This window comes from Gossypium arboreum, chromosome 3 (genome assembly GCF_025698485.1).
Source record: "Gossypium arboreum isolate Shixiya-1 chromosome 3, ASM2569848v2, whole genome shotgun sequence".
NCBI lineage: Eukaryota > Viridiplantae > Streptophyta > Magnoliopsida > Malvales > Malvaceae > Gossypium > Gossypium arboreum.
Window position 1 is genome coordinate 131,377,632 of NC_069072.1, and position 72,089 is coordinate 131,449,720.

At 32.0% G+C, this 72,089-nt stretch overlaps 3 protein-coding genes and 1 long non-coding RNA gene across 5 annotated transcripts; 2 read left to right on the forward strand and 2 right to left on the reverse strand.

Moving 5' to 3' along the window:
* Positions 1 to 9,464: 9,464 nt before the first annotated feature.
* Positions 9,465 to 11,797, reverse strand: LOC128290414 (uncharacterized). The gene is made up of 2 exons (XR_008280251.1): positions 11,675 to 11,797; positions 9,465 to 9,708 (listed from the first exon to the last, which is right to left on the reverse strand). It is a non-coding gene; the product is annotated as an uncharacterized LOC128290414 (long non-coding RNA).
* Positions 11,798 to 34,740: 22,943 nt separating this feature from the next.
* Positions 34,741 to 36,505, forward strand: LOC108483338 (cullin-1-like). Its single transcript, XM_017786679.2, has 7 exons — positions 34,741 to 34,978; positions 35,069 to 35,168; positions 35,258 to 35,443; positions 35,529 to 35,576; positions 35,687 to 35,890; positions 35,974 to 36,051; positions 36,157 to 36,505. Exons 1-7 carry the CDS (start codon positions 34,815 to 34,817, stop codon positions 36,241 to 36,243), a joined length of 867 nt encoding a protein of 288 aa, XP_017642168.1. The 5' UTR covers positions 34,741 to 34,814; the 3' UTR covers positions 36,244 to 36,505.
* On the reverse strand, positions 36,319 to 45,479 carry LOC108483337 (cysteine-tryptophan domain-containing zinc finger protein 7-like). Its single transcript, XM_053025931.1, has 13 exons — positions 45,190 to 45,479; positions 44,803 to 45,069; positions 43,651 to 43,723; positions 43,424 to 43,551; positions 42,933 to 43,301; positions 41,565 to 42,853; positions 40,942 to 41,339; positions 38,957 to 40,848; positions 38,690 to 38,847; positions 38,382 to 38,542; positions 37,744 to 37,904; positions 36,924 to 37,040; positions 36,319 to 36,789 (listed from the first exon to the last, which is right to left on the reverse strand). The coding sequence occupies exons 2-13, from the start codon at positions 44,893 to 44,895 to the stop codon at positions 36,673 to 36,675; spliced, it is 4,956 nt and encodes a 1,651-aa protein (XP_052881891.1). The 5' UTR covers positions 44,896 to 45,069; positions 45,190 to 45,479; the 3' UTR covers positions 36,319 to 36,672.
* Positions 45,480 to 57,880: 12,401 nt separating this feature from the next.
* On the forward strand, positions 57,881 to 63,659 carry LOC108481366 (sucrose nonfermenting 4-like protein). Of its 2 annotated transcripts, none has more exons than XM_053025933.1 (14): positions 57,881 to 58,329; positions 58,402 to 58,614; positions 58,731 to 58,818; positions 59,091 to 59,207; positions 59,699 to 59,833; positions 59,948 to 60,007; positions 60,283 to 60,372; positions 60,563 to 60,697; positions 61,408 to 61,552; positions 61,657 to 61,830; positions 62,013 to 62,076; positions 62,182 to 62,248; positions 62,742 to 62,856; positions 63,042 to 63,659. In XM_053025933.1, exons 2-14 carry the CDS (start codon positions 58,484 to 58,486, stop codon positions 63,131 to 63,133), a joined length of 1,413 nt encoding a protein of 470 aa, XP_052881893.1. In that variant the 5' UTR covers positions 57,881 to 58,329; positions 58,402 to 58,483; the 3' UTR covers positions 63,134 to 63,659. The 2 variants fall into 2 exon arrangements, with proteins under 2 accessions (XP_052881893.1, XP_052881892.1); XM_053025932.1 differs by having other exon boundaries at positions 57,882 to 58,252.
* Positions 63,660 to 72,089: the final 8,430 nt, after the last annotated feature.

Consider the following 72,089-nt stretch of genomic DNA (forward strand, 5'->3'; position numbering starts at 1 on the left):
TTAAATTTCAACACTGCCTTCCATCCACAGACTGATGGACAATCAGAGAGAGTAATTCAGATTCTTGAAGACATGCTCAGATGTTGCGTGTTGGAGTTCCAAGGAAGTTGGGAAAGGTATTTACCGTTGGTGGAATTTGCCTACAATAACAGTTATCAGACGAGTTTGAAAATGGCACCTATGAAGCGTTGTATGGTCGCAAGTGCTGGACACCGCTGAACTCAAAGAAAACCAGATTTACGGAGTTGATTTAATCAAGAAAACTGAAGAAAAATTGAAGTGATTCGAGACTGTTTGAAAGCTGCTTCGGATAGGCAAAAACCTTACACAGATTTGAAGCGAAAAGAGATCGAGTTTCAAGTTGGTGATAAAGTGTTTTTAAAAGTGTCTCCGCGGAAGAAAGTTCTTAGATTCGGTCAGAAAGGCAAGTTGAGTCCACGTTTTATCGGACCGTATGAGGTAATTGAAAGAATTGGCCCGGTAGCGTATCGGTTAGCATTACCGCCAGAATTAGAGAAGATTCATGATGTATTCCATGTATTTATGTTACGTCGGTATCGTTCGGATCCTTCACATGTGATTTCACCGACAGAAATCGAGTTACTACCAGATATGACTTACAATGAAGAACCGATTAAAATTTTAGCTCGGGAGGTCAAGCAACTGAGAAATAAAAGTATCGCTCTCGTGAAGATATTGTGGCAAAACATGGGGTAGAAGAGGCTACATGGGAGCCCGAGGAAACTATGAGGAATCAGTACCCACACTTGTTTATCGATAAGATTTTCGGGGACGAAAATCCTTAAAGGGGGGAGAGTTGTAATAACCCAAATTAGGGCCTAATCAGAATAGTGGTTTCAGGACCACAAAATCTGAGATAGAAATAATTATTTTATGATTATTTTGAGGTCTATGATATGATTTCATGATTGTGTGAAAATTTCGTGAAGAAATTCTATGCATAAAGTGCTTAATTTGAAGTTAATGACTAAATTGAATAAGTTGCAAAACTTGCATTCTAGAAGTTTCTAGTATGAAATTGCTTTGAAATATTAATTGGTAGGTCTTAAATAGCAATTTGACCAATTTCTAAGTTTATGGACAAAAACTGGACATGGATGGAATTTTTGAAAGTTTAGTAAGGAAGGGCATTTTGGTCATTTGGATATTAAATGAAATAAAATGGGAAAAATAACACAAAAATGATCATCTTCTCCATAAGTTGCTGCCAAATTTTGCTCTCCACCATAGCTAGGTTTCAACACTTTTAAGCCTTGATTGTAAGTGATTTCTATGCCTGTTTTTAATGTTCTTTACAATTTTAAATTCCTCGTAGCTCGGTTTACCTATTTCTACCAATATTTTGAGCTAGGGTTTATATTTAAAATTTTAGCCATGGATGATATGTATGAATTTTGATGTTTTATGGTAGAAGATGAAGTTTGAGATTGTGTTAAACAACTTTTGTTAAGTGATTTTTCGTAAAAACGAGTAAAATTACATAATCGGTAAAAATTCGTAATATTCATAAGTACATGTTAGAGTGTGAATTTGATGTTGCTATAGAAGGAAAAAATGATCAGCATGTCATAAAACATAAGAAAATAGGATGAGGTTTAATTTACGAGCCTTGGGGAAAAAGTGTAAATATGTGAAAGTTTAGGGGCAAAATAGTAATTTTGCCAAAGTTCGTACTAGGGGATGTTTTGATGAATATGTGTATTAAATAAATTAATTTGGTATTATAGATCAAGAGAAAAGAGATTCGAGTCGAGATCGGGGAAAAATAAAGTTTACGAGGAATAGGCTTGATTATTCTCATTTTGTATCGAGGTAAGTTCATATGTAAATATTATAATATAACCATTATTTTAAATCATTTAATGCTATTTATACGATATTATGATTGTTATCATGCAATTCTATGCTTTGTGGTCATTGTTGGACAACATGCAAAAATTTTATGAATTATGTGAAAAATGTGAAAGGCTACCGAATTATCGTCATTGGTATTCCAAGGAGAATGGTAAAGGAGTACGAACGAGGAAAGTCCCGTTGAACCTTAGGAATAGACTAGGATATTTGGGCATCCAAGCTCGTTGAGTTGAGTCCGAGTTCACTTATGATGCGAATGTCCGAGCTCGTTGAGTTGAGTCCGAGTTCGTGAGATGTAACTAGGCATCCGAGCTCGTTGAGTTGAGTCCAAGTTCACTTATGGATGCGAACACCCGTGCTCATTGAGTTGAGACCGAGTTCGCTTATGGGCGGGTTACATGGTAGCTTGGCTACATATGTGGCACTTATGTGCAAACTTTCCATGTATCCGAGTTATATTCCGATGTGTTCAACGGGTAAAATTCTAGTGAAATGGAAGATTAATCAAGATGCAAGTGACGTATTGGTAAGTGTTATGGAATGGGCACTTTGGACAGGTATGTACTTAACCCTCGGGTTGATACTTGATACGACAACAATAATATGATAAGACGATGAATGATGTATAGAAATGTGATATATGTTTTGGTGATATTATGCTAATGTTGGTTGGTATAATTGCTTTGTTAAGTTATTTGTTATTTGCATGTGGACTTACTAAGCATCTATGCCTACTCCCTCCTTTTCATTCTTTTTAGTTTTGACAAGTCAATTTGGAGATAGGGACGGTCGGAGGCACGCTCACACTATCACTGGACAATCACGGTATAATGACTTGTAATTTTTGGAAATATGGCATGTATAGCATTCCAATCATTTTGTGTGTATAATCTTACGATATGTCCCATAGATGGAATAGAAATGTTTGAGAATGATTAGCTATTGGAATGGCTAATCAAGTTTATATATGATAACATGTATGATGTATGTCTTAACTAAACCATGAAAATCCTTGGAAAGGTAAAATTGGCCACAAAACAAAATCAGACAACAGTAGTGACGTGAATTTGAAAAATCACTAAAACTAGTATAAATGGAATTAAATGATGACTAATTATGGGATCGAAGCTTGATGAGTCTATTTTCATATGGAAGAAACAAAATAGGGAAATGAGTTATATTTTATGAGATATTTAAAGTTTTGGTGGAACAGGGTTAGAGCAATCTCTGAATCCCCTATTCTAACTTTAAAAATTTACCATAAATTGTAAAAAAACAATTATGAGTTTTACCTTACATTTATGAAATCCTTATTGAGTCTAGTTTTATGAGAAATAAACAGCATAGTCATTGAAACTTTGTACAGGGAGATATCTGATTTGTAATACACAAGGGTCAGAGTAGCCGAACCCTGAAACAGGGGAGAATTTAACTAATAAGCTGTACTAATTGGTCAGACCAAAAATTCTAGAAAAGATTTAGTAAGTATATATATGAGTATAGTTTCAGGGAAAATTTACGGAATTGGATTTCCAGTTTTGTAACTCGAGGTATGGATATTTTAGCGACTATGATGCAGTTAGCCAGCTTGTCTGGAAATTCTAAAATAAATTGTTTGAGCTGTTTAATTAATGAATTAAGTCCGTTAACACCTCGTGCTTGACTCCGGTGACGGTATTGGGTACGGGGGTGGTACACCCCGAACCATGGATTAAAGAAATAAAGTTTTTCTTTCTTTTCAATTTGGTCCTTTTCCATCAAAATTCATCATTTTCGCCTAGAAATCAAAATAATTTTCATAGCCATCAAGAGGGAAAATCGATAAGAAGACTATGGTGAACATGAATATCAAATTGGATTCTAGAAGGTAAGAATTGGAAGAGAGAGAAGATCAAGCTAAGGCCTGAAATAAAGAGAAGAAAGCATGAATTTCAAGGTTTCATCATGTTTTTAAATTTAAAGTAGAGAATTTTCATGAAAATTTTTATATTCTTTACATGATAATGAAGAGAGAGATAGAGGAAGTGATTCAAGTGGAAAAGAAAGGAGAAAAACAAGTGATTAAAGGTTGAAGAGAGGTAAGTACCCTTGAATTTCTTGTTACCTAATGACTAAAATGTAAACTTTATGAAATATGTGGTAAATTAGTAAAATAAAGTGTAAAATAATTTTAATATGTGAAATAAAATATTATGATAGAAAACCTATTTGAAGTGTGAAATAATAGTGAATTAAACATAAAGTGATGTTAAAGTGAAATTATAGTAAATAATGAATTTTTATGATGCTAAGGACTAAATTATAAATTTTATAAAATTTATAATCGAAACAAGAGAAGCGAAGTTGTGAAACCTTATACCTGACCTAGTTGGTGGATCCTAATATAAAATGTCACATTCCGTTGTCGAAACAACCTACTTTTCTATCTAACTTTATCAAAATGGAAGCGTAGTGGTAAAATTATTTTATTAAAAATTTCAGTAATATTTCTGCTTATTTTACGTACAAAAAAAAATATCAAATTTCACACTATATGCATATTATAACCATATCCCAATTCAATTTTCAGCACTTTGATATTCCGAAGCATACCACAAACTGAGTATATCACACTAAAACCATTTAATTGACTAATAACATTATAATTATTGCAACCAAAAGTTAAATCTTTCATGCCACATATACATAACTCTAGCCAAATGTCTCTATAAAAAAAAACTAATTACATGCCAACTTGAAACAGAACAAAATATATGAACTTTGTTGAGTCCAGGATTCACTACAGGAAAATAGGGTTTTAGCGGCGTTTTTAGCGGCGTTTTATCAAAAAACGTCACAAAAGTTGAAAAACACAGAGCAATAGCGGCATTTTTGGTAAAACGCCGCTAAAAACAGAGCAATAGCGGTGCTTTTGGAAAAACGCCGCTAAAAACCAGAGCATCAGCGGCGCTTTTAGCAAAACACCGCTAAAAACCAGAGCATTAGCGGCTCTTTTGGCAAAACGCCGCTAAAAACCAGAGCATTAGCGGCGCTTTTGGCAAAACGCCGCTAAAAACTAGAGCATTAGTGGCGCTTTTGGAAAAACGCCGCTAAAAACCAGAGCACTAGCGGCGCTTTCGACAAAACGCCACTAAAAGTCATATAACTCCTAAACCCTAAAAAAATCATAAACACTAATCTATAACCCTAAAACAATAATTATTAAAATTTATGGTTATACAATATATTAAATATTTTCTTATATAATCATAAAAGAGATAGTATTGAATTTAAAATATCGAATTAATTTTGAATTTAAAATATCGAATTAATTATCATTATAGTTTAAGGTTTAGGGTTTAAGATATATGATTTAGGGTTTAAGGTTTATGAGTTAACTATGGTTTAAGATATATAGTTTAGGGTTTAAGGTTTAGGAGTTAACTAGTATTTGAAGGTTTATGATGAATTATGGGTTTAGGGGTTAGGGTTGGAGTTTAAGGTGTAAGGGTTTAGGGTTAAGGGTTCAGGGGTTAGTGTTTATGTTTATGGGATAGGGGTTAAGAGGTTTACGGTTTAGATTTATTAGTATTTTTTATTTATATATTAAACAATTTCTTATATAATTGTAAAAGAGATAATATTAATTTGAATATATTAAACTTATGATTATAGTTTAAATTATTTAAGAGATAATACTACAATTTCAAAATTTCAAAATTACAATGACTAAAACAACAAAATTAAAGTAAAATGACTAAATCCACAACTTACATATAATTCAATGACTAATAGAAAATAATAATAATTAAAAATATTTAACTTGTTTATATTTAAAAATTAATAAATATCAAATGAAAATAAAATGTATATATTTATAAAAAATTAAAAATTTTAATTTACGTTAAGTATTTGTAAATATGATGTGTTAAGTAAAATTTAATTAGAGATTTAAGGGGTTAGTGGCGTTTTTTAAAAAAATGCCACAAAAAAGTAAAATAATTTAACGTCATTTTAATTGAAGATTTAGAGGATTAGTGGCGTTTAAAAAAAACGCCGCAAAAAAAACATAATTGTTTACTTAGCCATTCACCCCCAACGCAAAACAATTTTCCAATTCTCTAATTTCTCCTAATCCCTAAATTTCCCCCAAAAGAATCAGCAGACACGGTGAAGACTCATTGTTTTCCTGTCATTCTTTTGTAGCTTTGGTTATCCACCGGCCAAAAAAACACACGCTATAGAAGGAAGAGAGTTTTCGTGAGAGAGAAACCTTAAGTTTTCTCTGGTGTTTCTGGTTTTTGTGATTTTTGAAATTCGCTGCTTCAACGGAGACTCATTTTAGGTATCAATCTCTTTTTTAGTTTCAGATCCATGCTTTTTTACTTGTATATCAGTGGGTTTTTCTTAGGGTTTTTGGTTTACAGCTTTAGAAATCACTGTTTCATTCCGTCTTTCAAATCTACAGATGTCGGGCTTGCTCTTCATTTTTGTTTGTTTATCGTCTAGTATTAGTTGTTCTTTATTTTTGGATTGTTTGTTTCCCTCTGTTAAATATTATAGCTTTTGCATTAGTTTCTATTTCTTTAAGTCTTTGCTTAGCAGAATACTAATTGCCTAAACAAAAAGCATCCATATGTAAATTGTTTATTGCATCTGTGTTGGCCTGATTTTAGTTCTAGGAAGCCGGTGGGAGTTGTGACGCATGTAGAGTTTATTTGGTTTGTACTAATTTGGCCAACAATTGATATGCCTAAATTGTTTGTAGTTAACAGGTGATATACATGATGAAGTGGAGAGTCATAATCGTATGCTTGACCGGATGGTGTGTAATTGCAAATTATTAAACCCAAAACTTCCAACTTTCATGAAAAATTCGGATTTCTTGTTATTTAACCGATTTTGTTGTAAATCGGGGCAATGGCATGGATGCTACAAGGGCATAATGTCCGCACCATGGATCGGTTCAAGAAGGTATCTAAACAAGTTTTGCGCTACTATTTTAAATTCATGTTTATTTAATTCAGTTTCTGATAAAAATTGGCTGAATATTATGAGGCTGCTGCTTTATAAGTGTTCGAGAAGAAGTCCAACAAGAAAATAATGGGGGTATGTATATCTGATTCTAACATTAATTTTATTTGAATGAGGGGATACTATTACGTAGATATAACTGTTTGGAGACACGATATGTTTGCAAGTGGAGACACAATATAACTGCATAATTTGGCTTTTCTGACAAAACTTTAACTGAATAACCTTAGCTTTAAGGTTCCATTTCCAGACATTCATGGCGGTGCAATCTTTTTTATTTAATAAAACTATTTTTTTGGTAAAATATTAAGAACAATATAATACTAGTAGTCTGTATAACATAGCATTAGTTAAAAGAGAAAGGTTGATTGCAACCTTTAACCGTTGCTTTTTGTGTGCACTTCATAACTGTTGCTTTGTCTTTCGAGTTTTAGAGGGAAGTTATGTATTTATGTAATTTACATAAGTGGAAACAAATTGCCTAATAATAAAATCACTAAAACTGATTGGACACATCTCTCCATTCTCTAACTTAATCATTCACTTCATTTTCTGATTTAACTTACATGTAGCTTTGGATTATGTCTTCATTGTTCTACCCACACTCTTTGCCTTACATGTAGTGGGAATTTATTGATATACTTTGTCACTTACTTGTGTATCTTGGCTGTTGGGAATTTAACATTTCTAGCTTCAGCACTTAGCAAAACCTGTCACATTTTAATTACAAAATTCTTTGTATGCAGTAGACATTATGAAGTGGAACCAAACATGATTAGAAAAGTACAGATTTGTGAGTTATCTAGACTATCAGGTAGAATATATTTCTTTGCGCTGGACTTTTTGTAATAATAGTTGTTTGCAATGGAATAGGATAAGTTGTGTACTATATCTACTTGCTAATATAAAACAAATAGAACTCTGGGAGATGTCTAAAATAATGCTCCAAACCAGTTTGTACTCAAAAGCATTTTGCATAATAAGCATAGAATTTATACAAACTGGTTTTAGTTAAATGACGCCTTTCTTAATGTTGGTAGTTCAACATTTTAGCTGTTGATGATTGATGATCAATACTTTTTTTCGTTTAATGGAATTTCTCCCTTGTAGGTACATGTGGGGGAATATGGAGTCAACTGGAATATAGAGTTCAACATTTTGGCATTATTTTCTCACCAGGATGAATTATGTTTTAGAAATTCTAATACTTTGTGTGTTTGTATGTGTGTATGTTTTTTTTATGTATTAAATTACATATTGAATCAATGTTTATGTATTAAATTTAAATTCATTAATTTTTATATTTAGTTTTGAAGTTTAAATTTTAATGGAAAATTTAATTTAATTAATATTTTTATTTATCCTTAAAAGTATATAGTTTAAAGTTCAAATTTCAAAAATTAAACATAATATAATATTTAACATAGAAATAAATATTATTTAATTAAAATAAAATAATTTTTTTTAAGATCATTATTTTTAGCGGCATTTGTGAAAAAAGTGCCGCTAAAGGTCATGGTCTTTAGCGGCGTTTGCGAAAAAAGCGCCGCTAAAGGTCATGGTCTTTAGAGGCGTTTTTTCGAAAAAATGCCACTAATTTTTGCGGCGTTGCATATAGCGACGTTTTTTGCGGCGCTTAAAAACGCCGCTAAAGGCAAAAAAAACATCGCTAAAAGTCTATTTTCCTGTAGTGATTTTTCGGTTGGATGTTGACGACTCTGAGTACAAGATTTTAAAATACACCTAACTTGCATATGAAAACAAGACCATTCAATGAGTAATAATTCCAATAGTATTACTATAACTCAGTCAATATAGCATGAAATTTAGATGACTGGGCTCTGTTTATTTGTTTCCTCCTTAGACCAACTCAAGTATATTCATATCAAAGTTTGTCTAACACATTAATATACACATGTATCCTAAATAAACCAAATGTGATATTTGAACTAACCAACTCTATTTAAACGAACTTATTAACACTTTATGCTAACGATGCATGCAACCTTATTCGTTTTGTCACATTTCGTCATATCACATTATATTACCAATTTGAATTAAACCATTCTTCCTATTCAACATTTATATCTGTTAATATATAACTCAAACCCGAACTAATTCAAGAATCTTAGTAATACCATAATTCGACACCCAGTTCCTCATCGGTACGTCTCGAACCAAACAAATTGCACCCAACGTATAGCACCCCAAACCCGGCCCAGAAGTTATGGTCGGATCCGGCATGCCACTTCAAAAACGTAAAAAAAAAAAATTCCATTCTAAGTCCAGAAAATCGTACTTGATGTTCAAAAGATTAATTCATTAAAGGTTAAAGTGAATGGAAGTCATGCACCGGTAGGAAACCGGAAAGAGGTGGTGAGTCCATCGGACTGCTTAAGTACCAAGCTCCCTTCGGATCCAATCCTAGACATGCATACCGCCATTGCCACACCTTAACGTTATGGATATTTCTAGGAAACCGATTTTGATTAAGTCATTTTTAGGAAAAGTGATTAATTTTGGAAAATACTTTCATTGCAGAAGCTTTGCTTGTTGTCGTATTATTTTGAAATCAATTGTTGTTTTTGAAAACGCGCCTTAAAGCTTTCCAACTTCAACAGTTAAAATAAGTAATACTTATCTTAGTAACACATATTAACACCATCAAAAATAATTAAGCGGCCTTATTACATTTAAAAACCTAAAACTTCAAACGTAAAAAAAAGGATGTCCAGTTCACCAGAAGAAAATCAAACTTTCAGAACGGGTGGCCACTCCGAATTCCCTCACAGCTCCAAGCCCACTATGGTTGGGGATTTCCTGCGTGGATGAAAATAAAAGGAGTGAGTTTGGGAAACTCGGTGTGTAAGGAAAACCCATTCAAAGCCCAAGTCGACTTAAGCCTATTGGGCCTAAGCCCATTCAGTAATGATGGTAATTGGGCGAGCCCTTTTAGATTACAATAAACCGGGCCTTAGCCCTTATTCAGATAATGATATGGCCCATAGGCCCATTTCAAAATACATGCAGCATCGAGAAACATATGCAAGCCCATTTAGGTAATAATGGTACTGGGCTAGAGCCCTTTTCAGATTACAATAAACCGGGCCTTAGCCCTTATTCAGATAACAAGATGGCCCATAGGCCCATTTCAAAATACATGCAACATCAATAACATATGCAAGCCCATTTGGGAGACTACTCAACCCACCAACCACTACACTCCACCATTACCAGCCATACACTCCATGTGGGAATAGCTCAACCCACCCAAATTTAACACTCCACATTCTTGACCTTGCTTTGCTCGATTATCAATAAATTGAGGCAAAGCCTCCAAGACGTGGACAAGCCACTTTCAGTACTTCCTCATCAATATCCCAGTCCATGCATCGATAATAACAACATGGCATGCAGTAAATAACAACGATCAAACATGCATTTAGGTCAATTTAACCTAGGGGTATTTCGGTAATTTATCTCCTAGGGTAAAATTGTAAATTTTCCACTTTTAAAGGTATTTCAGTAATTTATCTATTTTAGGATTTTTCATGATATTCTTACCTTTCACGTACTAACAGAATCACTACCGAGGGTTCTTACGAATTGGGCCCGTTGGCCCATTATTCCAATTTTGGCCCATTAAGCCCAAAAATATCGAGGCACGAAATCATGCACTTTCGGTCAAACATTGCAGCTTACCAAAAACATTAATCGATTTACCTCACGAGCATTCGACACTCATAAATCTACAAAATACCGGTTTTCGGCATTTCGCTTTTCGACTTTTGCCGATCTAGACTAAGAAAGAGGGTGTTAGTTACACACTGCTTGCGACGATATCTTGACGAGATCCACACGAACCGCCTACAATTGGGTTACTAACACGTTAATCTAACTATTCAAATACAAACTACGTATTAACCCCTTACAATATTCGGCCAACCACACTTACAGATCATAGTAAGCTCATAAGAAATCAATAAGCAACTCATTAACAAATTTTTGTCAATGTTTACCACATAATCATAATTTCACTGCAAGCTATCTTCCTGAGCAACAGTCACTAAATCATTTATAACTAGAGCTACGAAACTCCAAATCAAGTGCCGTTAATTTTCCCTGAAAATAGACTCATATATCTTCTATCCATAAAATTTTCAAAATTTTTGGTTTAGCCAATCAATACCAGATTTTTCTCAAAGTTTCCCATGTTTCACTGTTTAACTAATCTAACTACTCTTCATTACGAATCAAATTTCTCATTATACAGAATTCAAAATATGTTCTCGTTTATTCCATTTGAAACTAGACTCATTAAGATTTAATTACATAATTTATTCAGCTTCTAATTCATCTCCCACAATTTATGGTGATTTTCCAAAGTCACATTACTGCTGCTGTCCCAAGCAGATTTATTACCAAATCACTCTTTCACACATAACTTGCATGCATGTTGTTTTTTTAAACATGTATATCACCAATCAATCATCACATATCTATGATTTTACTTAAGTATAATCTCCATTTCATCATTTTAAAGCACAACATATTAGCCGAATTTTCCCCTTAGCATCTAAGCACATGCATGCTCATTTGTTTGGCTCAACTTCACATATCTTCTATTTTTCATCAAAAGAACATGAAACAACAACCATTTCCTTCATTTTAATTCATGACCAAATGCTCACAACACAACCAAAAACCAAAATATGCTTCAAGAGTTAAGGTAGAATCAAGAAGAACTCATGAACATCAAGATAGAAGCAAACTACCATGAACTTACCTTCAATTTTCTTCCCCAAGTGACCAAAATTTAAGAGCTTTCTCATCTCCTTTCTCTTCTCTAACTTTAGGCTATGATGAACAAAGATAGACAAAACTTTGTTCTTTTCACCCCTTTTTCTTTTAATAAAATTTCATATTTCATCTATTTAATTCTTTAATACAAAAGACATGAAATTCCCATCATGGAACATTTACCTAAACCATTATCATGGAACATTTACCTAACCCATTATCATGGAATATTTACCTAATCCATTGTCATGGACCATTTACCTAACCCATTATCAATTTGTATCAATTTGTACCATAAATTATGGATATCAAGTGCTCATATTGTCTACAACAACATGATGGCTAGCCACTTCATGTAAAATGGGAGGTTTGTCATGCAAATCCTCCTATTTTGCACTCCTATTTATTTGGCCACTTCAATTTAGCCTATAGCATTTTCAAACATTTTCACATAGGTTTTATTTCATAATTTCACCCCCTTTTTCTTATGGAACAAAAATTAACTAAAATTGCCGGGTTCTATCTTAAGCTAGGGCCTTCTAGAGGCCCACTGACATAATTAAACCTATGCCAACATTCACAGAATTCCCAAAAATTGGGGCGTTATGCCAACATTCACAGAATTCCCGAAAATTGGGGCGTTACACAACGTTCATCAGTTCATCCAAAGCAATAATTGTGCCAGGCACTCCCTGAAACGTCCAATGGTTAATGCGCCCAATGCTCATCAACCTATAGTCGAAGTAATTTCATATCGAAACGATCGATATAAGAAATTCGCGCCTAGCACTCATCGGTTCAGCTGAAGTAATACTTATAAAAAGCCACCATTGGGCACGTCCGAAGAAAAATGCCTCTAGCACTCATCGACTTATAATCAAAGTGATTTGTTTTCACTCTATTGTGTAACATACTATTTATTCACAACTTTACCCAATAACCATTACAATAATCTATACTTTGATTTCATTATAAATTCAATTCCCCATCTATTGATCTCGACAACATCAGTCCTTCAATCAACTATCTTTTCATACCAAACATAGCATGATTCTTCTTAGTTTCAAGCCAATTTTTTTAGTTTCACCAATTCATACTATTTCTAATTTTTATTCAATTTAATCCTTTTCACTATAATCAATCACAATATAGTATTTTGAGTCAATTAATCTTATGTATCTTTTTTGATATTTTAATATGTCAAAAAATGAAAATATGTAAAAATATTTAATGAGTTGAGTTATAGAAATACAAACTGAAAATTTCAAGCTATTCGTCGGTGGCTTTAGCTTTTCCCTCCGCTCTTGAGGACTTCTGGTCGAATAGCTATGGATTAACATAAAAATAGAACACCATCAGTATTCAACCCAATTCACAATTAATTGTCATTTCATATAATTTTTTTATTTTATTCAATTTAGTCCTTAAAATCAAAACAAGCATAACTTTCAATTCTAAGCTTCGATTTACAATCCGACTTCACTTTCATCTATTAGAAACCCTCTATCATCTAATTCTATCAAAATCTCATAATAGCTCTACCTGCTATTTACTTTAATTTCTCAAGTGTAAAATATAACTTCACAATCTAGTCCTCTTTCATGTCTACACTCAAAATCTATCAATCTAACATAAAAACAACTTAAAGAAATCATTAGTGATAACTTTCTAAAATCGTAACAGTTTTACAAATTATTACACGGATCAGCTAGATTAAGTTTCCCCGATCTCAAAAATATAAAATTTACAATGAAAAGACAAAATTGCACTAACCAATTTTGTTTCCAAAGCTTCAAATCCCTAAAGCAAATTTTTCCATGTCTCTTTTCTTTCTTTGAGCATAGAAGGTTGGAGAAAACCATCTTCTCTCTCCTTCCACTAAACCTATTTATTACTTTTTTTTCTTTTCTTTTTTTCTTAAAATAATAATCATTCACAACCCCCTTACCATCCACTAATCTTTATTTCAACATAATCTAATTGATATTTTAAGCATTTGGATTAATTACAACTTAAGTCCCTTTAGTTATTATCTAATTAAAATCTAAAGCAATAGGACTTCACAATTTAGTCCTTGGACTAGATTAAATATTCCAATTAACTAAATTACTTATCCTTAATTCTATTCATTTATAACATGAGTCCATAAATAATCCATTCACTAAAATGAGGCCCCAAAACCATAATTTTTTACACCGCTGTACCGGGTTGCTACAGAAATGCATAAAAATTTCATATGTGAAATATGATATTATAATGAATTATTTGATTAAATTGTTATGTGATAGTGAATGTGAGTGAAAGGTAAAGTTAGAAGGATATTATAATCATTATTAAATTTCATAATGTTAAGAACTAGATTACAAGTACTAAAAATGTTAGAAAGAATTATTCAATTGAAGTGTTACATGGAAGAGAATTGATTTAAAGTGATTATGTAGTGAAAAATAACTTTCATGGAAATAGGGACTAAATTGAAAAGTGCATAAAAGTTTAAGTGTAAAATAAAACATTATGATAAAGAGCTTAAATGAAGAGTTAAGTGTTAGTGAATTAATTACGAAGTGATATTTAAGTGAATTTCTAGTGATACTTGAATTTCATATTGAAAATGACCAAATTGTAAATTATACAAAAATGACTATGTGTATTAAGGTTTGTAAACAACATATTCAAGTGTTATAAAATATAGAAGTAAAGGGCATACTAAGTGAGAAGATAGTAATTAATGAAAATATATGCTAGTAGGGACTAAATTGAGAAGATTGTAAAGTAAGTAAGTGAAGTTCTTACAAAGAAAACTAGATATGAAAGTGAACAAAATTTGATATGTGTAATAAAATATTTACGAGGAATTTTAGTGAAGTATTTATGATAGTGAATTTAATTTTACGTAATATTAAAATGTTAATTTAATGAATATTAATTTTATGAAAATAAGGACTAAATTGTAAAATATGTAAAGTTTTATGTTACTAATTACTAAGTGACAGCAATGAGAATGCTAATATAAATGCCTAAGTAGACAATATATGAACTTACTTGATATAGATGACATGCCATTAAGAAATTAATGGAATAAGTGATTAAAGAATCTTGAGAAAGATAGAAAATTAATGGAATAAGTGTTAAAGAAAGATATGTTGATAGTCACAAAACTAACTAAAAATACGACAAAGGTAAGTGCACCTATTGATAAATGGTATAGCTACAGTGAGTAAAGATACCGTATCTACGAGGACTAAAAGTACTAGTAATTACCATTTTCCTATTATTTAACCAAAAAATTGGAACGATTGGTTTAAACTAAAATCTACTAAATTAATTAACTAAAGAACTCAACAAAGAATAAATCAGGAATTTAATTGAATAATAACCTAGAAGCTAAACAATACCTAAGAAAGAATCCTTCTAGACTTCATCTATCATTATGAATCTGAATTGAACGATTTGTCCAATTGGTATCTTGATCCGTAGAAATCCCTAAATTATACTAATATCCCTTTCAAGACTAAGAGCAACTGACTCTAGGTTGATTAATTGAAATTTCTTTCTAATTAAAACCCCTATTGTCGCATTAACTCGATCTATGTATTCCGCTATTAGATTTGACTCTAATCCGGTAGATTTATGTCATCCTATTTCTAGGATTGCATGCAACTTCACTCAATTATGCTAGATCTACTCTTAAACAGGAACTTTTCCACCTCTGATTTAAACACATTAAACATGAATTAATATTCAGTAAATATTAAAACAGAAGATAAGCACACATAATTGAGAACAAGATTCAAGTACTTATCGCGTAAAATAGAAATCAAATAATAGAATTCATCATAGGGTTCATCTCCCCTATGTATATAAAGAATTAGTTCATAGTTGTAAATAAAAACATCTCAAAGTCAGTATAACCCCAAGAGATAAAGAAACTCATAAAAAAACATCAAAGAAATTAAAAAGAGGCCTTCAATCTTTATGGAAATCTATTTTAGAGTTGGCTTTAATGGTATTCTTCGAGTTGTTTTCTTTAATACTCTCTGATGGCTCTCTTTTCTCTTCTTCTATTTGGTATTTATAGGTCTTAGAATGCCCAAAAAGCCTAAATATTACGTTTTTCTGTGTGTTTGGAATGTGACTTGTGAAATCGACACGGTATAGCACATGGTCATGTGTCCAGCCCGTGTGGCTCCTGAAATCTACTCCAATTGTCTGACTTTCGTTTGTTTTTCTCTCCTTTTGCTCCCAAATGCTCTCCTAAGTATAGAAACATGAATTTAAAGGATTAGGAGCATAAAATTCACCAATTTGCATAAATAATCATCCAAAAATGCATTAATAATAGGATTAAAACATGTTACTTTTATCACTTATCATATGTGGTAAGAGAATTTCGATAACAATCTATGTTAAAGGGTGAAGTGATAATATATAGTAAACTAAAGAATTAATAAATTTGGTAAATATATTGAATAATATCTTAATATAATTGCTATGTCCATGAAATTATATTAGTAATATTGTTAATAATATTTAATAAAGAAATGGTAAGATTTAAATTCATGGGTACTTACTAAGCTTTTATAAGCTTAACGCACTATTTTTTCACTGCGTAGGTGCTAGAGGCTTGAATTGAAGCATTAGAATGAAGGTATAATCTCATCTCATCACATCACATCTCAAATCATGGAAGAGGGTATGATTTTGAATCTTTGGCATTAGTTCATGGCGTGTACGAAAAAGGATTGTATGAATCTGTGATTTCACGTCATCTATATCCCTTTCCAATAGGAGAATGACAAATCAGATTTTTCCTCTTGATTTTTTGCTTTTTGCTCTTGAAAAAAATTCAAATCCAATTGAAAATGCTAAAAAACAGAAGGAAAAATACTGATTTGACATTCTCCTATTGGAAAGGGATATGGATGACATGGAATCACAGTTTCATACAATCCCTTTCCTGGCATGTACATAGGCTTATATTGAGATTGTTGTAGATGAATCCAAATGGTGAAAATGTTAGATAATGATCTTGATTGTAAACTTGGCATTTATGAATATGTTTGAAGTTATTTTATGTTGAACCAAGTAGTGATTAAAGTTGATAAATGGTATATTTGAAATGTGTTATTGGTTGGTTGAAAGATGTATTGCATATGGAAGTGATTTTAGGTGTTACGGAGCAAAATGTACAAGTTTTAAGGTTGCAGGATTGATGTCACGATGTTAGGTTGTTGAAGTCACGACAAGCCAAGTCAGAGAGTCATGTTGCGACTAGAAGGCTCTCAGGTCGCGATGAACTATGTTACATCACGATGTGGGAGATCATAAAGTTGCGACGAGCTCCCGATAGTTTGAACATTCACCCTTTGGTCCTAAATCGACCCTTGTCCACTTAGAAAACTTTTATAAGTTTTTGTTAAGCTCGGACTTGTAACAGCCCATTTTCAGTGAAATCAGAACAGTGGTTTTGGGACCACAAATCCGAAGTTGAAAATTTTAGTTTAATATTATTTTATGGTTTATAGTATGATAGAAATATCGTATAAAAACTTCTTTTACTGTTTACACGCCTAATTTGATAAAAAGGACTAAACTGCATAAAGTGCAAAGGTTGTGTTCTAATATCTAAAGGTATCAAAAAGCTATAGAATTTTAAACTGGAGGTCCTTATATAGTAATTAGCCATTAAGGTTGATTAGTGGTTAAGCATGAGTAGTCATCATTGGAAATTGAATAAATTATTAAGGTTAATTTTGGAAATTAGTGATTAAAGTTATAATAAATAAAATAAAATAAACTATTATCATCATTTTCCACCAAAAAAAAAAAAAAACCTAGCCATGGAAGTTTGAATTTGGGCAAGCTTATTTTTCTCAATTAGGTATGTATTTTTGCCCCTTTTTTTATGATTTCTATGTTTCCGGAATTGTGGTATCTTAATCTAGCTAACTCGGGGATTAATTTGCAAAACTATTAAAGTATTAGAGTTTTTCTATTGTTCAACATGTTTGAGTTTTGAAGCTTGATGATAGAAAATGAATGGTTGTTGTTAGATAAACAACTTTTATAAAGAGATTTTTAGTGAAATTATCATTTAGTGGCTAAATTGAAAAAGGTGATAAATTTATGGTAAAATTTGTAAATTTGTGAAATATATAGGCTGCTATTAATATGTATAAAAATTGGCTAGGCTTGGGTAAGGATTAAATTGCATGAAATTCATTTTTCGAGCCTAGGGACTAAATTACAAAGAAATTAAAAGTATAAGGAAAAATGGTAAATTTTTCCAAAATTTCCATGTTGGATTAAATTGAATGAGAATTATATTGAATGAGATTCATATAGATCCTATCAAATCTAGTACAGAGTTAGATCGAGGTAAAGAGAAAATATCAGATTAGTCATCTCCGTATCTACGTACACTCGTCAAGGTAAGTTCGTGTAATTAAATTGTAAATTTATATGTTTTAAATTGAATTATATGTGTGTGATTTGTATAATTGCCATGTATAAATACCGATCCCTATATCCGATAATTACCGAGTCTCGTTTAAACTTTAAGAAATCGTAGGATACAAATGACATGTCATTAGGGTTACCGATTTGGCTAAGGTCCTGCATATGTTGCAAACACACTACAGCTCGTATGAGCTTACCGATTTGCAGCTCGTGAGAGCTTACCGATTCTCAGCTTGTATGAGCTTACCGATTCACAGCTCGTGAGAGCATACCGATTCATAGCTCGAATGAGCATACATGTATATGAATTGATGGATTACAGTTCAGTACACCTAGTGTGTACTACCCTCGTATCCAATGATATTTTAAATGGTTCAATGGGCATAGTTCTGTTATAAGTTTATAAGAGTTCCAGAGAACTAGTACAAGTATTTACATGAAATACATGGAAATGATTTATATATGATATATGGATACATGGTATAGATGTTACATGTATGTGGAATTTGAATAGTGGTTGAATTACATGACTAACATGGTTGCTGCGGATATGTGTTTAGGCTTTTCGCCAAATTGGTTTGGATATGTTTTGTATGCTTACCTTAAATGTGATTAAATGGTAAGTTAACTTCTTTGTTATACAAACCAACTAAGCTTAAATGCTTACTCCGTGTTATTTTTCCTATTTTATAATAACTCGGAAGCTTGTTCGAGTTGGAAGCTTGTCAGAGTTATTTCACACTATCCATCGGCTATTTTGGTACTTTCGGTAAATTAATATCAGTTATAATGGCATGTATAGGTTAATTTGGTCAATGTTGGCATATAATTGTTTTGTTGAGATTAGCCACTTATATGGCTTGTGTTTGGTATATTTTGATGTATATATATATATATATATGTAAGGGTGAGCGTTCGATCGAATCGAATGAAAAAATTTCGAGTTAATCGAGTTGACGAATCATACTTTATCATCCTAATTTGATTTGAAATTTTATCGAATTGAGTCGAGTGAGATGGAATTCGAATTGAATCGAATTGAATATATTTGTTCAAGCTAAATTTTAAAAAATAATTTTGAGTCCTTATAACCACTGTCACCCATCGTAATAAAATTTGTCCACTGTAATCAAATTTTTTATTACCTTTATCACCTCATAATTTATTTATTAATCTTTTATATACGGGTTAGCTTCTTTGCTTGCTTAGTTGTTTTAATTATATTCATATTCTTGTCACTATGTATTTTGGAATTAAAAATATATTAAATGAAAAATGTGATTTTTAATAAAAGTTATTTTAAAGATAAAATATGAAATTGATACCAATATAAAATTTTAACATGAATATTTTATGGCATCATTAATAATTCAATTTTAATATAAATATTCAATATGACTAAACAATTCAATAATATAAATAATATAAAATGTGAAATTTAATTTAATAATATAAATAGTAGATATAAATAAAATTATTACTATTTATGTTTAGGGATTTTTTGGATAATTTTGATTTTTTATTTGGGAGTAAAGAGTGAGAAGTAAAAGTTTAGGGGAAATAAAAAGTTTTGGAGGGTAAAAGTTTAAGGGAAAGTAAATAGGGGGAGTAAAATTTTGGAGGGAAATATTAAAAAAATAGGGGGGATGGATTTTGGATAGATGGGGGGTTGAATAGGAGGGGAGTAAAAGTTTTGGGGGAAAAGTGAGAAGGAGTAAAAATTTTAAGGGAAAAATAAAAAGGTTTAGGAGTTTGGGGTAAAAATGTAAAATATTATAGTTTGATATTCGAATTATTTGAATTATTCGAGTTACTTGAATTTGAAAACTCAACTCGATTCGAACTCGAAATTCAAAAAAAATTGAGTTGACTCGAATAACTCGATTCATCTAACTCAAAATTTGACTTTTTTTATTTTTTCGAGTCGAATTGAATTTTGCTCACCCCTATATATATGTGTAGTCTTACCATATTTGATGTGTGTTTAATATGGTAGAATGATGAAAAGTAAAATGTGGCTTGGAAAATGACCTATTTTCATCCACACGAGCAGAGACACGGGCGTGTGTCTCAGCCGTGTGTGAACATGGCCAGGTGACACAACCGTGTGTCCCCTATATCTTTTAAATTGAGCAAGTCAGTATGCTCACACGGGCGTGTGGCTTGGCCATGTGGCCTAAGTTAGAGAGTTACATAGGCACAGACATGGGCTGGGACACGGTCGTGTGTCCCTATTTCGAATGCCCACACGGCAGTGTGACCCCTGCAGCTTTGAAATATTTTAATGTTTTCTGAAAAATTCTTTAAGTACCCGATTTAGTCCCGACTTGTTTTTAATGGGTATTTTGGGCCTCGAGGGCTCACATAATGGACAATATGTTTGATTTCAATTGGTTTTAGACATGAATGTTATATGATATGAAATGTCTGTTTATTTGATCTGTAAACTCTGGTAATGCTCTGTAACCTTGTTTCTGTGATGGATACAGGATAAGGGTGTTACAAGAATAGTGAATAAATCTTATTTTAAATGTGATATGAGTTTGATAACTTGAATAAAATGTTTAATTGATTTTTGTGTGATCATAGTTTCCTTGACAACAAATGTGACATCCGGGTATCTTAATCCAACGATCGGGTTGGGTAAGGGGTGTGTGTGAAATTAGCTCAAATGAAAGATTAGATTATGGACTTTTAAGGTTTGCTAAGAATGTGATAAGGATGTGAGAATCAAGTACCATTATCAGTGTAATCTAAAACCTTATATGATTTCAGATATGTTAAGATGGAACCTAGATAAGAATTTGAGCAACCTTTAAATGATATTTGATCAATTGTGAAAGTGAAAAGTGTAAGAACAAGGTGCTATTATTATGAGAAAAAAATGATATATAGAGGATTGAAGTTTCGTGAGTAAAGTGAGAAATAAAGATGATGATGTGACAGTGATAAATGGGAATCATGATCAATGAGAAATTTTCTTGATTGCATAAATACAATACGAACAAGTCAGAAATTAGGTCTCAAAATTAATTTAAATGAATTGATCAGTGACACTAGAATGAAGCTTAAGTGAATTTATATGACATGCTTAAGGGTTTCAACATTAACAAGGAATAGGATAAGTAGGTTTATCCTTTGCTACTTACTAAGCTTTTAAAGCTCACACATTAGTTGTTTAAAACGTGTAGGTAAAAGACATTTTTCGAGAAGCCTGGAGTCTTGTTCGAGAGCATCACATCAGCCATCAAGTTTTTAAGGTTGTTCTTTAATTTTTAAATGTTATTTGTGCAGGTTATTTATAACAGCCCGTTTTCAGTGAAATCGAAATAGTGGTTTCGGGACCACAAATTCGAATCAGAAAGAAAATTTATTTTAATAATATTGCATAATCTGCATTATGATAAGAAAGACGTATGAAAATTTCGATAAGAAAATTTTACCGGTTAAATGTTTAATTATAGAAATGACCAAATTGCATAAAATGCAAAAGTTGAGTTCTAGTAGGTATAGGTATTAAATAACTATGGAATTCAAAACTTGAGGTCTTTATATGGAAATTAGACCATTAAGAGAAGTTAGTAGATATTTTTGATGATTCATCTATGGAAAATTAGAAAAAAATGACTAAATTGGAAATTGAAATAAATAAAAGATGATAAATAAAATAAATATCTAATATCATCATTTTATATCATCTTTCCCAATTAGAAAGCCATGGAAACCCTAGTTTGAGAGCTTGAAGAAAGAGAAAACTTGTTTGGCCAAATTAGGTGAGTATTCAAGTCCCGTTTTTAGAATTTTTTATATTTTCGAGATTATAATAGCTTAATTTAGCTATCTAGGGGATTAATTTGCAAATTTATTAAAGTACTAGGGTTTTTCCATGGATGAATATGCATGAATTATGAAATTTATGGCAGAAAATGAAAGGTTATTAATAGATAAACAACTTTTGTAAAGTGAATTTTGATAAAATTATGATTTAGGAACTAAATTGTAAAGATGCAAAATTTATGGAAAATTTCTGAATTTTATAAATTTCATGGGTTGTAAATGTTATATGGAAAATTTGGTTAGGCTTGGAATAAGGATTAAATTGCATAAATTTCATTTTTCGAGCCTAGAGACAAAATCATCATTTATTAAAAGTATAGGGCCAAAATGGTAATTTTGCCTAGGATGTGAATTGGATGGAATTGAATGTGAATTGTATTAAATGGAGTTAAATTTACTCGTATAGATCTGGATAGACCTAGTTCGGAATTGGATAGAGGAAAACAAAAAGTATCGGATTAGTAAAAAAAGCATATACAAGCAAGTGACGAGCTAAGTTCGTGTAACTAAATTGTGTATATTTATATGTTTAAATTGAATTTTATGTATGTGTATTGTATAATTTACATGTATGAAAATCAGCCACATATTCGATAATGATCGATAAAGTATTAAGTCCCGTTATTAGCCCTCTAGAGCTTCTTGTTATATGGTTCTTACGAGCTTCCTGTTAATAGCTCTTCGGAGCATCCCGACCGGTTGTGATCTTGCATGTGTTGTGGGCACACAGCAGCTCTTATGAGCATCCCGTTATATGGCTATTCGTGAGTTTCCCGATTAAAAGCACTTTGTGAACTTTCTGATTAATGGCTCTCCAGAGCTTACCGTTAATGGCACTTCGGAGCTACCCATTATTGGCTAGCATGAGCTTTCCGATTATGGCTCTTATGAGCTTCCCGTTATACAGCTCATATGAGCTTCCTATTATATGGCTCGAGAGAGGGCTTCCCTATTATGTGCTCTAATGAGCATCCCCGTATATGAATTGACGGATCATTGATAAGTACACCTTGTGTGTATAACCCAAGTATCCATCGATATTTCAATGATTCAATGGACAAAACTCCTGATGTGAGAAAATATGATAATTTAAATAAATTATATCTTGAATATCCCTGAAATACCTGGAAATGGTTGCATGATGAGCTCATCTCTGTTTTCTTGATATTCATGTAAATTTCATGACAACTTGTTTGATGAGCGCGTGTGTCTAGGCAATTGGCAACAATTTTTTGGATGCATTTTGTATGCTTAATTTAAATGAATATGATTGGTAAGTTAAATTCTTGTTATACGAACTTACTGAGCATTAAATGCTTACTCTATTCATTTTCTCTATTTTATAGTACTCAGAAGCTCGTGAAGGTTGGAGTGGGTCAGAGCAAAATCACACTATCCTTCAGCTCACTTTGGTATAATTAGCAAAACTACTTTTGGTATAATGGCATGTATAGGCTAAAATAAACCAAATGATGAAATATTTTGGTTGTAACTAGCTATTGGAATAGCTAGTGTTATACATATTTTAATGTAATTGTATAAGGCCTTATCATGTTTAGTATATGTGTGCTTGGTGTGGTTGAATTTTAATTTTGGTAAACTTGATTGATTACACAAATAGGTAAGTTTGAATGCATGAATGCATGTGATGATATATCTTGTATAAAACTTGTATTTGGCTTGGTTTAGATGTCTTGAATTGGTTGGTGAATATGCTTAAATGTGGTTATAGGTGAAAGACCAAATGGGTGAGAAAAGTGGCCTTAAAAATGACTATTTTCGTCCATACGAGTAGACACACGGGCGTGTAATACCCCGAAAATTTCTATAGTAAGATATTATCCTTAATATAGAAAAATAAGGAAATAACTAATAAAAAGGGAAGTTTTGAGTTATGACAACATTAGGAAGTAAATTATGATATCTTGATTCAAGAAAGGACTAAATTGTAAAAGTGTGAAAAGTTTTGTCGTACAAGAGTAAATACTCAAAACTTGAGGGGTTAAAGTGTAAATATGAAAAAGTTTAAGGACCAATAGTGCAAATATTTTAAGGGTGGAATGATCTAGAAACTAAGGAAAATGGATGAATTAGGACCAAATTGAATAAGTAAAGAATTATGAGGGACTAAATTATAATTTTACCAAATTAAATGATGACTCAAGGATGGGATTTTAAAAGACCATCAAGGGTAATATGGTCAATTAGAAGGAGAGAGAAATCTAGAGACAATGATGTTGTTGGAGATATTTTAGATAAATTAAATAAATATTAGTTTCTTAATACTTTAAATTGATTTTTAAATGAAATTTTATTATTTGGTTATTATTTTATTTAATATATATATGTAAGGAAAGAAAGAGGAGGAGGGACATTTTTCCCATGCACTAACGTAAGAGAAAGAAAGAAAGAAAGAAAGTTTTGCTTTCTTTACAATTTGGTCGTTATATAAAAAATTCACCATTTTCACCCAAAAATCAAAAGAATTTCCATAGCTATCAAGAGAGAAAAATGTTAAGGAGACTGTGGGAAGTTAGAATATCAAGTTGGATTCAAGAAATGGAAGCTGAAGGAGTGAGAAAATCAAGATAAAGAGTGAAATTAATAGAACAAGGTAAGAACATCATGATTTCAATATATTTTTAAGTTTGATATTATTGAAAAAGCATGGGATTAATGTTAACGTAGAGTTTCCTTACATATGTTCCTATGTTCTTGATATGTTAATGAAGAGAAAATAAGAGAAAGTGATGAGAAATAGTGTAGAAATAGAAAATAAGGGTGTTATAAACATGGTAATTAATATCTTGCACTAAAATAGTTTTGGACAGCAACAGTATCTAACTTTGAAAAATCACCAAAAATTGTAAAAATCGAATAGGATGAATAAAATATGAAATTAAAGCTTATTGAGTCTAGTTTCTTATAGAAGAAATCATGTAAGCAATGAAATTGTAAATGTAATGACCCAAAATCCACGGGCACCGAAAAAGTGAGTTATAGGGCCTCCGTCTTAGTGAAATAAGTTCGAAAATAATTATTAAAAATATTTATGAGCCTAGTGGTGTGTCTAATTAGGATTTAATTAGGTGAAATTAGCTTAATTTAGAATAATTAGCAAAAAGAACTAAATTGAAAAAGGGGTAAAAGTTTAATTCTAAAGTAATAGAAAATAAAAGGATCAAAATGGCAATTAAGCCATTTACATAAATTGAGTGACAAATGGAAGAAAAATCAAGATTTTTCTTGAATGTATGTATTATATATATTAAAATTATTATTATGGTTTTATAATTATTATGATTATTTAATTAATAATATATTATAAATAAATTAAATAGTAGATAATTGTATGGTAATAAAATATACATGTGTAAAAATTACATTAGTACATTTGTAATTTAAGTACTTAATTACTTATAATTTAAGTAAAAGATATTTGTTAATTAAATAATTAAATAATTAAAATTATGAGATTTTTGTTTGAGAAACAAATTAAATAACGACAATGGTAATAAAATTATTGGTACAAATGTAAAAATAAATATGTATCCAATTGTAATATTAGTATTTGTTATTAAAATAGATATTTATTAAATTAATTAAATATAAAATATAACATAAAAGAAATAAAACAAATGAAACGTAAAAGAAGTAAAAAAAGGAAAGAAAGTTACAGAGAGCATTTGAAACAGGGGAAAGAAAAGAAGAAAAAGAAAGAAAAAGGGAAAATAGGGTTTTTGAAGCTTGGAGTTAATTTGGTAAGTCAATTAAGTCCTTTTTAGTTAATTTTGATGTTTTAGAAGCTTTAAAACAAGATTTTGATGAAATTAAGTTGATATTTCAAGAGTTCATATGTTTCTAAATATGGGTCATGTTGGACAAATTATGGAATTAGGGATTTAATTGAATAAATTCTAAGTTAGAATTGATTAAGGGATTAAATTGTAAACTAGGCTATAAGTTTTATGTTGTAGGGACTAAATTGAAAAAATTTCGAAATTAGGGAAATATGCAGGAAATTTTATAGTTAAATATACGTTTAGACAAAATTTGAATAGAAAAGAGAGTGAATTGGATTAAAAAATAATTAAGTTTAGTTAGGATTAAATTGGGAATAAGGTAGGAATTGTTTAGAAATTTAATTATTTATTATAATTAATGCTGTAAATAATAATGTAAATTACTATTATTTTCGTAGCCAACAATGAACCTGAAGCATCAGCATCAAAAGGAAAGGAGAAAGTCATCGAGGACTAAAATGGGAGAATTACGGTGTGTATTACTATAATTCGAATTTTAATTATTATTGATTGCTGAATTTTTAATTGTTATGTATGGTAAGTAAGACTTGAGGTAAGTATGTGAAATTGATATGAATATTGAGTGAAAATGAAAGTGATGCAAATTGAATTAAGTTGAATAGAATAAGTGAATTATGGAATATGTGATTATTTGAAAAGTATATTGATTGAAAAATGAATGGTGATTTGAATTGTGAATTGAAAGTGATATAGAATTGAGAAAGTGAATTGAATACCCTATTAACTAGTCGGGCTGAGTCGGATATAGTTGGCATGCCATAGGATTAGAAGTGTTCAGGGATGCTTCGACCTCGAGTCAATGAGACACTGGGTGTCACTAAATTTCTTCGGATAGATTCGATGAGGTACTGGGTACCAACTTTACTTCGGCTAGACCGTTGAGACACTGGGTGTCAATTATTACTTCGAACTATCCGATGAAGCACTGGGTGCCATATTGGTGTGTTTGGTTGGATCCGTGTATCCGCCAAAGTCCAAGTTACGTTAATAGGGTGAAAAATTGACATTTGAATTTAAGGCATTGAAATATAATAAAAAAATTGAATTATGAATAGAAATTGGAATTGTGATAGAAAGAGAAAAGTATGAGCCAAATGTTCATAAGTGGTTTAAATTCAAGTTTGTGAAAAATACACTGATTGACGAATAATTAAATTGAATTGTTATTATGAAATGATGAAAATAAAATAAAAATAAAGTATGAATTAGTATTTAAGAAATTAGTTGTTATGTATTTTAATATTTATATTTTTATTATTGATGATATATTTTGAATTATGGTAATACCATTGAGTATATCCATACTCAACAGACTGTTGTTTCCGTCGCGCAGTTAGTAGAAGTCAAGTGTCCCGCTCAAAGATCCGAACAATCCCGACTCCAACACAAATTTGGTGATGTATATTTTCTTTTGGGTAAAGGTGGCATGTACATAGGTGTTGTTTAGTCACTTGACTATGTATATTACTTTGGGTAGCGAAGGATGAATTATAAGATTTAGATGGTTAAATGAATGAAGTTTTTAATCAATTTAGAATGATGCTATGATAGTTATTAAGTTAAAAAAAATTATGTTAATGATATAAATATTAGTTATATGAATGTAAAACATTGGTGTTGGTTGTTTTGGTTTGAATTTGCAGGGGGTTTTAGGTAAAAATAAGCAGAAATGCTGCCAAAATTTTTTATAAAAAAAAATTCCCGGAATACTCGAATGAGTCCCGTTCTACTTTTAATACGTGTTTGAACTTCGAGAGTCCAATATAGGGACTTAATTATTATATTATACTATGAAAGTTATATTAATTGTAAATTATTCGTAAGTTGTCTAATTGGGGTTAGGGGGTGTTAAGTAAATCATGAGATATAATAAATTTTGTGATACAAGGTTAGAATGATTTCGGGTTCCTCTTTTCTGACTTTGGAAAATCATAAAAAATTTGAGAAAAATAATTATGGGCTTAAATTTATATTTTAGAATATTTAATGAGTCTATTTTCAAGATAAATAAATGAGAACATCATTCAATTCATGCGAGGAGATAATTAATTTTTAGTGAAGAAGGGTCGAATCATCGATAGCGAGAACAAGGGTAACTTTAAAGAATAAACTGTACTTATTGGATAAACCAAAAATTCTGAAAATTTTATGGTAATAATATATATGAGTCTATTTTCAGGGAAAATTATCAGATCTTAATTTATAGTTCTATAACTCCAGATATAAATAATTTAGTGACTATGACACAGATGGACAGCTTGAATATTCATAAAAGTAAATAATAAAAATTTTAGATAATGTTACTTACAAGTGTGTTATATACATTAAGGATGTGGAATGGATAGGAGGGGGAGGAAAATATATATAAATATTCAGCTAGTATGGTTAATTTGCATGTTTTAGGCTCAAGGACTAAATTGAATAAAAGTAAAACTTTAGGGGGCAATTTTGTAAAAATGTCAAAATGACCAAATTGAAGGGAATGAATTGTTTTATTATCTAAATTAATAAATGGAATGAAATTATTAATTTAATATCGGGTGAAAATTGGGAAAATGATAAATTATCAAAATGCCCCTAAATCTTAGTATTTCTACAATTTAGTCAGGTACGTTCGTATAACTTGAATGAGCATATAAATATGTAAATTTAAATATTATATTGTATTTTATATGATGTTTGAATTGAATATATGAAATGTATGGATGTTGAAATGAAAGAAATAATACATGTTCTGAAACTACTTTGAAAGGGATAAAATCTGTTTGAATATTGGGTTCCGGATGGATATAGGTGATTTTCCAAATGAAAGAGTTCCTGCATGTGTTGCAGAAATAGATAACCCGGACGGTTAATTTGAAAAAATCCTTCTTGAGAATATAAAGTGGATAGGATTCATTCCTGATTCACTATAATACCTCAAAGTGGATAGGATTTGTTCCTGATTCACTATGGTAATTTAAAGTGAATAGGATTTATTCCTGATTCACTTTGGTAAATTAAGGCGGATAGGATTTGACCTGAAAAGGTAATCCTGATTCGTTACAATTACATGATATATGATTCATTATGGTAACCTAAGGTGGATAGGATTTGAGCTGAAAAGGTAATCCTGATTCGCTACAGTTACATGATATATGATTCATTATGGTAACCTAAGGTGGATAGGATTGGACCTGAAAAGGTAATCCTGATCCACTACAGTTACATGAGATGTGACTCGAGAGAGTGCTTGATGATTAAACGTCCTAAGGGTTATTTCTGAATATGAATTGCTGGAATATGGAAATGTACGCTTTGAGTGTACTGTTGAAAAATCCATCGGAACTCTAATGATTCAACGGATAGAATATTTGATATGATACAAGAATTATAATATAAAAAGGATGTTACATGAAACATGAAAATGAATGCTAAACGATATAAATTAATTGAAATTATTTTAAAAATTTTGGTAATGCCTCATATCCTATACCGATCTCGAGTACGGGTATGGGGTGTTACAGGGCGTGTGTCTTAACTGTGTGTGACACACGGCCATGCGCACAGGTGTATGGTTTGGCCGTGTGTTCCTTACATCTTAAAAATTTAGAAACAGAATGCTTCAAAATGTTCACACAAGCATAGACACGGGTGTATGTCTCAACAGTGTGTGACACATGGCCTAGCACACGGGCGTGTGTCTTGGCCGTGTGAATCCTGCTCCTAATTTTTGAAAATTAAATTGTCCACACGGCCTGGCATACGAGCGTGTGGCTGGCTGTGTGACCCAAATCAATAGCTACTCTAATTTGAACACGGATTGGGACACGACAGTGTGCCTCACATCGAATGCCCACACAGCCTGAGACACGAGTGTGTCACTTGGCCGTGTGAGCCACATGGCCTAGCCACACAGGCATGTATCCCCTGCACCTAAGAAAAATTTTTGAAATTTCGCAAAAAATTCTCTAAGTTCCCAAATTAGCCCCGACTTGTTTCTAACTCATGATTTGGGCCTCGATGGTTCATTTAAGGGACAATATGATTGAATATGATTGGTTTTAGATATGAATAGTAAATGACATGAATTATCTGTATTTGTTCTGTAAACTCTATTAATGCTCAATAACCCTGTTCCAGCAACAAATATGGGTTAGGGGTGTTACATTTTTGGCATGTACATAGAGACTTAGACTACTATAACTATTTATAAGTGTTTGAATTTGTAAAATTAAGTGTTGTTTGTAACCTCTTTGAAAGGCTAAAACAAGTATTTGAATTATAAATTGGTTTGAACATGTTTATGGCTTGGAACTATGTTTATATATGGTTTAGTAATGTTTTTAAATGCTTTGAAACCATGACATATGATTTGATTGTAATTAAGGATATTATTGAGTATTTTGAAGTGTTTTGGGATATTTAGTGAGTGACATCGCAACTATGAAATTACAACTATAGCACCCTCATAATCAATCTTATCGTCGGGCCAAGGTATAGGGATGTCACATTCGTTGTCAAAGTAATTAGGGGTGAGCAAAATTTGGTTCGACTCAAAAAAATCAAAAAAAATTAGATTTTCGAATTATTCGAATCAATTAATTGAGTTAATTGGTTCAAATCGAATTTTTTTGGAATTTTAAGTTCGAATCAAGTTGAATTTTTGAATTCAAATAACTCGAATAATTTAAATAAACCACATACCAAACCCTTTTACTTCCTTTCACCCAACTCCCAAAAAAAAACCTTTTACTTTCCCCCAAAAATTTTACTTCCCCCGAACCCTCAAAAAACTTTTTTTTCAAAATTATGTCTGCTATTTATATTATTAAATTAAATTTCAAATTTTGTACTATTTATATTATTGAATTAAATTTCAAATTTTGTATTATTTATATTACTAAATTGTTTAATCATGCTGAATCTTTATAAATTTTTGTTAAAATTGAATTATCGATGATCCCATAAAATATTTATGTTAAAATTTTCTATTGGTATCAATTTCAAATTTTATCTTTAAAATAATTTTATTAAAAATTATATTTTTATATTTAATATATTTTTTAATTTTAAAATACATAGTGACAAAAATCGAAGTTAATTGAAACAACTAAGCAAGCAAAGAAGCTAACCTATATATAAAATATTAATAACTTAATTATGAGAGGATGAAAGTTAATAACAAATTTGATTATGGTGGGCGGCAGTGGCTACAAGGACCCAAAGTCATTTTTTAATTTAACTCAAACAAATATATTCAATTCGATTCGAATTCCATCTCACTCGAATTAATTTGAGAAAATTTCAAATTGAATTAGGATGATCAAATAAGATTCGTCAACTCGATTAACTCAAAATTTTTTCATTCAATTCGATCGAACGCTCACCCCTAAAAGCAACTACAATCACTCCAATTTGTTCATAAATTTTAAAGCTTTGTTTTAACATAATTGAACTTCTTTGGAGTTATTCAAGTCATTTCTATGCTTTCCCTAAGGTTTGGTTACAATCGGAGGCCAATTGGAGCTTATTCAAATCAAAATAGGTAAACAGGGTCAATGTCGCGACATTGGCTTCGGATGTCGTGACATTGGAGACAGGAATTTGGATGTCATGACATTAGCTTTGGATGTAGCGACGTCATTAGAGACAAAGTACTTTACTTCATGTCTAGTGTCGCGACATTAGAGACAAATTACTTGGAACATGTTTGAATCATCTAAAACCAAGTTTAAACAATCATAAAACCATTCCATATCACTACTAAAACATTTTCAAATGTGATTCCTCATCAAAACATCATATAATTCCACTTAAAAACTTAATTAAACAACTCCAAATTTACAAAATTTGCATGGAGAGTCAAATACTATCAAATGTCTCCATGAAAGTTCACCCAAAACATTGATACCATGACCCTATGTACATATCATGAACTATTTTCAAAATTTTAGATTCATACTCCTTTCAAGCCTTGATTTGTGATGAGATAAGTTGGAGGTCAACCTTCTCTCTAGAGCTCCAAAACAAATCCTCACCTACGCGTTTGAAAGGAAACGCGTTAAGCTCACGAGAGCTTAGTAACAATATCAAGAATTAAACTTTGCAATTCAAAACAAACATTGCTTTTATATTTTATATATATATATATATATATATATATAATTCTTATTAATCAAACCATCATACATGAATTTGTTTCTATACTAACCATACTAAGGTGACAATTTAACAAGTTACAAGCTACTTACCAACTTTTTTTTTGAATTCATTTACCTTGTAAATCTATTGCCCAATTGTAGACTTAATAGAACATATAGGATATGTGAAAATGTTGATAATTTGCATCGAAGTGTCATTATCGTGTGGATGTCAATTTTGCACCGAAGTGCCTCTAACACTTGCATAGTGCCGCTTTCACTTGCACTGTAGTGCCACTATCACTTGCAAGCATAGAAATTTTCCTAGTGGCATGCCATTTGTATCCTACTAGTTCTTATTTTGTCTAAATGGGCATTTGAATTATACCATTCTATTACATTTTGTCAACGATAAAAACAATTCAAACTTTACTATTTTTATAATTTAATCCTTATCTAAATGGAATCAACTATCATTAAATTTCACTTGGCATCTATTTCATCAACATTTAAAATTTCACTTATAAACTTCATATCAATATTTATAACACCTATCTAACTTTTACACTATTTTCAATTTAGTCCTTCTCTCTAATTTCACTACACATACACTTTTCAATTCATTATAAGAATACAATTCATCTTTCAAATAATTTCCATAATTGAAATCATCATTCTCACACATAAATAAATCCCATGAAAATTTTTAAAATAATTTATCAATTTTTCATTTAAGGTTTACTTTATATAAAGTAAAATTCTTGATATATTTACAACAAAATGCTTGGGTTCAATTCCTTTTTCCTTCACTCATTTGTTATTTCTTTGCCCTTGTCACCAACTTGATATTCACGTCTCTTCTCCTTCTCTTCATTTACACAACAGATATACGATATTCAATATCAAAACAAAAATCACATACTATTTCCATACATTTGATGAGATAAACATGAAGTCCTATAAGAAAGCCTTATCATTCTTATCTTAACCTTTCTCAGAATCCCTAAATTTTCTTCACTTTTATTTCTCCTCCAAAATGAATATTAGCTAGCTTTACAAGAAAATGAGCTTATTATGGAGTTGTTCTATTGATTTCACTTAAAATCTATGGTGGAAATTTGAAAGTTAAAGCTTAAGGGAGGTGAATATCGTAGGAGGGACTAAATTAAAAGAAAATGAAAATGAAATAAGAAGGGAGATGAGAGAGAAGTGGGAAAGAAGGGAAAAAAACTACGAAAGTTAAAGACTTTTCTTTCTGCTACGTCTTTCCATATCAAAAAAAATTCTATCATCATTTTGTATTATTAAATTTATTAACAATATTTAATAAAAAATCAAATCATCATCATGACCAACAAATGGTGTTTATTCACTCTCATTCTCATCCACTTCTTTTGTACTTCCATGGTCAAAATTCTTTTCAAGTCTTTCCTCTTTTCCCATGTATCAAATTCAATCATTTCTTATTTCTAAGTTTTTTACATTATAGCCCAACATTTTTCACACTTTTACAATTTAGTCTATACCTTAAAATAATTTCCCCTTAATTCAAAAGCCTTTGTAATTTCTTATAATATTCAACTATCTTCTCCACTAATTTTAAATTTTTTACTTTTTTCTACTTTGAAAAATTTTAACACGTGCCAACACGAATTGACATTGTTCTCATTTCAGGGGATGTTAGGGATGTTACAGCAACGTCGCAACTTCGCATTCCCATCGTTGTGACCATATTAACTCAGCCAGTCACATTGCAGCATCATAAGCTCCTCGTCACGACATCGTGCCCCTATAGCAACCTTGTATTTTTTTCAAGTTTTAACCTCTCGAGGCCGTTTTGGGTTCTGATCACCTTCGATTAACTCAAAAGAAATTTTAAATATTTTAAATTGTTTTTAAAGCTTTCAATTGTCTAAAACATATTTCAATTATTTTACAAAAATATTTTAAACCCTAAATCCTCAAATAAAATAAAGATTTCTTACACGTTCATGCTTCGGTGGCATCTCCCATTTGTACCATTCGTCGGGACGAATGAGAGGTGTTACACAATGCAAGTTCAAAGGTTAAAAGAGATAAAAAAAAATTAAATAGAAGGCTAAAATAATATTTTTTATAAAGATGAAGGGCTAAATAAGTCATTATGCCAAAAATATATTATAAGTAAAGAAAAACACAACAACAACGACGACAGAACTTTTAGCCTTACAGTACCTATTTTATTTCTAGACACGTAGATATACCAATATAATATTAGCTAAACTACACTCAAGGTTATTAAATTATTAATAAGTTTACATTTTAATCATTCGACTTCAAAAAGTTAGAAATGGCCATTGAACTATTCAAAAATTTTCATTTAAGTCATTGAAAGTTTTTGTTTAAGTCAAAGGGTTTTTTTATTAAAAAAATTTTGGCTAACAAATTTTAATTAGATGATCGGTACAATGGATGAGTACCCATTAACGAGTAAAAGAACATATTTTATATTCAAGTCGATTTGATAGTCAGTGTCAAAGATTAAAAAAAAAATTATTTAGATTTTAATTCATAAATTTGTGACGTTCAAAACTGCTGAATAAAAAAATTGAACTGTAAAAGAAAATGGGAATGACAGCTTTTTGCTTGCAGTAGCGATTTTAACAGCTCCTTGATTTAAATGAAAACTCTTAAATAGTTTAATGGCTTTTTTATAACTCTTTAAAGTTAAGTGGCCAAAGCGTAAATTTAATTATGTTAGGTGGGTTTACCCTATAATATTCCAATGTTTTTAGCAGCCACATTTGAAAAGAAAAAAAATCAAACTCTTGTGAGTCAATGCTATATATATATATATATAAAGCTGTTTTTAAAGACTAATCTCAGTTTGGTTCCATTAAAAACCATGGCGGGTACCGAAGATCATCATCAACAGTGCTTCATGGAGGTTGAACAAGGATGGGCTGTGCTTCAACATGGAATTAACAAATTGATTAACATCATAGAAGGCAATGATGATGATAAAAAAATCCATCGTTTTTCATCTGAAGAGTACATGCGTATGTACTCGTATCCTTTTTCTCTAATTTAAGGTTTTGTTTTTCATTGAAATTCGAACCAAATCTTTAAAGAGATGGGTTTTCCTTACCTAATGGCTAGAATTGTATTTAAATTGTGTGAGCCAAACCGGAGAGGCGGAAACTCTGAGGTATTATATGATAAGTACCACAATTTTCTCAAACACTACATCACTAGCAAGGTAAAATGGATTTTGTCATTAATCTGCACCCGAAGGCAACTTTTACATTTGTGGGTTGTATTTATATATATTTGTTATATTATTACCAGGTTTTGCCATCATTGCAAGGGAAAAAAGATGAAGCTTTGGTGAAAGAAATAGAGCAAAGATGGTCAAATGACAAAGTTATGACCAGATGGCTTACTAGATTCTTTCACTTTTTGGATAGATACTTTGTTCCTTGGAGGAAGCTTCCTCCACTAGAACAATCTACTCTTTTAGCTTTCTACAATTTGGTTAGTCCTAAATTCTTTTATATAGATAGATTCTTAATGCCAAATCAACAAAGTCCGATACATATATTTTGTTGTTTTTGTGAAGGTATTTGGAGAATCCAATCATGAAATCAAAGATGCTGTATTGTCCCTGGTATGATCTGCATTTCGTCTGTTTTAGATTTCATGTTTTCGTTCATATCACGTTTATCATGGCGGGTTTCGAGACTGATCTTTCCTTAATGTTGTTCTTTGAATCAAGAGATTAATCGAGAGCGTGAAGGTGAAGGTATCGATCAAGCTTTGATAAGGAACATTGTGGGTATCTATGTAGATGTTGGGCAAGGCTCTATGAAATACTATGAACGAGACTTTGAAGATGACATGTTTAAAGCTACTGCTTCATTTTATTCCACCAAGGCACCTATCTGGTTAAAAACTGAATCTTACAAGGATTGCATGCTTAAGGTACGGATTTAAATTATGGTCACGGACATATATAAAACTCCCTGTTTGATCAACCTCTTTGGTTTTTGATGATGAAAATTTAGATTGAATGTTGCTTGAAACATGAAAGAGACACAGTTTGTTGTTATCTGCAGAGCACAAGCCATAAGAAGTTACTCGAGGTTTGTCTCTAGTTTGACAGTACCTGTCCTGTGTCGGACACATGGCACTCATGTAATACAGGCCCGTCACTGACTTTTTTATTTTCCTTTTTGAAATGACTACAGATTGTTGAATATGAATTGATGTCTGTTCATGAAAGAGAATTGAAAGAGAAGAAACAGACTGATGAATCTGATCCATGCATTGGATGATGAGAAGAAACACGATACATGGAAATGCAGATGTTTCTATATGATTGAAACTTGCACCTCAAGCAACAATAAATATAGATAAGAAGAACCTTCCAATAGAAATTTTGAAATAAATTGTAAACAGAACAGAGAACTGTTATTGGGATATCAGTGTTCCAACCTCTTCAAAATGGTTGCCTAATGATTTCAAAACTCTATATATACTTTGTTTTCCTCAGGCCCCAAAGCAATGGAGCGAAAAAAAATATAGTACTATATGGAACTAATATCTTACATGGAACTCTGAATCTCTTGCTGAACAAGCTAGATTTTTTACCCTCTTTGCCAACCCAGAAAAACTTTAAAATGTGAGCATGCCTGTGCTCTTATCAATGAGAAGAAAGTGAACATCAAAAATATACATTACAAAATTTGCAAATCAATCTCACTTTATACACATGTACACTGAGGCAATAGGCTATTGGGCCACTCACATCTTTGCTCGTTCCCGAATGCAGGTCTAAGCCATCCACCTTTCTTCTCCAATGCATGTTGGGGGGTTATAAACTGAAAAAACACGAATATATATACAAGGTAGCTTAATCTCTGGTACTGCCTAAATCAGAACGACTTATGGCCTGCATTGCCTGCTCAACCAAACATGCAAGTTCATCCACATCCTGGAAGCTGAAATCAATCACCTTTCTAACTGAAGTAATACACTCGATATTTTGTGCTGCTTCCAGGGATGAAGTAGCAGCCATGAAACATGTTAGAGATTTTCTTGAAGCCTCCATTGCAGAACCTACATCCTGTGCCTGCAGAAAATTAACGTATTAATACATTTACCTACTTGAACCACCTAATCAGCTAACATAGACATTGAAAGACAGGAAATTCTTACCAAGCACTATTTACAATAACAATCATCGTGCAGACTTAGGATATTATTCTTTTTTTATCTTTCAAACTTCAGGACAGGCAAATTCTCAAAAATTTCCTTTGTTCTATATCGCAAGCACTATTTAAGGAGCAAAACACCTGACACTAAATCTACAAACAAGCCTGCCCAGGCTGTTAACACCCAATCTATTGGACAGTGAAAAAAAAAAACAAGTGAACAAACTTCCTATGAAAATAATATAGCAGGGGCATCAAATAATCCTTCAAACAATCAAAAGTTTAGTTCTCCTACCAGCAAGTTAAGAAAGACCAATACTACAAAAAAAACCCTAGTCAGAAATGCAACCCTGTACTGCATGGCCAGTGCTACCCTCTAGGTACACTCATTAGTCATTATCCTTTTCGACACAATCTTATTTCCACCAAATTCACAAATATCCATCTCCAACCACCTCATAACTACTTTACAAGCTCATATAATTGGTCTTCAACTACCAAGGAACATTCAAGGAGAAAAGAATATTTTATAGGCATAATCGATGCTTAATAAAACATAGAAAATAATAATAAAGCGAGAGGGGGGGGGGAGATTGGCGCTTTCAGACAGAATTAACTTACGAAGTCAAGCAGCCGACCAAAACTTGGACGGTTTCTAGCAACAAGGGCATGGGTTCCAGCAACATATGAAGCATTACCCTTGGCTAATGAAGCCTTATCCACAATTGCTTGGTTATTTAAGTTATTATCAACATCTGATATGGAAGATGATGGAGATTCACCTGAAAGAAGCCATTTGAAAATATGTGAGGTAGCTAATCTCAGAGCATTGCAACATGGGACTACTAATTAATATGGAAGAAACAATTTTGTGCAACTGAAGTTGCATCTCAACCGAAAGAAGAGGCATCTATTTACAGTGAATACTTTATGTTAAGACTCCTTAAAGCATGATATGCAAGTACAATAGGGGCACGAGCCCCATGAGGGCTCACATTGAGAGGGAAAACTAAATATGAAATATTTACATGGCTTCAAATGGAACCTAAATGACCACATGCACTGCCGACTGCCTCAAATAAATAAATCACAGTCACAGAGCTCCTGCACCATAGACAACACCACTTATATTGCACACAATTCACATTTAAAAATGAAACATCACAAAATAGAAGACTAACACCATCTAGAGGGATTTGCAATAAATCATGGAGAGACAGAAAAAAGACTAAGCATATATCCATCACACGGCTTGTTACCTTGGGGAACCATCTGTACAGTTCCTTGCAACTCTTTCAGGTCTCTGCTGCTAGCAGAATGTTTGCAGTAAACAATCCTCATGTATGCTACCTCTACACATTTATAGGACAAAGCAGCAGTAGCCATTTCTTGGCGTCTTTCATATTCTTTGGCACACATTCTGTGAACTTGACAATTTTAGCATAGAGAAAGATACAGGTATATATAAACACTCCTAATATAAATATAAACCAAAAAAAAAAAAAGAAGAAATCTACTGAAGTTCAAGAAACACTCGTTTCCCGTCACTTATGAAACATTCACTTACTCGCAAAGTTTAGTGGCAGTGCCATACACTTGCAAATGGTTCATGTCCCCATGTCTACCACTCTCACTATTGCTAGCCTCTAAAAGGGCAGCGACACCAAGAAACTTAAGAGCAGCTTGGAAGTAAATCTCATTGCTTTCAAAAACAAAACCAGAACTCTGAAAGAGGACAGTGAAATGGCAGTAACAGTTAGAATGGCAAAATAATTTCTGTTAGAACTTTTATGAAAGCGGCATATCAATGTAAGAATAAAATCTGAAAGGAAACCTTAAGACGATCGGCATAATTTCTAAGTCCTTGAGCATCATTCAGGGCATCAGTTACTGTCAGGCTGGAGGACTTTACTCTCACAGGACTGCAAGCATTGAGGTTTCTGACCACATGCAAATCAGGCATCTGCTGTCCCAAATCATGGGCAGACCCATTCTTGCTGCCAGCAGCTTTTCCAGGCTGTTTCAAAGCCTTTGACACATTGACACTGGAAGAGGCATTAACTGGAACCCCATCATAGACAGCTCCCTGTTGTGCTTCTGGTACTGTTCGATGACCTTTTCTTTCTTGACAACTTTCAGTTTCAAAATGCAAGGATGATTTTGACATTCCACTTTTTACCTCTGCTTGCATTACTTTAGTTTGCCCACTAAAATCCTGGGTCACATTTTGCTCAGGGGCAACATTCCCCTTTGTGCAGCATGGAGCAGCAGATTTTACATCAAATTTATCATGTTTTATATTCAGCTGGGTCCCTATTCTACTATCACTTGATGGTTGTCCTGAAGGATTCTTCTTTCCATAAGATCTCTTCTCATCCTCGCTAGATTTATGCAAATTGCGTTTGCAATCAACAAATGTTTCTTGAAGATATGCATGACTCTTGACAACATCTGATTGATAATTCATGCTCTTTCTGGAACACAAATCCTCCTGTTCCTCTGTTGGATTAGAACCCTTCATTTTATCTACAGCAGAACTTCTTTTACTGTCTTTTGTCTGTGAATTAGAAACGTCGTCAGATTTCTGAGAAAATAATGCATTGCCACCCCACTCCTTGTTCAGTCTATCCTCACTATGGGAATGGTCTACAGTATGCTGCACAGTTTCTGCAGAATGAGAATCACCATTGAGCAAATGGCTATTCCCCAGCCTAGAAGAAGGTTTATTTCTAATGCTGATTTTGCCAATAGAATCTCTATCCCAATAATCCAAGGTAGAAGATTTATGGGATCTAGAATTAAAATCACCCGACACTTTCTCTTTCATTTCTGTACCAGATTGAGCAAGCTCAAAAGTGCCTTCCCCGTTCCAACATCTTCTAAGATTGCCACATGAAGGAATGCCACTATTTGCAGCATACTTCCCTGAACCAGTTGTTGCAGGCTTTTCTGGATATGAAGTCCTCATTGGAGATGAAGAAACTGATTCAACTGGCGAACCCCTTGCTTCTTCAAAGTTTGCTCTGGTTTTACGAGAACCGGAAACCTTTGAAGAGCTAGAAGTTGCTGCTACCAAAATTTGTCCAGTTCCAGAATCCCTTCTAGATGAATCAAGGCCATCCAAAACTTTAGATGAGGACTTCTTCTTGTGCTTACTCGATTGTTGGACCCTATCAATACTTCTGACTTCTTCAATGCCACCAATTGAATGATCCATACTTTTCCTGTTTGACACACTGTCTCCATCATTTCTATTGGGCTGCTTCCCCTCAATCTTTGAAAACCGTAACTTTTTTTCATTCCTAAATCCACTCTCACTACTTTCTTCCTTCATACATAACTCATTCCCATTTTGACTGTCCTGCCAGTCCAATTTCCTTTTCTTCACAGGAGCCCTTTTATCGCATATTCTCATGTCTAATGACCCAGCATCTGATGAAGCCTGAGTTTGATCCACAAGTTTCTTCAAAGAAGATACTGTTTTTTCTTTAATATCATGCTTTACATCTCCAGAATTAGAGCACCCATTGGAATTCTGAACGCTTCTTCCATTTGCTTGAGTTGGCAAGGTAGTGCTTGAATTAAGGCCCAGCGTTCTGTTGTCTAAGTTAGTACTCTGATGTTTTTCGGCCGTGGATGTTACTTCTGTTCTGCTTTTCTTTGAACCTTCATATTCATAAAGACCAGACTCCCTCTTGTTTTTCATTTTTGCTTTCTTGGTCTCACCTACAATCAAACAATGGCAATATGAATTAACAATAAATTCAATATAGAAGTCCAACTGCTAGTAAAACTTATTCTGTAATATCAAATAAATACCTCCAACTAGAAGCCTTTCCTTCTCTTCAAAGGCAGATTTCTTCATGACAAATGATTCAACAGGGGCCTGAGCCATGTCATTTATGCTCCTACGTTTCAAAGATTCCTGCTGCTTGTATTTTTTTTTAGAGGTTGACATCTGATTCAGGCCACTGCTACCTGATTTCTGCACTTCCTTGAGGCCATGATTCTTCTTTCCTTTAATAGATAAAGCCTGAGAATTGAAACTTGAGTTGTTCTGATCAAGATGCTGATGGTGAGCTGAAGAAACTAGTGACATAGTTCCATTTGCATGATTTTGTGGGTTATTTTGATTTTCAGCTACTGGAAGCTGGTATAATGCATTGAGAGCTTTCGTTGTCTCCTCCTCACTAATGTCACACCGGTTCATTCTTGGTCTACACAATGATGTCAGAAACAGAAATCAGCAAAAGCAAAATATAAATCCATGTTCACACACAGACAATGCATCTATACATGTACCTATAATTGACCAGGTTTTTCTAATCATTGCAAGCACCATGTGCACACAATAACATAAACACGCACATAGCATGCACTCAAACAAAAGAGACCGGCATATTCAAAGAAAACTTTATTAGATGCTTATCTAAGGAACTTACAGCCAATCAAGCATGCTACACAACCACTTCTCAGGAAGTTGTTCTGGTCTAGTATCGAAAGGCAAGAGTCGCCACTTGTGACAACGATCACACTGAACCCAATTTTCTTCTATCAACACAGGAGCAGTTGCAGCTGGTGCAGCCGTCTGAGAGGCAAGTGTCTTATCATTGAGGTGAGGAACCACACCTGGAACATCCACTCCCAACAGCTGGTTATTAACTGTTCTACCACTGAATATTACCTTTGACTTATCCAAATAGCCATTCTGCTCCGTCTCAAAATCCATTGGACCATAACCTTTTGGCCTATTCTGAAAATGCCTCATTGTTGGCTCCATTCGATCGCTCTTCTGTTCAGAATTTGTTTCCAGTGAATCTCTATGATTATCTTGGACCTTCTTCATATCCTTCTGCAACTTCAACTTCTGAATTTTATCTTTACCTGAAGGAAAACCTTGACAAGAACTAACTGTATCTTTAAGTGTTGCACCCACATCAAGTCTCAAGCTTTCCTTCATTGAATCAGCAACTTCTCCATTATTTTTGCTACCTTTTGACCTCTTTCCCTCAACCAATGTCTTTTCCTTCTTGGAGGGAATATTTATTTTATTTTGTACACGAAATGTAGCTATCTGACCAACCTTTGTTTTTGAATCTTCCTTGCTCCCAACATTGTCTCCTAGGTCGACTGAAGCATTCTTATCGAAATTCACTACACTCTGTTCCCAACCGTTTCCCTCTAAACTACTCCGCTTATCCCGCTTCTTTTTCTTGCCACTCGTTCTGCTCCTTCCAGATATTGACTCCAAAGAATCTTCCTTTGCAGAGTCAGAGGACAACAATCTACCTTTCGATGCATTCAGATTAGCTTCAGCAGCAACATCACAGACCCTGGCGGTGACTTCCTTAGCAATATTCACTGAATTAGATGGAGCTGTGGGTTTCAAGTCATTGGGCAATGACTCCCCTCCTGCAATCTCATTTTCAGGCTTCTTTTTTATGAGCAATGTCTTTCCACTTTCAACAGTCCTGCGATTTACGTTATTTGATTCCACCAGCTCTTCACTTTTTCTGATTAAAAATTTTGTCTTCTTCTCATTTAATTGTTTTTTATTACCCATAATGGACTTATCTATTAACACAGAAGGATGTTCTTGACATGCCTTAAGCAATGAGATAGATTTATTCTCTCTATAAGGCCTTTCCTTTTCCTTTCTTAAAAAGCATAGCAGGCTGTCATGAAGTGGAGATATGAGCACACCACCAGGGACATGATTGGAAGTCATAACCTGTTTAAAGGCACAAAATATCAATCCATCCTTCTTTAGTTCATATGCAGACCTGAAAACAACCAAGAGAAACCTCTACCTGAAGAATTCTAGTGGGTGATTCACTAGTGGTTTCTTGAGATATCATCAATGTTCCTCCACTTTCATCAGGACTGTTCCCCAATGATGACGAAGGAGAATAATCAAGCCCAAGACCACTATAGATTGCAGCAATTTTTTGTGCTTTTTTATCAGACCCCATTTTAATACGAAACTTCAATGTCTTCTGGTCACTTGGAATCCCTGCTCTGTTAAAACTCTCATCCTTCAAGATAGACTTCTCAGCAACTTGAGCAGAAGTCAAACGTGAATCATGTCTAGCTGCAATATTGCCACTTGGGCAGGAGGTATTTCCTGGTCTCCCGGTTGAGGGTGCATTTGGTGGGGCTTTCAAATTCTGAGATGCACCCTGTATGTTAACACAATCCACAGCACTCAAGTAAACTAGAATTTTATTAAGTTGTCAAAGCAACAGCTATGGACATCTTCCGAAGAAATGACCAAACTATAGCAAGAATATCGTCCATATACCTCCATAGACATATTATTGGTTGACCCTGATATGCTTGAGTTTCTCTGCGGTGTCTTTGGACGTGACAATCTTGGAGGCGAACGTTCATAGGTAGGTAAAAATGAGCCATACCCCCCAAATTTTGCCCCTGAAAAAGGTAATTTAAGCTCAAATCATCATCTTCAATGAAAATCATTAAGCTTGTAATATAACCTAACATTTTCTAAAACTGCAAACAACCACTTACCCAAATTTTCTGCTGAAACTCCACCTTCAAAAACTTTTTGAAAATGGCCCAAAACGTTTTTAATCTTCTCATCCTTCAAGACATAATATCCCATATTAGTAATGGAATAACATAGAGAATTTTGAAAGTTTGTGTAAATTAAAATTGATATATGGACCAGATTGAAGTACATCTATAACAGGCACAACAAGCCAACTGTTATACGCATCTAGAAGTTTATTCTTTTCAGGAGCTTAACAATAAAATATGAACCAATTATAGTTTAACATTTCAAATACGAATTAGATTAAATAAATTAAGAAATACAGTTAATCACATTTCATTAAGCATTCAACCAACAGTATCAACATAAATTTTCCAAATGTTGAGGAAGTTTCAGAGATCATCCAGGCAAGGAACTTAGCATCATGCAGCAAATTTTTGCCAGGAGACAAAACAAGTACTTTACGAAAATCAGCCTATTATTTACTTTCTTTTCCATGCCTCGGCTTTCTAAAATAATATGTCAATAAATTATTAGTAAGAAAGTAACCTGACTTCAACTTTTAACAAAATGGAAATGATTTGACAATGGTGTATCTTGTTTAGCATTATCAATATCATCACATTGCATAACTATCTATAAACTGCACAAAGGCATTAAACAGCCTTTTAAAACATTTTCTAACATTCCTGGTGACGAGAAACTAACCTAGCTAAACCAAGTATTTGGAAATAGAAGTATGTCAAAATAACACTTTTGTGTTCTAAAGGTACGAAGTCATGAAAATTCTCATCGCTCATCAACAGTTGATATCATCACTCTCATCATTTCTCAACCAAAAAATGTATTAGTGAATCAATGGGCATATACTACATACAAACTCAACTTCAAGACTCATAGAACTCCAATGCACATAGAGAGTCACAACTTATTCTGATAAGCAAATTGCCATTATGCTTAATCAAAACCAAAATTAAGCTTAATTTCAGATTAACCATTCCTTGCAACAAAGCTTAATACAATTGCATTGCCTACAAAGTATCATAAATGCTTAATCAAATGGCATTAGCTGAAGCTTAATACAATTCCAAGTTTCAGAAAAAGAGAACAGGTATTAAAATAATTGGATTTTTCTCAAAGAAAAGAACTAGCAAAAATTAGACCCTTACAATGTAAGAGAAGGCGGTATCAGGGTTAATATTGTCGCCTTCATCTTCATGAAACCAAGCTTCTCCTTCTTCAAGATCAGAATTTTCATCCATCTCCAAACCCACCGTCCCCAAAAACCCTAACCCTAAACTCGCAAAAACCTTAACCCCTCACCCTCCAAATTCCCCACCTTTCCAAAAATCAACCATCACCGAAATTTAACCTTTTGTTTTTAAAAGAACAAAAAAAAAAAACCAGAAAGGAAATCTCCCAATATCGACGGAACCCTATCAAATTAAAAGACAAAAAAAATTACACAAACAATCCCTTTTTAATCAATCAATTAAACAAAATTTGTTAATTAATATTTCTTTTTTTTTTGTTGCTTTATTTTTCATTAAACTCACGATCAGAGAGATATTGATGATCAGACGATCGAGATTGAAGTGATCTACGAGTGCCGCCGACTCAGGATTGACTCGTTCCGCGTCGCGGTGTCGAGTTTGTTTTACGGTCCCTGTCTCCAGAAATTTGTTAAACACTTTTTTTCTTCTTCTTGAAAAGAAAAAAAAAACCTTAAAAATAAAATATGAAAAAAAACGGCAGACACAAAGTCGCAACAAAGAGCTGTGATTTTCGTGGGTCAGATTTTTTGGTTTTTTTTAATTATTTTATATATATTTAATTGGGCTTCCCTTTTGATTTTCTTTTTTCACATGTAAATAATTCCTTTGATGGCGCGTGGGGAGCAGGAGCGTGGGTGGGTGGGTGGGAAACTTGGGACAATTAATGAATAGATAAAAACGGTGTCGTTTATACACTTTTTTGTTTTCACTTGGGGTTATGTACAGAAAGTTTCAATGATTGTAACTATTTCACATTTTGTGGAGCAGCTGCAGGAGGGAATCTTTTTATCTTCCACGTTAAGGCAACTCTTTGTCTTTGGGTTTTTTTTTTTTTGTAAATTTTTTTAAGTAACATACTAATATAGGAATAATTGTTAAATTCAGATACTAATACAGAAATAACTGGTAAGTTTAAGGCTTAATCAAAAAATTTCAAACCTCAATATAAAAATATTTGCTTAGTTCAAGCCCCAACAGATGAACAGTTATTAAGTTCAAAGTCCAACTTAAATTTAAAAAAAGTTCAAGCTCAAATGTAAAAAAAATTACGAAGTTCAAGTCTCAAATAGTAATTTAACCTTTTTTTAAGTATTTAGTTCACAAAATATAATATTATTTGTGATAATAGAATTATCGAAATTTAAAATTATTTAGTATATTAGTGAATATGCTATATTATCATTGTAGATACTTGTTTGGGATTACTAATTGTTCAATCAATAGTAGTTTTGGGAAATATAATTCCTTACATAAGCACCTTTCGAAACAATCCCGGTTGGAAACAACTTCATATTGGGAACACTTTGTTGAGAACAACATTGAAAGGCTAGCAAGATTCCTAGGTTGTTCCATTTTTTTTGGATGTCTTAAGAGAGCATGGTGGAGACTCGAATATAAAAACTATTAAGCTTAATTATTAATTTTTTTTTAGAATACAAGTGTTTCTTTCTCATTTATTTAATGAATAAATGATGCATTCGCACTTAAAAGTCTTTATTGCTAAAATACTTTTAAGTAGGTGTAACCATCATCTAATTGTCATTATACCCATTATCTATATAAATTACCTTTCATTTTCTCATGTTCAATGAACCACTTTTAATCTCACCACACACATTTTTAGCATGTTTATGCCCACTTTCTCTCCATAATCATTTCACTTTTTTAACTTTTTTTTTTCAAAGGCTATAAATAGATGATTAATCGTTTTATTTGGAGGATTTCTTTTTTTATCTTTTGGCAATTTGAGCACTCTAAAATTTATTTCACGCATTTCTTTCTACAATCACAACAACCATTGCAACTCCTATTCTTCTCAGCCTCTTATTGTGTTCATTACCATCGCTTGCCATCACACTTATTTTCCAAAACCTGCCCTGGTTTTCCTCTCTTCCATCTCACTACGACTTTCTGTTTTGCTAGATTGTAATGTCTCCTCAACTTATCAAAAGAACCTTCTAGAATCATGTTTGGTTCATTTTGTTTGGGACTCGACAAGTAAGTTCATGGGCTAAAGTGAGTTCATCCATGGACGAGACCAGGGTTCGATCTATGAGTCTGTATAGTAGTGAAGTGTGTGGATGTATGAATTTAACTTGTGTTGTATAAAAAAAGAAAAAAAAAAGACATTTAGTTTTTTAGTTGATAAAATGTAAAATTATCTAAAAGCATTTTTTTTAACATTTTCATTATAGGTTCTGATTGTATCTTTTCTTTTTGGCACTATATCTAGAACTACCCATAACCCATCCCCAACCCATAAATAGGAAGATAATGCGCTTCAGCACATTCGAATCTACATCCTCCTACATTGACAATAATACCTATGCGAATTAAGCTAAAAATTCAATCAACTCTAAAAGCATATTTTTACTAACTTGATATTATTATAAAATTTGCACTTTTTTAACATGTATAAATTTTTCTAACACAACTGAAGTATTTTTTTAAGTTCGCAATAAAATTGTAAAATAACATGTATCTCTCATAAGATATATTTTAAAACCAATTTTTTTTTTAAATTGTACTCATTAAATTAAGAGTAAACTATAAAAATAGTCAATTTTGTTTGTTTCAGATTACATTTTAGTTACTTATGTTTGAACTGTTACATTTTACTCACTTATGTTATTGTTTTGTTACGAAGTAGTCACTTTACGTTAAGCTCCATTACCTCCCTACATGGCAGTCCAAATGGGTTTTAAATGCTAACTTAAATGTCGTACATGACAGTCCAAATTAAATTCATTTAATTAAAACCTATTTTAATCCCAACAACCGGACATCCAAGTTGGCATTAAAAACCCATTTGAACTGCCATGGAGGACTGCCGTTAGGGAGGTAACGGAGTTTAACAGTAGAGTGACCACTTCATAACAAAACAAAAACATAAGTGATTAAAATGTAACATTTCAAACATAAGTGACTAAAATATAATTTGAGGCAAATAAAAAGGACTATTTTGATAATTTACCCTTAAATTAAAAAGAATTATCATAAATTACTAAAAAGGTGAAGTTTTAGGTGAAATCTTATGCAATTGAACCGAATCGGTTCCAAATATATAAATATTAATATAATTTTTAAATATTAAACACATGCTAATCTATAAATGATACATTAAATGCAATATTTAATCCAAGATTGACTATAATTTTCTACTTAACATATTTATCACCTTTACAATTAATCAAATACCATCAATTAAATCAAGATTATTGCTTTTAGAAATAATACCTACCCATATAAATCTATTAATTTTAAGGAATTTCAAATCAACTTTTACATTAAAATCCTAATATCCCATATTCAACCTTACCTGCAAAATGTCTACATTAAAATTTGATGTTCAATTAAAGCTTTCATATAAATTATTTGCTTTTTAAAAATTATGTTCATTGGGTAAAACAAATTATTAAATTAATTACTTTTATAATATGTTTACAATTTTTTTAAATTTTCATTTCATAACATGTTATAAATTTTATCTTATTTAATGTTATTGTATTTAATTTTATAAAATTTATAGTAATTACAAAAATAATGGTTTATTTTATTTTTATCAATTTTCAAATAACAATATTTGATATGAATTAAAATTTACCTAGTCTTATTTTTCTATATATAAATGCTACATAAATGAACAATATATGTATAATATGCAAAATATAAAATCAATTACGTTTTTAAACAAGATATTAAGGGATATTATCTCATTAAATCCTTTTGTGTTTTAATAGTTTTTTTTTTTTTTATAGAGTTCCACCTCTAGGGTTGTAAAGGAGCTAAGCTTAAACGAACAAATCTCTATTCATGTTCGTTTGTTTATTTTTAAGCTTCTTCGTGTTCAGTTTGTGTTCGTTAAGAATTTCAATTTTTTTGTTCATGTTCTTTTGTTTAATGTTCACGAACATGTTCATTTTACTTAATTGAACACGTTCACGAACATTAAACGAACATGTTCACGAACAATGTTAATGAATAATAAACAAACAAACAAAGAATAAATAAATACACACATATATTATTTTAATATTTTTATAATAAAATATTATTAATAAATAAACGAGTTTATAAATGAGCCAATAAATAAACTTTTAAATGAGCTTGTTCATGAACATAAACAAATCGAGCACACATTTGTTCGTGTTCGTTCGTTTATTAAAAGAACGTTATACGAACAGTTCATCGAACGTTCTGTTCATTTACACCCCTATCCACCTTCACCATTTTATTTATGTTGTCCTCTATATTTGTCAATGGATTTAAATTGAGGCTTAATTAAATACAAAATTACGATATAAAATATTTTTGTGTTTTTTTATAATTTTCCATTTAGGCCCTTTAAGATTTTTAAAATTTTAAATTAGTAAAGGTAAAATTGCACGTTGGCACTTCTAAAAATGATAAAATTTAATTTAATCCTTTAAAATTATAAAGATATAGGCTATTAAAATTGTGAAATTGTATTTTTACTGTCGAAAAAAATTACAATTTAATTTTAGTCCCCCTAAAAAAAATTCTGATTTTGCCCCTATTTCTGAGTCAATCGGCCTAATACATTTCTTCAGATTAGTATCCTAATTGATTCTTGATCCATCTAATCCGACTGATCAATTTGATCCGATTCTAATAACCATGTCCAATAATCCTTTTTTTTTCTTTTCTTTTTGTCTTTAGCTATTGCTATTTTGATAAATCGGAATATTCATATATATATATATATATATATATATAATTATCGCATTCTTACTGTATGGATGAAAGTTTTATATAAAATTATATTCATTAAAATTTTATGCAAAAATCAAATGGAATTTTGGTTAAAATATAAAGTTGAAATTCTAAAATTTAGTGTCTTAAGTTTAATTTTATTTCGTGTGAATTATTATTGATTTTATGTAGTATTGTAAAATAATAAAATACACCCATGATAACATAATTTGCATTGTAAAAATATTAGTTTTAGTGGTTTATTAACTGAATTAGTTCTCAATTAATTTATTATACCAATTTCATTAATTATTTTTATATAATATAAAATATATATTTAAGTAAATTTTAATATATATATTAATAATTCATGTTATTGCTTTCAAGAATATCCACAATTGCAAAGGAATATTAATTTGTCTATTTGTAATAAAGGGGTCAAAATACAATCCACCCCTAAATACTAGGACTTTCCTAATATTTTTATATTTTTAACACAATAATTTTAAATTTAATGTTCACTCATTTTGTCAGTTTAGTGAATTGTTTTTTATGAACACTTTGATCATCAATCGTTAAAATTTTATCTGTGTTGATATCTAATAAGGCAACTGATGTGATAGACTACATGTATTTCACTGTTGACATAAAAAATTATAATTTTTTTATGGACCTTTTGGAAAAAAAATGATTTCTTAATAATTTTATGATTTTTTAGGAAGCATATGTAGACCGACATATGAGTTGCAATGTTAATATTATTAAAATATTGACTTAGTTACTTTTTTAGCCCTCCAACTTTGTAAAAAATCATTTTAGCCATCCATTTAACTTTTGTTTGTCTCTTTTAACCCTTAATCTTAGTATTGTTTGTCAAATCGCTTCAAAATAAATAGAAAAATTAAAGTTTGTTAATTTTACTGATGTGACATACATGTGAATTGCCATGTGTATGTCACGTTAGCAATTAATCATTTTTAAAATAATTATTTTTTATTTTATACTTTTTAAAATATTTTTATTTTTTGAATTTTAAAATTTTAAAATAATTAATTACTAACGTAACATCCACATGTATATTCGTCAAGAAATTTAAATTTTCATCTATTTTGGGTGATTTGAAAATAATACAAATTTAAGAGTTAAAATGGTGAAAATTTAAATGGAGAGCTAAAATGTTTTTTATAAAGTTAGAGGACCAAACAAGTCATTATGCCTAAAATTTTGAATTATTATTTTGGAAAAAATATTATTCATTGATTAGAATTTATTTTAAAATTTAATTTTGTTAAAATAAATTTTTTGAATAATTTTATTATAAGTTCTAATCATATCTGTTATTTTTTGACATAATACCTATTCATAACCCCTCCCCAACTCATAATTAGGAGGATAATACGTTTCAGCATATTCGAACCCACATCCTCTTATATTGATAATAATGCTAATGCTAATCGAATAGGGACTCAATCAAATTGTTAAAATATTTTTAAATTTTAATTCTAATTTAAATATTAATATAAAAATAATTTTAATGAAAAAGAAATGAAATCTAAAAAATTTGGTTGGTTGTCGGAATGAGAAATAAAGTGTGACTAGGTAACCGCACGTGTTTAGCGGAACACAGATTAGCAAAACAAACAAAACTGTAACATTATACAGCTGTACCTTACTGTTTTGACATTGACATTTTATAGTTAAAACCCAACGTTAATTTCCGTATTAAATGATTAGTATGTTTGTCAACCCAATACCAGATTTTTAGGTTAAAATTTGTCGTTAGCCCTATACTTTCGGTAAATTTAAAATTTAATCTATATTTTTATTTTTAAGAATTAAGTCTTTCTATTTTTCAGATTTTAAAATTCTAGCCCAACTATTAATATTGTTAAGATTATTCTGGTAAATTTAGGTTTATTATATGACTATTAATTGAATTTTTTATTTTAAAATATCATATCAATATATTTAACAAAAATAATAGGGTTAATAATTAGACTTGAATTTTGAAATCTAAAAGTAAAGAGACTAAATTACTGAAAATAAAAGCATAGGGATTAAATTTTAAATTTATGAAGAGTACAAAGACTTACATCATATTTTAACCTAATTCTTTTGTTGAAAAGAATTATGATTGATATTAGACTTTGAGTTTTATTCTCCTATGCTATATAGTTTTACTGTTTGATTAAAATGATAAAGTTTAATTTTATTATACTTTGTGTTTTGGATTCAAATCTTAATATAATCAAAACTTTTATTGATTTATTATATGTAAAGGACAAAAGCACCCTTATAAAAATATAACTTAATTTGTATACAAAAGGTTAATTTAATAATTTTACAATTGAGTTGGTGTCCAACTGACTCATGACACCAACTTAGTTAAAGACTTAATATAAGTATAAATAGATAAATATATATTGAAAAACCTCAGTTTGCACTTCATACCAATTATGATATTATGATTATTGGTGGAATTGAGAAACTTGGTTAATAGTCACTTGAAAAACAATGTTGTTCTAACTACTATTAGAATAAAATTTAGACAGAATTAAAGAGCTTGCACAATCAATCCAAAGCGCAAATGAGTCAAAGAGATAAGAAAATAATTGACACATGATATTTGTTAATGCAGTTTAGATTCTCTAATCTTACATTTGTGAAGCCTCGCTAAATGAATGATTTTATTCACCAATTGTCCAGTCACCTATTGGCTTAAGCCTAATCTACCTTTACACAGAGAAGTAATTGCAACTCCAATATCGACCTCAATTGTACAAACTATTCTCCCACAAATATCTCACATTAAATAACTCTAGAGGTGTGCATGCCTGAAGGCCCCCCCGAAATGTGGGAAGGTTTGGGCAAAAATATAGGCTCGAAAAATGGGCTTGAGCGAAAATATAAGACCATTTAAAAAACAGGCCGAGCCTCGGGTAACACATTTTTTGCCCGGGCCCAGCCCGACCCGAATTCACTACATGACAAAAATCTTTTTTAAATATTATTTTCTAATTGTTTTCTCTCTATTTTGCTACTATTTTACTATTATGTTGCTACTATTTTGTTGTTATTGTTTAGATATTGTATAAAACTTATTTTATTGTTATTTTAAAGATATTTGTTAATTTTGTTATTATTTTAAAAACATTTGCTTGTTAAGTTGCATCTATTTTAGTGTCATTTAAGTATACATATTTTTAAAATTTATTTTAAATTTGTTGAGAAATATTTAATTTGATTTTTTAGTATTTTGATGGTTTATATATATTTTAAAATTATATAAAATAATATAAAATTAATATGGTTGGGCTTGTCGGACTGGTTTTAACATTTTTATTCGGGAAGGGCTTGGGCAAAATTTTAGGCACATTTTTCGGGCTAGGGCCTAACAAACGGACCTAAAATTTTAGTTGAGCCCGACCCGGCCCATGCACACCTCTACATAAATCTATCCATAACAAATCCATAAAAGGAGGGCATGTTAAAGACACCCCATACGAATGAAGAATAGTGTCGATCAACAACCTAGTTATAGGTTGTCTAATGTGATTAGCAATAAAAGTTTTGATAGGCTTGAAATGCTTCTTTAAGGGTTGATTTTATCCATTAACTCTCTTCAGTATTTATCACAATAACCTTCATAAACAAGATCGCCAACAACTTGAAATACTCATTTGAATAAATCAAACATATATCTCTAAAAAATAACACTTCAATTACCAAGAGACAAAAGACTTTCGTGTTTGTCATACCACATCAAGGTATTCGATTGGGAGGCTTAGTATTTAAGTCGATTCATGCTTCTGTTTTGTCAAATATGCCATGCTAATGGATCGAGTTCAACTGAATTGAAACCTATACAAGGCCTAAAATGATGGCCCAAGCAAAAAAACAAGCTCGTTGTAACCGAACATGGAACTAGCAGGTATAAAACCGAACATATTTCTTATCTATATTATTATTTAATTACCTAACCGAGTGGTGTTACGAGTTAACTGGGCACCAACTTAATTAGAGAAACTACAAAAATGTCCTTTCGTAAATAAAAAATCAATTATATTATTTTTATAAAAGATTACATTATTTGAGGATATTTTTGTCTTTTTTTTTAACTTAATTTTTTTTACATGAGGCTGGATTTGGACCCTTACTAGTAACATAAATAAATAAAAATTAACTTTACCACTAAACCAAAACTTTATATCAATATAATATTTACATTTTAATTATGTTATGTATATTTTATTACCTCTATCAATTGTACATATCTATATTTACTATTATTTAGGCTCTTATATGAGTTGGTGTCACGAATCAATAGAGCACCATTTCAATTAGGAAAATTACGAAAATGTTATTTTTTAATTAAAATAAAATATATTATTCAATGGTATTTTAGTCTTTCTATTAATAAACCAATAAATATTGTGCATGAGGTTGAATTTGAACTTGTACTATTTATATAGCTAAAACATTATTTACCATTAAACCAAAATTTTATTTTAATATAATATTTACTATTAATTCTATTATGTTTATTTTATTACCTCCATCAATTGTATTATTTAAGCCATTGCTTGATTTGATGTCACGAGTCAACCGGGTACTAATCCAGTCAAGAAAATTACAAAAATGTCATTTTGTAATTAAAATAAGTTATATTATTTGATGGTGCTTTAACATTTTTATTAAAAACCAATAAAAATTTTGCATAAGGTTGGATTTAATTTGACATTTATGCTCCAAGAATGTAGTTTCCAAACACATAACATGTGATAGAATTTCTAGTTATATTTAAACTCCTGGCTGAATTTGTATCATGAGTTTGTTATGAAGTTCGATTTATTGCGATGCTAATTTATTTAAAGACTTCAGTATTATGATATTAAATTATATAATTATTTAATACACTAGTAGTGAAATTTTTAACTCAAAGAGATAAACCATCACGGGTCCCGTTTATTTAATTTTTATTTATTTTCTAAATATCCCTTGAGGGAAAATATTTTGTACACTGCCAGAGGAGTTTTTAGACTCCATAAGTAGAATTAGGATGTTGTCAAATGTCTTACAAGCAGGGGCGAAGCTAGAACAATCTTTAACATGGAATTCTTGAGATTTCTTTAACCTTTTTTTATGGAATAAACGTTATCTTTAAAGAAAAGTAATTTTTAGGATTAGTATTGATATAAATACTGTGTAAATTATATTATTAGTCACTTAATTATAGGTAAAAATTATTTTAGTCATTAATAAAAAAGTTAAATTTTTATTACTAATATTTTTGAAATTGTGTTTTAAGATACCCAGATGTTAAAGTGACTAATTGTGGCATTTTTTAGTTGGTATAATAATAATTTTAGTTCTAACATTTATACTTTCTATCAATTTGACCCAGTTGTATATAAAGATTATAAAAAATTAAAAAGAAAACATCTATGTAAAAATTCAGGTTATTTTAACAATAACTCTTCAGCATTTCCATAAAATTATGACAACACATAAACAAAATAGATCAATTTCAATATCTTAGCATCATATTCATGTGATATAAAGCTTAAATATAATTAAAACTAATGTTCATACAAGACAATTTAAGATTCTATTACAGTAAAGCTAAAAACCGTTCAATATTGAGACATAAAATGAAAAATGATTATTCAATAGATCTAATAACAAATTAAAAACAAAACAGAACTAAAAAAGTTAAATCATTACAAGCTTCTTTAGTGTTTTTTGAAACCAAATTAGTAATATCTTAAAGTCGAATTCCATGTTAAAGAACTTCTTCAAGAATTGATATTGCAAAAACTTATGAAATTGACTTTAATGCCATTTATTAGCAAAAATAAAATAAAATATACCACAATTTTTTAAAACTCAATTCAAAATTTTAATTCAATTAGAAAAACCCAAATTGTGAAAACAAATTTTATTCTAAATCTTTTTTTCTTATAACGAAAACAATTTCCCTCATTTCTCCCACTTTATTTACTTATAAATTTTATCTATTTTTTTAAAATTTTAGAATTTTCTATGTGTTTTTTTAATTTTAAATTTTTTCTAAAATTTAAAATTAATTTAAATTGTTATAATTTTTATACAAAATTAAAGTCAAATCAACAAAACATATAAAAGATGGAGGGTTGAATTTGAAATTATATCAATTAAAAAGTGCCACTTTGGGCAAATATTTGGTACATTGTCATTGTAATTCTTAGACTCCACAAACAGTGTTAGCAAGGACGTAGGGGTAGGTAGTGCCTTAGCTCCCTCCCTAAAATTAGGAAATTACATTCTTTGCCCTTTGAAATTTATAAATAAGTAATGATAAAATGTACTTTGGCCCCACAAAATTATTAAAATTTTAATTTAGTATTTTAAAAAGTTATAAAGATATTAGTTAGTACAATAGTAAAACTGCATTTTAACTTTTATTAAAATTTATAACTTAATTTCGACTATTCAAAATAATTTTGGCTTCACTCTTTGAATGTTAGGGCGATGACAAGTGTCCTTAGTATAATAAAATATTAAAAATATATATATATATAAAAGGACATATGACAATTTTAAGATTATTTGTGGAATAAAAAGGACATTGCTAGTGTACTAAATATTAACTCTTTTGTCAACTTCACATAATAATTAGACTATTCTCATATGGCGTGATATGATTGATGTAAAATAACATGTTAAGTTGATAAAATTTTGACATGAACTACCGATAATGATAATGATTGGATTAAGATTTTTAAATTTAAAATTATTGAATTTTTAGCTTTTAAAGTATTATGGACTAAAACTCAAATTCTATAAAGTAAAATGAGTAATAATATATTTTAACATTTTAAAAATATACTAGGAAAACAAGAAGTTTACGAATAGGATTAGTACGGTGAAGTGACAAAATTTGGTTAAAATTTGCTTTAAGTCTATGTACTATTTATACATTTGAAATTTAGTCCTTTTATTTTTTTTATTTCAAGAAATTTAGTCATTCTAGTTTTTAGATTTACAAATGTAAATTGAATTGTTAACCTTTTAAAATTATTTTACTAAATTTAGGTCCATTATAACGTCATTTTTTTGTTACATGACTAACAATTGAGTTTTTTTAATTTCAAATGTCACACAAGTGAATTTAACAAAAGAATTTTAACTCAATTGACAATTGAACTTGAGTTGTTTAAAAATAAATAGATTAAATTCCTAAAAATAAAAATAAAGGGACTAAACTCTTAAGAGTAAAAATAGACGAATTAAATTCTAAATATACAAAGAGTATAACGACTTAAATATTATATTAATAGAAAAAAATTGTACTCGAGTCTTCCATCGGCACTAATAACGAATTCCATCCTTGGGTAACTCAGGAAACAATAATTAAATCTCATGTCTTATAGTTAGATGATATTGGTTTGAATCTTGTCAACCCTTTTTAAAAAAGACATGACTTATTCGAATTGTTAATTTTACAAAAAAATGTAATTTTAGCCTTCTATTTAAATTTTCGTTTCTTCTAATTTTTTAACTTGTATTATTTATTAAATTACCTCAAAATAAATGAAAAATATGGCATCTATGTATATGCTCATTAACAATTTATTAATTTTTAATGTTAAAATTTTAAAAATATATTTTATATTTTATACCTTTTAAATAATTTAAATAAATTTTATTTTTTAAAATATTTTTAATTTTTAAATAATTAAAGGTCAATTAATTGTTAATGTGACATCTACATGAAAATCCACGTGTATGTCATCATGGACGAATCTAAAATTTTCTTTTAAGGGGTCGAAATTAAATTATAATTTCACAATAGTAAAAATACAATTAAACTCTACATTTATAATTTTTAAGGGATTAAATCAAATTTTTATCATTTTTAATGGGTCAACATATAATTTTACTTTTACTAATTTAAAATTTTAAAAATTTCAAAAGTCTTAAATGAAAATTTTGCGGGGCCATATCAGCCTTTTAATTTCGCCTTTCAATGTCACGTTAACAAAGTAGTCGATAACTTTTTCATTCAATTTAAATACTTTGATAAATAATATAAATTTAAAGATTAAAAGAGATAAAAAATAAAATTAAAAGTTAAAATAAATTATTTTATAAAATTGAAAAGGTGGAATAAGACTTTATTCCTAAAAATATTATTTCAAAACAAAAAACAATTAACTTATGAGCTCAATTAATATTATTTTGACAAATCAAATTCAAACAAAATAATAATAAAAAATCCCTTTCATTTTCAGCTTCGAAATCTCCTCCTAATATTTTTACCCGAAGACAACGACGATAATTTACCCTTCAACGTCCCTTTCAAGGCTTTCATCTTTTCCTTGCTTTATTAGGGTTTGCAAATTTTTATTATTAATAAAAATCATTTTTTATTATATAAAAGAAAACAGATTCGATCATATCCCTAACCCCCAATCTTCGATCTTTACACCCACATTTCAATAAATTCTACACCAATTTAAACTTTTTCCTTCTTTTTGGAATTCCCTTTTTTAGATTCAGATAGATTTTTATTTCACTCTCACGTTTAACATAATTTTACAGAATTTTTTTTCTCACAAATTCAACGACACCCTTTTGCTTACATTGTTTGGTAAGTTCCAATTTCGCTTTTTCCTGTTAGCAGAAAAATATCATGTTAAAGCTTTGTCCGTACAATCAACGTAAAAGGTGAGTCTTTGATGTTATTATTGTTGCTTTATTGATATATATGTGTTTTTTTTTCATTTTCTTTATTTGCAGTGATTGAAAGAAGAGAAAATTGTTAAGAAAGGAGTTGATTGCCAAGAATTTTTTTTTAAAAAATTAAAAAGGCTACTGTCAAATGTTTGGTTCCGATAGGAATCCGGCGAGGGATGCCGGCAGAGTGTCCACTGCCGGCATGGTGTTGTTACCTATTCAGTTTACATGGCCATATGGTGGTGACGATGTCTCTATATCTGGCTCTTTCAATGGGTGATAATTCAATTATATCTCTCTTTCTTTTAACATGCTATTGGTATGAAATTTTTTTATGATATTTAGGTGAATGATTAGTGTTTGGGTTAATGGTTAATCGTTTGAAATTGAAGGTGGACTGAGCTCGTGCGAATGTCACAGGTTGAAGGTTGCCCCAATGTATTTAAAGCTGTCTGTGCCGTACCACATGGTAGTCATGAGGTTGGTTAGTTTGCTTTATAGGAATTGAAAATTCAAACTTTTTGAATATAACCCTTCAAGAATCGGACCCATTTTGGACATGTACCCAAATTTGACATTTAATTTGTTCAACGCTCTTATATGATTGGTGTGCCATTTTTATTAGTTGAAATGAATGGATTTTTAGCTTAGGGTGCCTTTATTGTCAAGCAACTTCTAGAGCATGTCAATCCTAATCTCTTAGTGATGACCTTTGTATTTATTTGCTCATTTGTGTCGGCTCTTGTATGTAGTACAAGTTTTTTGTCGATGGTGAGTGGCGACATGATGAACAACAACCTCACAGGAATGGCGAATATGGAATAGTTAACACTTTTGACACTCTACCTGTACCTGCAGAGGTCTCTCAGGTACAACCTCATTCAGAGATACTTCCTAATGTGCAAGTAGATAATAGTCTCATGATATAAATTTATACACAAGCTTTGCCTAAGTATTTTTTGTTTTTAAACTTGGTTTAGCATTGTGATTGAGAATTAAAATTGCAATAAAAAGTGGAATCATCATGATTGCAAAAGCCGGTATGAACTTTCTTTTCTCTGATGGATATAGATGGAAATGCAATTCCAATTGCAATGCCAAATGGACTAATGATTCTTTTTTAATAATTTAAGTTGTCACTGATTAGCTAGGCTTTACAACTACTGTAGCTTTTTTTTGGGGGGTTCATAGTGTAGTTTTTTTGGTGCTTCTGTTTTAGTTCTTAATGCATGCTCACTGCCCAGCGTGCAGCTCATCTATTTTTTCATTCATTCATTAATCAATTAATAATACACTTTTTTTTTTTAATTTCTTTTTACTTTTTCATGTAAATGGATTCTGGTACCTTTTTGCGATGCAGCATCAAATTCCTGCAGTTATATTGAACCAAACAATACCTAGGATTTCAGAAGAGGATTTACGGGCCTCCCGGTATCAAATATCTGCATTCTTGGCAGCACATACGGTTTATGAGTTACTACCTGAGTCAGGCAAGGTTTGGCTGCATTCCTATCGGCTCTCCTTCACGATACACACATATATCTGCGTGTTTAACTCTGATCAGGCCTATTACTTTCACTTTGCTAATTTAGATAGATCTGCCTTACAGGTTGTTGCATTGGCTGTTGATTTGCCTGTAAAACAAGCATTTCATATTCTGGCTGAGCAGGTATCTATTTAGTTCATTTGGAGGTTAGAATTTAGTTGATGTTTTCGGGGATGTCTTTGTGGTTCCTGATCTTTTGTTGGTTAAGATTTATGTTTCAAAAGATAGAGAGGAGATGTCTGTACTTTTCCTTTGCTAACCATTTCTGCTTAGAGTCTTTTCTAGCTGTAGATATATCTAGATTTCTCCATGGACATTACTTACATTCTTAGAGCCTATTTGGTTGTTGCTGATAAAGAGCTTGGATACATATCTCTTCTGAGTCAAGCCATTTTCAGGGTATCCCTGTTGCTCCTCTTTGGGACTTCTACAAGGGGAAGTTTGTTGGAGTTATTAGTGCTTCAGATTTTATATTGATTCTAAGACAGGTATGTCATAATGCTGAATCAAGTTTTTTGGTTGGGCTAGAAAGTCTTCAAAAATCTACTTAGAGTTTTCCTTTTTTTCTGATTCGAACTACTAGCAAGTTTCTTGATATTAAACTAGATAGTTGTCTGATAGCTGTTAAAAAAAAAATTTGGCGCATTTATCTTAATGTATACTCTTTCCCTTATGCAGCTTGGAAATCATGGATCAACTTTGAGAGAGGAAGAGCTTGAAACACACACTATTTCTGCCTGGAAAGAGGGAAAGGCTCGCAGGAACGGACAAGTTGATGGGCATGGGAGACCAATTCCAAGACATCTCATCTTTGTTAGTGTTTTAGTGCTTTGCCATTTATAATAACTTATGAAGGATGTGATTCTTATGCACCTGCATGTCTGTTTTCTGTTTGTACAAATGAAGTGAGCCATTTCTTCTTTCATGTTTTTATGTTTATGTTTTAGCTTAGACATAAGCATGCGTTATGTAGTAATAATGTGAGTCAATGTCTGGTTGGTGACCACCACAACTAGATATTTTTTTGAAAACAACTTCATGCTATGTTTTAGGGATTAGATATGGAATAGCAGCAATAGTTGTAGTGTTGGGGAAGTAAAATGTCATTATGAACTAACAAGATTCCCGAAAAAGAAAAAAGAAGCTACCACGAGTTCTTTAGAACATTACCTAGCAAACATTCCAAAAAGGAAAAATTCAGCCAGAAGTATTTAATGGAACTTGAAAGTGAGGGCTGGAATTAGGTAACTGTCCTGTGAATGGCTATTCTATGCTATGGTAGCCATGAGTCAAAAGCATTCTCTTTGTTTGGGTAATATGGTCATTAGTTGCCAATACCTATTTACTGCATACTATGCTTTCTTTTTGCTTTGATGTTTTGGAAAAGTCATACCTTTTGGTTCCTCTTTTGTCATATTTTTAGTTCATGCCTTTCTGCCCCGCCTCTTATTTCCTTTGTGCCATGTCATTTGAGAGAGACAGTATAGGAGTGGTGTTATTGACCCTTCTTGTTGGTTACACAGGCTGGGCCAGGTGATAATTTGAAGGATGTAGCTTTGAAATTTTTGCAAAATGGAGTCGCCACAATTCCTGTCATCCATTCATCCTTAGAAGATGGTTCATTTCCCCAATTATTACATCTTGCATCGCTCTCTGGAATACTAAAATGTGAGCCTTTTAATAGTGTTGTCAGTTAACCTTTTTTTTTTTCTTTTTCTTTTTCGGGAAGTAAATGGCTTCTTTCTCCCTAACCAATGGAGTTTGATTTCTAGGCGTATGCAGATATTTCAAACATTGTTCTGGCTCTTTCCCCATGCTACAATTACCAATTTATGCTATCCCTCTGGGTACATGGGTTCCAAGAATCGGAGAATCCAGCAGTCGGTCATTTGCGATGCTGAGACCTACTTCTTCTCTTAGTTCAGCATTAAATATGCTAGTTCAAGGTATGCTACCCTTTTTTGTCAACATTTTATGGATGTAAAAGAGAGTACGAATAAGGAGAGTAAGGTTAAGTTTAATTCCTCAAGAGGCCACCTCAAATTGATGAGAGATTTTCTCATATATATATGCGCGCGTGTGTGTGTTTTATGTATTGTTATGATAAGTTTTCCATTCTTTTTCACAGCTCGAGTAAGTTCAATACCTATAGTTGACGATAATGACTCATTACTGGACATATATTCTCGGAGGTAACATGTCGTTCTTGATTGATTATCTTCCTAGTTTGCCAAACTTACAATCAGCTTGGGTTGAAGGTGATAGTTCATAATTTTTTTGTTGGTCTCTTTTTTCAGTGACATAACGGCATTGGCGAAAGGCAGAGTTTATACACATAATCTGAATGAAATGACTGTTTATCAGGTTACTGTTATCACTTCTGTTTTAACTTCTCTCTTGTTTAGGAATTTGGATGTGTTGCGGAAGTTTTAGAGAGCGGAGTTGACAAAATGGGGTTAAGCCTTGGCCCCCCTTCTCCTCCGTACAATCTACTCAAAAAATGATTACCCCCAAATTTATTATTTAATCTTCTTTTTGTCTCGGTCCCTTATGTTGCTTTGACTTTTCATTTCCCCTGAGTATTTGGGTCCAAAACTTGTATCGAACACCTATTTAGGTATAGGCATGAGGGTTCAATTCTCCAAATATATGAAAAAGATTAGAAAAGGTTGAACATTATCCATGTCTAGATATATATATACACACTCACCCCCTGATGAAACTTAAAGAGTAGCTTCCATATTTGAGCTAATGTACACTGCGTCTACAAGGATTCTGCTGATCCTACTAGTTTGAAACTGATTTCTTACAATGCAGGAAACTCGTTTCCTAACCCTTTTCTCAATTTATTCGTTAGGCATTGCAATTGGGTCAAGATTCTAACAGTCCTTATGAGCCAAGAACTCAAAGATTTCAGATGTGTTTGCATACCGATACATTGCTTAAAGTGATGGAACAATTGGCAAACCCTGGTAACTTTCTCTCTCTCAAACTCCATTATATTTCTTTTGTTTTTTATTTTTGAAGAATGATAATGATTTGGTGGCCTTTAGAACAAGTGAAGTAGCATTGCAATATATTCCGAGATAAATCATGTAGTTCAATTCCAAAAAAGTATAACCCATCTGACAGTATTTTAACCCAACCTGATTTTCAGGTGTCAGACGACTTGTTATCGTGGAAGCTGGCAGTAACCGTGTAGAAGGCATTATCTCGCTGAGCGATGTTTTCAGGTTCTTGCTCGGTTAGTCCGAAATAATTTACAGATGAACTATCTAGGAGAGGTGAGTTTTTGCAGTGGCATTTGGACTCCCATGTCTTGTGGGCAACATTCCAAGGCCCCAATGTTCCGAAGAGACTGCAATACTTCACACCGATTAATCAAATCGAATCAGAATCAAATCAAATCTCATTCAACCATTGGAATTGACCTCATGCATTTTGCCTGCATATTTTTATTTTTAGAAATTTAGGCCAAAGAAATAGGCATCATTGTAAATTTAAGAGAATTTCATTTTTTTTCCTGCAAAATTTATCCATCCCTTGCAAACCAATGGTTTCACCATGGTAGATGGCCATTATCTGCTAGGAAATATGTGACCTGTAATTGTTTTAGTTTATTGTTGTCTTAAAGTTTATAAGTAAAGATATGGGGGAGCATTATATTACTTTACTGAATGCTCTGTACTCCCCTGTTTGAAACTCGTGTTTTACATCCATGTTAGACACATATCCATATCCATATTCGATATTCACCTCGAACCTCGTTCATGAAGCTGTTTCCTGGCCTTTTATTCTGCTCTCGATATGCATTGCTCTTAGGATTTCTATGATAATTCTCTTGTATAGTTGGTATTTTTGTACACTAGGAAATAATTATTAATTTTTATGAAAAGCATGATATAACATTAAATAAATTAAATTTCCATATAAAACATAATGCAATGCTAAGAAATAATAAGTACTAAAAAGATCTATTTTGGCAATTTACTTTTACACTTATTTTGATATTCTAAAAACCCTAAAATTTTAGAATGCTATATTCAAATAAAAAGAAAAATAAATTCTAAAATTGACTACAATTATTGAAGAAACTTTTTGACGTTTCAGATCAATTTTCAACAATCCAAAAATATATTGGGAAAGATAAAATTTGGTTTCCTTTCAATCCAAAAAAAAAAACAACAACCATATTTTGTTTTTATATTGAAAAATAAACAATATATAAAGAGAAGCCAAATTCTTATCTCCTTTATTTTCTTAAGAGTAAACTATAAAAATAATCCTTTTTGTTTGTTTAAATTTACATTTTAATCACCGATGTTTCAATTGATAATAATTTTATCACTTATCCTTGTTTGCTATTAAAACTGCAACGGAATTACACGTGGCATGTTAAATGCTGACATGATGCTGTATCTTATTTTTTTATTGTGGGCCTTACCACTTATGTATTTTTTTCTCTCTCACATTTCTTTATTTTATGAGTAAACTACATAGATAGTCACTTAACTATATTTTTTTATTTATTTTAAGCACCTAAAATAAAAAGTTTACAATTTAAGCACACATTACATAGTTCAGTCATTTTGGTCACTCTCATTAAAATCACAAACGACAAGCTAACGTGACAATTAAAAAATGATAAAATAACAAATTTAACTCTCGGCTTTTAGTAAGCTAAATAGATTTCACAATTCCTGATAAATGTAGAAGATTGCATCACCTTATGGAAGAATTTCAAACATATTCTTTTGTTCAGCTTTTTCTCGTCCCGGGTGAATTTACAGTAGTAGCAGCAGAGAAGGACGGTGGTGGGGGAGGAAGGGGGATGGAGACTGTTCGGGGGTCCGGTGGGGGAGAGGGATGAGGTGATAGATTTTTATTTTATTTAATATTAATATAAATAATCATATCTGATTTAATTTTTTTGAAAATATTATGTATTTTTATACATTTCTTTGATTTTTTATGATTAGACTTAAATTGAGACCATTTGTAAATTTTAAGGGTTAGATTTTTAAAATTATGACTAAATTGATATAATATATAAAAATTAAGGATAGAATTTAATATTATACCGACTTTTTAATTGCCACGTTAGTTTTCTGTTTGTGGTTTTAATGACAGTGACTAAAATGATCAAATTATATAACGTGGGTGCTTAACCGATATTTTCATCATAGAGAAGAATGAAGATACATCATATTTCTTCAAATATAGATGTTCGAATCTAAACCAACCGTTCTGCTGGCCGATATCAGGATGTGGGTTAGCCGAAAGGAGTAAGCAGAAGTTGTTTTTGGCAGACAAGATTCTCATGGCGAATAATTTTAGTACCCCAAGGACATCTTGCTAATGTAACACAATGAAATTTGTCAAGAAGTACTTTAGCTCTGATCTTGCACCTATTAATCCAAACATGCAGAGAAATCCAGCTTAAAGTGTTGGGTATGGATCCACTATGTGGGAAACCCATATTTTCTGCCACAATGTTTTGCCTTCTTTTTGGTTTTGTCAAAAGCCAATTTTTTGGCCTTTTAACGTGGGAGTGGGTAGCATTCTTAATTGAGAGCAAAATTCTCAATTACATCCAGAGAGAAAGAGAGTGAGATTGAAGCTCGTTGGAGAAAAAGAGAGAATAGAAAAATCAGTTTTTCAAGCTTGGTGCAGCAGTGATCAACTCTTCGATCGAAGGTCCATCCGTGGTTCGATTGAGCTGATTTTTGGATAGCAGCTAGGCGATAAGGTGTTCTTGACTTTGTACGGTCGGATTTTTCATCCGAGTCTTGTAGTGTCAGAAATACTCATTTTTCAGCAGCTGCATTTTTTGGTGATGTTCTCTTATTTTTCTCTCTTTTGCTAAAGATTACATATTGTTAGCCTTGTTGGAGTTGAATGCTTGTTGTAGGCTTGATATTGTGATCTTGTAGTTGAACATTTGATGATAGTGGAGCTCTTGATCAGACTCTAAAGTCCCGTGATTTTTACCCTTAATTTGGAGGGGTTTTCCACGTAAAATACCGGTGTCTCTATTTATTTTTGTTGTGGTTGCATTAGTTGATTTGTGGTTGATTAAGGTTCCTAGAGAACATATTTTGTGCTATTGTGCTTGCCATAATTTTTGACAGGAGTTATAGGGAGAGAAAGAACACCGGTTGTGCTTTCGCTTTGTTTCGGTTGTTTGTTTTCTTCCCAACAAACTGGTACCAGAGCTTGGTTATTGTGTCAGATAATTATGGAAATTAATACGAGCAAGATGATTATGTTGAATGGCACAAATTATCAACTTTAGCAGAATAAAATGAAGGATCTGTTGTTTGTGAAGGCTTTGCATTTTCCGGTCTTTACTACTCAAAAACCTGATTCGAAAAGTGATGAAGAATGGGAATTTGAGTATCAACAAGTGTGTGGCTTTATTCAACAATTTGTTGAAGAAAATGTTTACAACCACATTGATCAGGAGACACATGCTTGAACATTGTGGGAGAAGCTTGAAAGCTTGTATGCTTCGAGGTCGGGCAATAACAAGTTGTTTTTGTTGAAGAAAATGATAGTGCTGAAATATAAAGAAGGAATGTCTATAGCTGACCATGTTAGTGAATTTCAGAGTGTGATGAATCAGTTGCTTGGTACGGGTGTCAAATTTGATGACGAGATTTTAGGACTTTGGTTGCTTGCTATTCTACCAGACTCTTGGGAGACCTTTCGGGTCTCGCTCATTAATTCTGCCCCACAGGGTATTATTACTTTGGATTTGGCTAAGAGTGGTGTGTTGAATGAAGAGGTTAGAAGAAGATCTCAGGGTTCTACATCACAGTCTGAGGTGTTGGTTATCGAGAACAGGGGGAGAAACAGAGACAAAGATGGAAAGGGTAGAGATAAAAGCCAAAGCAAGTCAAGATCGAGATATAAGAATCTTGAGTGTCATCATTGTGGTAAGAAAGGTCATATCAAGAAATATTGCTTCAAGTGGAAGAAAGAGAACAAATGTGGTGGTGATAAACACGATCGGAATAACGATAAAAAATCCGAGCGTGTTGCTACTATTGCTCGTGAAGATCTATTAGTTATTTGTGATGAGAATTTGGTCAACCTAGCATGCGACGAGACCAGTTGGGTGATTGATACTGGTGCATCACTTTATGTCACGTCGAGGAAGGAATTCTTCACATCTTATACTCCTGGTGATTTTGGGGTATTGAAGATGGGTAATGACGGTTTGGTTTCGGTTATTGGTATGGGAGATGTTAGCTTGGTGAATAATAATGGAACAAATTTAACTCTCAAGGATGTCAGACATGCACCGGATATCCGTTTGAATTTGATTTCTACAGGAAAGTTTGATGATGAGGGATTCTGTAACACCTTCAGTGAAGGGCAGTGGAAGCTGACTAAAGGCTCCTTGGTTGTGGCTCGAGGAAAGAAGAGCTCAAATTTGTACTTGATGCAAACTTTGACTTCTCGAGAGACGGTGAATGTGACAGTGAATGATAGCTCAACTGAGTTGTGGCATAAACGACTCAGTCACATGAGTGAGAAGGGGCTTAACTGTTTAGCGAAGAAGAATCAACTTTCGGGTTTAAAGAATGCTACACTGAAGAATTGTGCTCATTGTCTAGCAGGAAAGCAGAGAAGAGTTTCATTTAGAAGCCATCCTCCTCATAGGAAATCAGAGTTGCTAAAGTTGGCTCATTCAGATGTTTGTGGTCCGATAAAAGTAAGATCACATGGTGGTGCACTTTACTTTGTGACTTTCATTGATGATTGTTCAAGAAAGCTATGGGTTTACACTTTAAAGTCTAAAAATCAAGTCTTTGGGGTGTTTAAACAGTTTCAAGCATTAGTTAAAAGGGAAACTGGGAAGAAGTTGAAGTGCATTCGTACTGATAATGGTGGCGAGTACACAGGGTCGTTTCATGAGTATTGTCTGCAACAGGGAATCAGACATCAGAGAACACCACCAAAGACTCTACAGTTAAATGGGTTAGCTGAAAGAATGAACCGAACATTAATTGAGAGAGTCAGATGTTTGTTGTCAGATGCAAAGTTGCCAAGATCGTTTTGGGTGAAGCTTTGAATCTGATGACACATGTGATAAATCATCTCCTAGTGTTCCTTTGAAAGGTGATGTGCCAGATAGAGTTTGGTTTGGTAAAGACGTGTCATATGATCACCTACGTGTGTTCGGTTGTAAAGTATTTGTTTATGTTTCAAAGGATGAAAGATCCAAGTTGGATGCCAAGGCTCGACAATGCATTTTTATTGGTTATGGTTTAGATGGTGAGTTTGGTTATAGACTCTATGATCCAGTTCAGAAGAAACTCGTGAGAAGCAGAGATGTTGTCTTCATTGAGGATCAGACCATTGATGACATTGATAAGACAGAGAAAGTGGATTCACAAGGTAGTGGTGACTTGATTGATGTGAATCCAGTTCCCCTAGACTCTTCACTAGATCCTATCCAGGATGATGTGCATGGTGATGTTAGTGGTGACCATCAGACTATAGGTGACTTTAATACTCCCATGGATGATGTTGTGAATGATCAACAACAAGCACCTATAGCTCCACCAGTAGTTCCACTTCGAAGGTCTTCCAGAGATCGACGATCTTCTGTTAGGTATTCTCCTGATGAATATGTTCTTTTGACTGATGGGGGAGAACCTGAATGTTATGAAGAGGCTATGGAGAGTGAATGCAAAGATTAGTGGGTTGAAGCGATGAAAGACGAACTTCAATCCTTGCATGAGAACCATACCTTTGAATTGGTGAAACTGCTTAAGGGAAAAAGAGCTTTGAAGAATTGATGGGTTTACAGGTTGAAGCAAGAAGAGAAGTCTTCATCTCCACGATACAAAGCTAGATTGGTCGTCAAGGGTTATACTCAGAAAAAAAGGGGTTGATTTTGAAGAAATATTTTCTCCAGTTGTGAAGATGTCCTCTATAAGAACTATACTGAGTTTGGCAGCTTGTTATGACTTAGAGGTTGAACAAATGGATGTGAAAACTGTTTTTTTTCATGGTGACTTGGAAGAAGAGCTTTACATGGAGCAGTCAGAGGGTTTTGTTACACAAGGGAAAGAGGACTATGTGTGCAGATTGAAGAAGAGCTTGTATGGTTTGAAGCAAGCTCCAAGACAATGGTACAAGAAGTTTGAGTCTATTATGGGGGAGCAAGGCTACAAGAAGACTACTTCTGATCATTGTGTATTTGTTAAGAGATTCTCTGGTGATGATTTGATTATTCTTTTGCTCTATGTTGATGATATGCTTATTGTTGGTCAGAATGCTTCTAGAATTGAGAAGTTGAAACAAGAGTTGAGTAAATCTTTTGCAATGAAGGATTTGGGGCCAACAAAGCAAATTCTTGGCATAAGATTGACACGTGATAGAAAGGCCAAGAAATTATGGTTATCACAAGAGAGGTACATTGAGAAAGTACTTCAAAGGTTTAGTATGGACAAAGCTAAAGCGGTGAATACTCCATTTGCTATGCACTTTAGATTAAGTGTTAAACATAGTCCTTCCACAGAAAAGGAGAAGGAAGAGATGCAGAAAATTCCTTACTCTTCAACCGTGGGTAGTTTGATGTACACAATGGTTTGCACGAGACCAGACTTGGCTTATGCCGTTGGTACAGTTAGTTGGTTTCTTTCTAATCTAGGCAGAGAGCATTGAAATGCAGTGAAGTGGATTATGAGATTTCTTCGTGGCACTTCCAACATGAAACTTTGTTTCGACAATGAGAAACCTGTTCTTGTTGGATATACAGATTCAGACATGGCCGGAGACATTGACTCGAGGAGATCTACTTCAGGTCACTTAATCACTTATGCAGGAGGAGCTGTGGCATGGTAATCAAGACTGCAAAAGTGTGTTGCATTGTCCACCACCGAATCAGAGTTCATTGCAGCAACCGAAGCGTGTAAGGAGATGCTTTGGATGAAGAAGTTTGTGCATGAGCTTGGTTTTACTCAGGAGAAGTATGTCCTATATTGTGATAGCCAGAGTGCTATTCATCTTGGTAAGAACTCAACTTTTCATGCTAGATCTAAGCATATTGATGTGAGGTACCATTGGATACGAGATGTTCTTGAAGCTAAGCTATTAGAGCTTGAAAAGATACACACTAATGATAATGGTGCTGATATGTTGATGAAGGCCTTACCAAGAGGAAAGTTTGAAGCATGTTGTTTGACCTCTGGCATGGAGGCATTCCCCACATAGTTGGAGGGGGAGATTTGTTGGGTATGGATCCTACTATGTGGGAAACCCATATTTTCTGCCACAATGTTTTGCCTTCTTTTTGGTTTTGTCAAAAGCCAATTTTTTGGCCTTTTAATGTGGGAGTGGGCAGCATTCTTAATTGAGAGCAAAATTCTCAATTACATCCAGAGAGAAAGAGAGTGAGATTGAAGCTCGTTGGAGAAAAAGAGAGAATAGAAAAATCAGTTTTTCAAGCTTGGTGCAGCAGTGATCAACTCTTCGATCGAAGGTCCATCCGTGGTTCGATTGAGCTGATTTTTGGACAGCAGCTAGGCGATAAGGTGCTCTTGACTTTGTACGGTCGAATTTTTCATCCGAGTCTTGTAGCATCGGAAATACCCATTTTTCAGCAGCTGCGTTTTTTGGTGATGTTCTCTCATTTTTCTCTCTTTTGCTAAAGATTACATATTGTTAGCCTTGTTGGAGTTGAATGCTTGTTGTGGGCTTGATATTGTGATCTTGTAGTTGAACATTTGATGATAGTGGAGCTCTTGATCGGACTCTAAAGTCCCGTGGTTTTTACCCTTAATTTAGAGGGGTTTTCCACGTAAAATACCGGTGTCTCTATTTATTTTTGTTGTGGTTGCATTAGTTGATTTGTGGTTGATTAAGGTTCCTAGAGAACATATTTTGTGCTATTGTGCTTGCCATAATTTTTGACAGGAGTTATAGGGAGAGAAAGAACACCGGTTGTGCTTTCGCTTTGTTTCGGTTGTTCGTTTTCTTCCCAATATGAAGTTGATTCTCGTGACTCGATGAAACGGGGGGTCGGGAGATTAGGAAATCATGTACTTTCTATGTGAACTGTTTCCAGCAGTGTTGGGGTGATAAGTGAGTGAGGCAGGGATGATGATACCATTGATATTGTTAACTTCCCAGCGTGTAGTCTGTAAATTTCATGACTGTATTGATACAAAAGCTATATAATTTAAATTTTAAATAAATTAATTAAAAATTTATATTTAAATTTATTCATTTTGAAGTAGATTGATATATATATATATATATATATATATATGTATAGATAGGTTAGTTTTAAAAATTTAAAGATGTTTTGGTCATTCACTTTTAATAGTTAAGATATATAAAAAAACTAAAAATAGATAGATATATAGATACAGATATCACTCATGATAAATACAATATTTTTTTGGGGTACATGATATGGTAGATTAGATGGACGCAAAGGCAGATGTAAATACATTAGAGCTTGTCGCTACACAACACAAACTCAATGTTTGAGGCATTTGGAGATATGAATATGGAATCTTTTGCCACTGATGTCTCTACCCTTCCCAATCACCCTTATGACTGCAACAATACTTAGCTCCTATACTTCGTTGAGCAAATTAATACCAAAATGAGCATCCTCTAAAACTTATGGATGGTTGTCCATATTCGATTTAACACTATATAGAAGAAGCAATATATATATCATACAGTTTGAGTGAATTTTCAACTATATCGAGAAAAAAAACTAGTAAAATGCAACTTCAATAAGTATTAACCACCAAACATGCTTGGTGATAATAAAAGACTATTAATCAATGAAAACAAAACAGAATACTAACAAGTCAAAACCCTACGCAAATATGATCGGAAGCTAGAGCTTTAAGAGTGCGAAGCACAGCAGGGAATTCATCCGGAAAGACCAGAGCTGGACCGTATCGCCTTTCTTGAGTTGGTTGTTCTTCACAATAGGGTTCCACGTGTTAGTGAGGACATAGAGCGAACTTGACCCCATAACCCACTTGTTCAAGGTAATGCTCGTTCCCTTCATGGATGGGTCTAACAACCACACCTGCATGGGGTTTTTGTCATCTAACTCTTTAGCCTCTGCCTCGTTGAGAAAGTCACGAGTTTTGACTTGCGAGAAGGGTATGGAGAAACGACTGGCAGTAGGGTTTATGTCGGAGAAAAAGATGGTCTTTTGTAT

Bases quoted from the DNA above. Each gene is read 5' to 3' on its own strand.
- LOC108483337 (XM_053025931.1), bottom strand. From the start codon at position 44,895: ATGGATGAAAATTCTGATCTTGAAGAAGGAGAAGCTTGGTTTCATGAA. The intron at 41,340-41,564 runs GTAAGTTCCTTA...ATCATTGTGTAG, and splicing joins TGTAGCATGCTTGATTGGCT to ACCAAGAATGAACCGGTGTG. The intron at 40,849-40,941 runs GTATTTATTTGA...GTTTGATTGTAG, and splicing joins GGAAAGGCTTCTAGTTGGAG to GTGAGACCAAGAAAGCAAAA.
- LOC108483338 (XM_017786679.2), top strand. From the start codon at position 34,815: ATGGCGGGTACCGAAGATCATCATCAACAGTGCTTCATGGAGGTTGAA. The intron at 34,979-35,068 runs GTATCCTTTTTC...CCTAATGGCTAG, and splicing joins GAGTACATGCGTATGTACTC to AATTGTATTTAAATTGTGTG. The intron at 36,052-36,156 runs GTTTGTCTCTAG...AAATGACTACAG, and splicing joins GCCATAAGAAGTTACTCGAG to ATTGTTGAATATGAATTGAT.
- LOC108481366 (XM_053025933.1), top strand. From the start codon at position 58,484: ATGTTTGGTTCCGATAGGAATCCGGCGAGGGATGCCGGCAGAGTGTCC. The intron at 60,698-61,407 runs GTTAGTGTTTTA...TTGGTTACACAG, and splicing joins TTCCAAGACATCTCATCTTT to GCTGGGCCAGGTGATAATTT. The intron at 62,077-62,181 runs GTAACATGTCGT...CTCTTTTTTCAG, and splicing joins CTGGACATATATTCTCGGAG to TGACATAACGGCATTGGCGA.